The 71,295-nt window shown below is 32.9% G+C and overlaps 8 protein-coding genes and 1 non-coding gene across 11 annotated transcripts in view; 4 read left to right on the forward strand and 5 right to left on the reverse strand.

Moving 5' to 3' along the window:
• Positions 15,351–18,584, forward strand: LOC105176955 (transcription factor TCP4). 3 transcript variants are annotated; one of them, XM_011099947.2, is made up of 2 exons: positions 15,351–18,045; positions 18,153–18,584. In XM_011099947.2, the coding sequence occupies exon 1, from the start codon at positions 16,705–16,707 to the stop codon at positions 18,001–18,003; it is 1,299 nt and encodes a 432-aa protein (XP_011098249.1). In that variant the 5' UTR covers positions 15,351–16,704; the 3' UTR covers positions 18,004–18,045; positions 18,153–18,584. The 3 variants fall into 3 exon arrangements, with proteins under 3 accessions (XP_011098249.1, XP_011098251.1, XP_011098250.1); XM_011099949.2 differs by having other exon boundaries at positions 18,156–18,584; XM_011099948.2 differs by having other exon boundaries at positions 15,352–18,045; positions 18,138–18,584.
• LOC105176956 (protein IQ-DOMAIN 1) lies at positions 22,320–25,723 on the reverse strand. The gene is made up of 6 exons (XM_011099951.2): positions 25,453–25,723; positions 24,770–24,879; positions 24,523–24,681; positions 23,550–23,780; positions 22,776–22,889; positions 22,320–22,668 (listed from the first exon to the last, which is right to left on the reverse strand). The coding sequence occupies exons 2-6, from the start codon at positions 24,842–24,844 to the stop codon at positions 22,387–22,389; spliced, it is 861 nt and encodes a 286-aa protein (XP_011098253.1). The 5' UTR covers positions 24,845–24,879; positions 25,453–25,723; the 3' UTR covers positions 22,320–22,386.
• Positions 25,770–25,843, reverse strand: TRNAI-UAU. The gene has a single exon. It is a non-coding gene; the product is annotated as a tRNA-Ile (tRNA).
• On the forward strand, positions 29,673–33,388 carry LOC105176957. The gene is made up of 5 exons (XM_011099952.2): positions 29,673–31,197; positions 31,309–31,425; positions 31,776–31,945; positions 32,041–32,245; positions 32,368–33,388. The coding sequence occupies exons 1-5, from the start codon at positions 30,565–30,567 to the stop codon at positions 32,527–32,529; spliced, it is 1,287 nt and encodes a 428-aa protein (XP_011098254.1). The 5' UTR covers positions 29,673–30,564; the 3' UTR covers positions 32,530–33,388.
• On the reverse strand, positions 36,367–40,169 carry LOC105176958. The gene is made up of 7 exons (XM_011099954.2): positions 39,659–40,169; positions 39,071–39,256; positions 38,224–38,405; positions 37,974–38,119; positions 37,602–37,869; positions 37,224–37,526; positions 36,367–36,805 (listed from the first exon to the last, which is right to left on the reverse strand). Exons 1-7 carry the CDS (start codon positions 40,032–40,034, stop codon positions 36,557–36,559), a joined length of 1,710 nt encoding a protein of 569 aa, XP_011098256.1. The 5' UTR covers positions 40,035–40,169; the 3' UTR covers positions 36,367–36,556.
• LOC105176959 (apoptosis inhibitor 5-like protein API5) lies at positions 44,332–56,273 on the reverse strand. The gene is made up of 16 exons (XM_011099955.2): positions 56,058–56,273; positions 55,804–55,965; positions 54,925–55,024; positions 54,781–54,846; positions 53,928–54,040; positions 53,768–53,842; positions 53,443–53,592; positions 52,912–52,977; positions 52,768–52,833; positions 52,023–52,133; positions 51,410–51,496; positions 51,221–51,327; positions 45,660–45,774; positions 45,477–45,542; positions 44,942–45,045; positions 44,332–44,851 (listed from the first exon to the last, which is right to left on the reverse strand). The coding sequence occupies exons 1-16, from the start codon at positions 56,142–56,144 to the stop codon at positions 44,671–44,673; spliced, it is 1,656 nt and encodes a 551-aa protein (XP_011098257.1). The 5' UTR covers positions 56,145–56,273; the 3' UTR covers positions 44,332–44,670.
• On the forward strand, positions 58,723–66,504 carry LOC105176960. Its single transcript, XM_011099956.2, has 9 exons — positions 58,723–59,217; positions 59,522–59,638; positions 60,006–60,088; positions 60,412–60,872; positions 61,672–61,853; positions 62,874–62,959; positions 63,505–63,638; positions 64,390–64,692; positions 66,293–66,504. Exons 1-9 carry the CDS (start codon positions 58,843–58,845, stop codon positions 66,478–66,480), a joined length of 1,929 nt encoding a protein of 642 aa, XP_011098258.1. The 5' UTR covers positions 58,723–58,842; the 3' UTR covers positions 66,481–66,504.
• On the forward strand, positions 67,493–69,584 carry LOC105176961 (ras-related protein RABA1f-like). Its single transcript, XM_011099957.2, has 2 exons — positions 67,493–67,927; positions 68,807–69,584. The coding sequence occupies exons 1-2, from the start codon at positions 67,704–67,706 to the stop codon at positions 69,237–69,239; spliced, it is 657 nt and encodes a 218-aa protein (XP_011098259.1). The 5' UTR covers positions 67,493–67,703; the 3' UTR covers positions 69,240–69,584.
• LOC105176962 (probable E3 ubiquitin-protein ligase HIP1) overlaps positions 70,338–71,295 on the reverse strand; it is a 1,848-nt gene continuing 890 nt past the window's right edge. Inside the window, exons 3-4 of the mRNA XM_011099959.2 lie at positions 71,230–71,295; positions 70,338–70,970 (exon numbers count right to left, since the gene is read on the reverse strand). The exon at positions 71,230–71,295 is cut by the window's right edge and continues 102 nt beyond it. Coding sequence (XP_011098261.1) covers positions 70,824–70,970; positions 71,230–71,295 — 213 coding nt within the window. The 3' untranslated portion in view covers positions 70,338–70,823. The remainder of the gene's footprint in view (positions 70,971–71,229) is intronic.

Below are 71,295 nucleotides of genomic sequence, written 5' to 3' on the forward strand. Positions count from 1 at the left end.
ACCACCTCTTTGGCGTCTGTCTCTTTTTTAGTCTTTTTTTAAATTTAATTTACTATTTTTAATTTTTCGTCTAACTCCCTACTCTGCCATTATCTTCAATAATAATTTTTTTAACTTTTATTCATCTTTTTTTTGTTAAACTTTTTTATAAATTTAATATCAACTTATTATTTTTTATATATATTTATTTATTTTAAATAAAAAAAATTATTTAAATGATATTTATAGAAATTGCATAGCACAAATTACAAAAAAATGTTGCTGGTGATGCAAAAATAGTAGAATTTATGGTAATGGGGAGGTGGGAATTGAGACTGACAGTGAGTTTTGGTCATAGCTTTTCAAAGGGTCAGCATCAGAAATTTCAATTATGAAAAATGGAAGGGTTTAGAATGTTTGACCTAAAATAAAATCATCTCTCCTTTAGGTAAGCACTGACCTCATTGCTTTTCATTTTTATTTTATTTTTTTAAAATTTTACAAGACTATTTCTTTTTCTTTTTCTTTATTTTTTTTCTAAAAGTACAAAATCAATTTTAAATATTGTTGGCATTGTTTATAATAGTTTCTGCTTTTACAGTGAAAATAAATTATAAAAAAAACAAGTTAAACATAATTAAAAATTAAAATATTTAAAAAATAAAAGTTAAAAGTGTAAATAAAGTTAGAGTGTTTGAAAAAATAACTTAATATTTATAATTTTACCAAATAATTGTAGAAGTCAATTGGAATAGCTTACAGCATTTGGTTTGGATCAGTTGTTAATAAACTGATAAGTGTTTATTTTTAATCTTTGCGGGCACCCCTTACGTAATTTAAATGTTTGATAATTACATAAAGTTTATGAAAATTATATATGTTTGCCCTAATATTTATAATCATCCTACCTCGATTGTTTGTGGTTTAGAAGTAAATTACATTGATACCCTTGAGGTTAGATTAATTACATAAATGTATCTTATTTTTTTTAAAATTATAATTACATCCCCTAAGAAGGGTGTTGATATAACTTCCCCCATGGGGTGTTTCTATGAGTTTTTAGCATTGAGGAAGTGTCCTGATAATTTTTTAATGACATGGAATGTTTGTGTAATTAGTTCAGACCTTGGGAATTCTTGGTGTAATTTATCTTATTTTAATAAAAAAGTATGAATTTGAAGATAATTGTTACTTTGTTTGTCTATGTGTATAAGTATCTTTGATGTGGGAAAATTTCATATTTGGTCTCATATATTAGGTCTTGTTCAATTTTGATCCATATGAACGGCGGCTCATCTGGGCGACCACGATGTGGCGGCCGCTCAGGGGAATTTGGGCCACCGGCGCGATGGTCGCCCAGGGGAATTTGGGTGATGGCAATGCGATCGTCGTCATAGCCCCCCTTTTTTTTAATAAATTTAAAAATTAATTTAAGAGAATGACAAATTTGAAAATGATATAAATTAAAATTTAAAAATAATAAAAAAACTATTAAATTTTTATTTTAAATACATAAATATACTTCAATGAAATAATTTAATTAAAATTATTTATTTATAGTAAATAATTTATTAAAATATACTTCAATTAAATATTAACTTAAATTAGTTAATAAAATCTTATTGTTATTGTTCATTAACATTTACATTAATATAATATTTAAATTTTAAAACATAATATTCTTTGCATTGTGATTTTAATTTGATTTTTATTTAAATTATAAATTTATAAAAAAATATATACATTTCTTTTGTATTTTGATATTTAATTAGAAGGGATGAAAATACAAAAAAAAATCCAATACAATATAGGGGTATTTTTGTCAATTTATAGCAAAATTATCAAAATTTGCAAAAAAAAAAAAAAATCATGCCCACTCGCACCACCCGCGAGTGCACTTCACCTTTCATTAATTTATGAAGGAAGGAGGATTTCGCATAGGGTTCTAGAAAACAAAAGGGATTCTTTTGCCTATTTTTAAAACACGAGAAGATTTTTAGCTGGCTTTTAAAAACACAGGGGGGTAGTATTCAATTTGGCCCGTATTTCCGAAGGTTTTTGTAGCTGGTAATAAAAGAGCAAAAGAGTCATTTCATTAAATATGTTAAGAGTTTCTTTTAACGTTCGTTAGTGTTAGAAGAAGTAGATATAACTTTCTAAATTTGAGGGATCTATTTATAATTAGATCAAATTTTAGGAAAAAGTTTTATAATTATCCCTGATTTTCAACCTAGGATTGTGTAAACATCCAGATCATGAAGTTCCACGGTACCTTCATATTACGCTGATGTAACATCAATGTGTGATAAAAATTCCAAATCATCATTTCCTACAATCAAATTAGCGTTTACGGATTGCAAAAGAATGGAATGGGGAGTGGGTTTTGCTGGACCCAAGACTCATCCCGCATCGTATGTAGTTGGACCCAAAACCCACCCTGTCCCATCTCAAACTTATCCCCACCCCGACCCAACTTCAGACCTAACGGATCTAAACCGCAAAACTCGATTAAATATTTTATTTTTTCTTCAATTAATCAACGTAATATCCAAACAAAAATTCAAATCATTATTTATAAGTATCTAATAAGTTAATATTATTGCTAAAAATATAATTCATCATACAAACACATAACAAGTATGAATTTGGAGAAACAATGGGAATGGGATATTTACCCAATCTAATATCTATGTACGAATGGAAGGGGTGGTAACTAAAAGTTTGATGTCGTTGTCACACAGCACAGCACACATGAAAGTGACGAAGCGTCCCAAGACATGAATGAGGAGGACTACTCGGATGCCCTTTCTACACAAGCACTCATCTAATTCCATAAAGCTACAACTACTGCATGCGCGCTTTAGGACTCCTTCTCACCTCCATCACACTCACCCCACTTGCCATGCTGCCGCCTCTCAACCCTAAGCGTCCGACCGGTCGGTGCTCCATTACTAGACGAGAGCTTTAAGGCACCCATATGCGGATGTCTTAGCGCTACTCTGTCGTTTTCAATGGAAAATATGAGTTTTTTGAAACGATAGATCGTTTTCTTCTGGGCTGCGTAGGATGTCATGTTTTAAATGAAAAAATAGAGGAGGTACGTGAGATGAAGTTAAGAATGTTGTTTTCCTTTAGGTTGTTTGTTTAGTGATGCTGAGTGTGTTGTTATCGTCCCGAATTGGCGAAATTACACAATTACATATTTAGTCCCATGAAATAAGAGACTCGACACATAGTAGTCCCATGTTTTCATAGGATTTTTGAAATGGTTCAAAAATTGAGAAAATTCGTCACATGTAGTCATCTGCTTTACGGAATTTATAGGACTAAATGAGTCGAATTTTTTGAATTTTGGATAACTTTGCAAATTCCGTAAAATGTAGGACTAAATATATTGAGTTTCTCCCAATTCTGTGATTATTTTGAAAATCTCGTAAAGTAAAGGACTACAAGTGTCAAAATCCCATATCCTAATGGACTAAAAGTGTAATTTGCTGCCCCAAATTGAAATTAACAAGGAATTCGAGTGACGTTTAAATCTACGCTCTTATGTAAAACTCTTGTCTCTATACCAAAATGTTCCTAGGTTTGAGAGGATCATATATCTTATAAGATATTTCTAAAATTTATAAGATGTTAAATTTTATTTTAAAAATAAGCACTTAAATCATCTAGATAAATTAAAATTATAAAACTTATAAAATCTTAATTAATAGAGACAATTTTGTAATTAAAATGATCACAATTGCAGGAGTTTGTAAAATTTTTGAAAAATAAGTTAACATTTTTTTTAAATAGCTCATAAACTCTTATCTTATTTTTTAATTTTATAAACTCCGACCCTTCTCTCAGAATTTTACAATACACTGTTTAACATCTTATAAACTTTCAAATATCTTATAAAAATATTTTAAAAAGTATATAAGCCCACACGAGCACCCTCAAAGTGCCTAATATCTGGCATAAGAGTGTCCCATCACGACGAATAAGTGCACGACACCTCAATCACGTACCTAAAACTAACTAGATTAAAATGAAATAATATGCTCTTAGTACTGTATATCTGATCTAAATTATTGAAAAAAAAATCAAAATATGTCAATATCAATCAAAATAAAAGAATTATAATAGCTATATATATATGATAAAAATATTTTCAGTTGATTTATAGGACCTATGCAATTAATTGCTTAGAGTCTATGTGAGAACATTGAAATTTTTTTGCATAAATGTGGACCAATTGAGATCCCACCAATATTGACATGTTTGTATGTTAAGCATGGAATACAACTTAGTACATGACAAGACCTGAGTTCACACTTCACAATGGGGAAATGTCAAATCCAAATATAAATCAACATATTTTAGGTAAAATTATAATTTTAATTCTATTTTTAGTCATTTATTTTATACAAATTTTAAAAATAATTTTACGATTAGAAAAATTCGACATATTTACTCCCACGTTCAAATTTCTATACAAAAATAGATGTGAATGCACGTGTCATCTAACGAGAAAATACACTGCATGTGTTCTTGTCATCTTATGAAAATTTTTTGGATATGGAATTAAATATGTCGATTTTTTTTTAATTTGAAGGTCATTTTGAGAATCTGGTAAAATAAATGATTAGAAATGTCGACTCTATGTTCTGTGGGACTAAAATATGATAAATTTGTAAAGGTAAATAATAAATACGGATTTTTATTTAATTTTTTTGTTGATATCAGCACATTCTTTTATTTTTATTTACAGACTTGGGATGCTAAATGTAATTTTTTTAAATTATAGAGAATTTATATGCAATTACATCAAATTTTAAAGAAATGAGGTGTAATTATACTTTTTATTTCTTTTTGTGAGGTGTAATTATACTTTTTATTTCTTTTTGTGAGGTGTAATTATACTTATAATTAAAAGTACAAGAAATCTAAATTAGAAAACTATGCCGTCATAATCATATTATTGAAACTTATGATCTTGCATTGGTGAGGACCTCATGGTCATAGTCTTACACATAAAGGTCAAATAAGTCACTTTCGAAGGTTCGAGTCCCAAAAACTAAGCTCATATAAAGCATGGTGGGGCGGTTTCCCCACGTCCCCCCTCTCAAAATGACGCAATTACCCCCATTATTAAAATTTATTTACTAAACAACCCAAGGTATGCGCCCATGAATCCGGACTTCATTTTGACCCGCCCAAATCCCAATCAAGCATCGGAGCCTTTTACCTTAATTTTTGGATTGAATTTTTTATTTTAAATTTTATTTATTTTTTATTTTTTAATTAATATACACATATTATGTATATAAGAAAAAATTATAAAATCAATGACGTAATTTTTATACACCTGATGTATGTATATATTAATTGTCACAAGAGAAGCAATAGAATATTAAAAAAAATTAGAAGTTAACCAATAGTAAAAATTAAAAAAAACAAAACTTCTGAAAAAAATAACAAATTGAGCCGAGGTGATTCGAAAAATAGTTTATATTTATCGATATGGACTGCTTATAGTTATTGATTTAAATCAATTTAAATACAAAAGCAAAAAAATAAAAATATCGTTATTAACTTGTTTTCAACAATAAACTGATAGATATTTATTTTAATCCGTTGCAAACATCCTCATAATATCAAATACGAAACTCATGATTATGGGTTTGAAGTTAACTTGGATCGAGTACGCCTTCGACTCGACACCTAGGTTGTCGAATTGGACTTTTTATTCTAAATTATATTATATATTTTTATTTTATTTAATATGTACATGTCATATATATAATTTTTTTCATAAATAATATAATTTTTATACACATAGCATGTATATATATAAATTGCAAGAGAAGATACAATTAAACTCAAAATAGAAAATCCAGTCCAGTTTCTCCCACGCCATCTATTTTATTTATCAGTGTCAAATACAAAACTCATGAATATAGGTTTAAATCTATAATGTTTCAGCGTAGTAGTTGAGGCTAAGGCTGAGATCTATAAACAAGTTTGAACTTATGGGTTTGAGTCCCATCGGACGTGTGTGTATTTGCGTCACTTTATATAAATTATTATGCTGAATCAAGAGTTATTGTAATTTGTATTTTATTGTTCTTAGTGTACTGGTGGGGAAAAAGAGAATTTGTCTTATAACTTTGGTCTGAATTTATTTTGATCACTTGTCTTTGACAATATTATATTTAGTCCTTTATCTATTAATTTTGCGTAAATTTGATTATTTAGCCTAATTTACGACTCTTTTGCTCTTTTGACGATAAAGACTAATAGTCCATTATAATACTCTAAGTGTAATATAACCAAATAGTTTTTCAATAAACCTAAATTCTTATACCATTCTAGGCGGGCATTAGCTATGAGATGCAAAATGAATGGATATATATGAACTAAAATTGCTCTTGAAAAGCTGTGTAGGGGTAAAATATTTCGCCAAATTGGGCCAAATGACTAAAATTAAGCAATTTTGAAAGTTATCGAACTAAAATTAAAACGGATAGATTTAAAGGACTAAAATTAATAGCAAACATATTTAAAGGACTAAACAAATAATTTTTCCTATAATGGTATATTGGTTGAATTGAGAATTACTGTGATTTATTTGTTTATTGTTCTTAGTATACAAATGTGTTGCTTGATTCGAGAATATGGGTTTGAAGTTCACTTGTAATGGGTACACTTTGACTCGAGTCCTCGGTATCCGAATTGGATTTTTATGCAAAATCTTATTACATGTCCTATTTTATTTAATATATACAAGCTATATATATAAAAATATTTAAATAAAATAAACTTCGTAATTATTATTCATATGATCTGTATATATTAATTGTAATAAAAAAATTATAACACGACTCGAAATAAAAAATTTCAATCCACCAACACCCCATTTGAGAGAGTGGACTATGTAATTAATCTTTCATGTTTTTTTTTTTTTTCAAATTTTGATATCATTAATTCGAAAAGAAAATTGTATTAAAATTAAGTATATACAAACAACTTTGTAATATAAAATTTTACAACAAAATTGTACACTTCAATACTTTAGAGATCGATTTATACTTTTTTTTTCAATTAAATTTATTTTCTGATAATTAATCGTTAAATTGATCATATATATAAGTTATAAGTATATATATATATATTATATTTAATGAGTGGACATAATTTATGAGAGGGGATATAAGATGTTTACAAGATTCTAAATAAGTATAGGACAAAAACTTAGGACAACTTTAATATTTGGCATTTGGTAAGTAGTTTATTATTGCATCCATGTTTTCTACGCATGAATTAAATAATTGTAATAATTTTGGGAATATATAGTAAATCTACATAATTAAATATTGTAGGATTAGAATTGCGTTAGTTGTTCGCGTTTACTTCAATAATAATAATAATGATAATAATACTCTAACTAATTATTCCCTAATAATAATGACAAATTAATTTATGATAAGTGATGTTCAAATAAACCAATTTTGTATTTTTGTTTAAACCCCAACCACATTTTATTTTATTTTGGTCTAGAATAAATGTTACGTATCGATATTTGGTTTGGACGCTATAAAAAATATAACATTTAACCACGATTTTATAATTGACATGATTAAAAACAAAATAATTGTAGTAAATAGTCATTCTCATTGATCATGGTCATGCAACAGCTGTTGGTCGTGCGTGAAAACAGGACGATGGCGCTTTTGTGCTAGGAAATAGGACGGTCGACGCCCCAATTTTTCTTTTTTCTTTTTATTTTTTAATTAATTTAAATTATATTAATGAAATATAATTTAGTTAATTAAGAACAATTTTAAATAGTTATAATAATTAAATATGTATTTGAGTTAATTAAAAATAATTTTAGATTTAACAATTATAGTTTTTAAATTTTAAGTTTAACAATTGTAAAAATTATTTGAATTTAGAAATAATTTAATTTAATAGTTTAATTTAGAAACAATTTATATGATGTTTTTTAATATTTTTAAGTTAATATATTTAAAAAAATATTTTATTTTTTGGATAGATGAAAAAAATAAAAAAAATCACTTAAAAAAGTAAAAAATGTATATGTGAAATATATATATATATATATATCATAAGGGCATTTTAATAAAGAATAGTAAAAAATAAGATAAAAAACAGTTAAAAAAACATACGCACAAGAAACGCATGTATTGCACCTTCCGTTAATTACTAACCAAAGAGTGTTTTTGCTGAGTTTATTAAAATACAGGGGATTTTTTGCTTATCCCAAAAGCACAGAAGGATTTTTAACTTTTTTAACAAAACACATGGAGTAAAATGCATTTTAGCCATTATTAAAAGCAAGTCGGAAAAATGGTTTTTGATTTGTAGCTCTTACATTTCAACTGCTTAATTCAAACCGATTCAAACTAAAAGATATAACAACTTCTCACCAACTTTTACAATACACTGTTAAATCATAATATTAAATTGTATTTACCAACGCTCAAACTTTAATTTTTTCTAAACAAAAATGATTACTTTTATTTTAAAACACACTTCCAACATTTACTCTTACCTAACTTACAATTATTTTTTACAATTTAAGGTAAATTACAAGACGGCTCGTCTAAGGTCTGGTACAATCATAAATACTCCCCATTATTTGATATAATTACATATTTTTCATAAAATTAATTATCTAAGAAATAATCCCTCTTCATTGTATGAGAATACTCATCGTAATTTATCTTATAATTTATTCACGCAGTCAACAGTAAAAACTAGTTGAGACAGCCCAGAAAGTTGTGAGCCAATGTAGCATGTTTGATTATTTACGTAGCCAGTAGTCCAGTCTCCTTACATTTGTGTCAACTCTGATAGCGACAAGAGCCGCAAAAAGGGTGGAAATTACTTTAATTTCCTAATCATAGTACATAAAAAAAAACAACTACTAATTAAAGTAATATTACTTTAGTTGTTTAATATTAAATGATTTGTTTATTCCATAATAATGAGTTCAAGTTGCGGCTTATCTTAATTATTTGCAATCATGCATTCATCTGCCATATTCCTACGTCACGTCAGGTCCAAATACATAAACATTCTTTATATTTTACAAAATTATAAGAGTTAATTATACTTACACCTCTATGAAAATAAAAATTTATACTTTACTCTCAGAATAGTTTTAAAAAGTTGTATTTTTTTTTTTCAGAAATTCACTATTTACACCTGACCTCATTTTATTAGAGTTTGAAAAAGAAATTGACTTTAGCAAAATAAACTATATAAATTTTTAATTTTACCCATTGTTCAATATTCCTGTGTAATAATTTTGTATTTATAAAAAAAAATATAATGATGTTACGCTCACTCCATATATGTATATATTGCTTTATCTCTTTATAAGTAAAAGAAATTACTTTGCAATGTAAATAAGCGATAAAATTAAAAAATTATGTAAATTTTTGTTTTCTAATGTCAGAAGTTTTCGTTCAAATCTTAATGGGACGATGTCAAGTTTAAATAGAAAATTTATGAAGGGAGTGAAAGTGTAATTTCAAAACTTGTTTGGAAAAAAGTGTAATTTTTTATTTTTTGGGTGAATAGCAATTTATCCCCCTGTGATATTGACAATGAGCACATTACCCCCTTAAAAAAATATAGCAATTTACCCTCCTATATTTTTTTAAAATGAAGCAATTTACCTCCTTATACAGGGAGGTAAATTGCTTCATTTTAAAAATCATAGGGAGGTAAATTATTGTATTTTAAAAAATACAGGGAGGTACATCGTTATTTATTTTTTTATAAGGGGATAATTTGCTCATTTGCAGTATCACAAGGGAGTTGCTTGCATTTTTCTCCTTTTTTTTTTTTTTTTTTGAAAGGGGTTTCGTGTAATTAACCCAAATTATAAATGCACCCCTTGAGTTATATGTAATTTGTGTGAACTTTTGCCGTTGAATAGAAATGTATATAACTGCAATTTCAAAAATACTTAAAAGTTTAGAAAAAACGTAAAATATTTGTGTATTTGAATTTAATTTCAATATAATTTACCTTAATTTAAAATTAAATGTTTCATTGTCATATATCTTTCAGGGGGTCCAATTTGTGTAAGTTCAAATTTCCTTATCAAAAGATAAAAAAAATGTTATTTATAGTTAATAGAAGATTGATATCGCTTTCATTATTTAATATTTTTTTATTATTTTATTTTAAATTTGTACTTTTTGAAATCAAAAGGTATTATTGAATCATTTTATTTATTTATTTATTTTGATTTTGTTGGTAATAAAGACAAACAATATTAATCATTTTTTGTCCATTCTAATATTATAAAAGGTCAATAAGAATATATGCAATCATAGTTTTCATCAATTTGACTACAAATATTCACTTATATTTCTAAATAAAATAAATAAATGAAATTATAGATATTGAAATTTTCAAAATTAAAAATAGATAAACTAAAATTTATAATTAAAATAATCCATAAATATAAAACATTAAGGTATATTGAACAAAAAAAAATGAATTAAATACATAAAGAATATATATTAATGGAATGGGGTATTAATTTTTTTTCTTTCTTTTTTTTTTCATTGCGTTCACTCGAAAACTCAAATATTAATTAAATATATTGATTGCTAAACCAGATGAATCACGTCTATGTATGTCTACATATCATTCAATTATGTGTTCATCAACATAATTGATTCAATCTATGATATGGCCAGACTCTTAAATTATAAAAATCAGCACAATAACACATGGATATATGGGAACAGAGCTGTAGATTAATTTGATAAAATACTTAAGATATTGTCCCAATTAGGTTTTCGACTAATCATATATCGTAATTCTAAATAAAAATTTACATTTAAAAAAAGTGAAAAAAACCCTATACGTACACTTATATATTTACAAAAAGTTGAATCGATAATATTTTAATTGTTTTACAGGAAAATTCGACGTCATCCATGTTGGAAGATGAATCGTTGGATCTATATATAATTAGAAAAAATATACTTGACCTGCAATAAATTAATTGGGAGTAAATATGAATTTTTATTTAATTCATTTTTATAATATCAACAGATTCGGTAATTTCAGATTAATTCACAGATCTTTATTAAACGAAAATAAATATTAAAAAAAATACTAGATATAATTTTATAAATTACAAAAAAGATATATGTATATATATAATTACAATAAACATTATCCCAATAAACAAAGAATTGTGACTCAAATTTTATTTGGGTGCAGCGCTCAAAAAACATGAAAAACATCAAATTTTGGACTTCGATGTTGGAAGGTGTACAAACAATGCACATCTTGGCACTAACCTCAAAATATATAGGTTGGAGGGGAAATGCCCTAATTTAGGAATTCTAGGAACCCTTTTGGGGAAATAATATTTTCATTTTTCTCTTTGTAATAATTTGTGTATTTTTACCTTTGACAACTTCTATTTTATTGCTTCATAGTTTGCTTTTCCTTTTCAATTATAAATATTTCTTATTATTTAAGAAATTACTGTTACTTCTGAATATACGAGTAATTTTTCGAGGTGAGATAAAAATATTAATTTTAATCTTGTTGAAATTTTAATTATTTCAAAAAATAATGTTGGGCAGATAGTTTTGGAAAAAATAATGTAAAAATTTGTTGCTAAACGGATATTATTATAAATATAATAAATTTAAAAAAATATGTAAAACTATAATTAGGGTTCAAAACCGAATACAGAATTTGGATGGAGCCCTGATAAAAGCTAACGGAAATGAGTTAATTATTGAACGAATGTTATTATCAATGCATATCGATTTTATCAAAAAATAAGGAAATACTTGTAAATTGTATCAAACCCCATTTTAGCCTTGCCTAAAATTTACCCAATTGATCATTTCATTTATTTTCTCTTATGTGCGTCAACCCTACAATAGTATATGAGGTAACTTCAACAAAACATTTTCGAAATATGCACAAAATGTAAATTTAATTATAGTATAATTGATCGTTTCTATGAGGGAAAAAAAAAACTAATGGATTGTTTTTTTTTTTTTTTTAATTTTTCTGAGTCAAATTTCCAAATACACTGAAAATTGTGGTCACCAAAATAGTCAAGAATGTAAATTAGTCATCTTTTCTTGTAAAGAAAATAAATATGTATATATATATTGATAGATTATATGGTGACAAATTCATCCTATCTACATATCACCAATTTAATGAACTCTTGAATAATTGATCATATACGGTCTGCCCTTATACGGTGTATGTAGTTATTCTAAATTAATACTATATATTTCATAATATTTTAGCATTTTTGTATTCTTTTTTCATCAATTAGAAAAGAATAAAGGTAGAAAAGGAAGGGAAATTTAGTCGAGGAGATGAGGATTACCAAATTTAATGGTGAGACCCTCTAAATTAACTACTATGTTTGTTGTAATTTTCTTGAAAAGTCGTTTGGTCTAATGCGGCACATATACTCATTAGACTCGGCGATGAGTGTTGTTATGGATCAGCATGATGCACATGCGAGAATCGACAGGTTCTAGCAGACTGTTGACAAGTGTTGATGTCATGACTTCGGGTTGATGGGCAGCACAAAGTACATAGTTGACTGATTGAGGAACGATTGGGTGATAGTGCACGATAGGCTGCACGATGAGTGGACGTACAAGTCTTGGGTACATTAGTGAGTGTCGGTATTTTGTGAGCACTGAGGCCTGGGTCTCGACAGCTTGCAAACTTTGTAGGAAGTCGGCATGCAGATGTGCAAGTAAATGTTCACATGGGCGAGTAGGGTGCCCATGTTGGGGAGATGGTCGACAGACGGTATGCATGGGCAGCGCACTTGTGCGGCATCTCTCTACAGACTAACAGATGATATAAGCAGAGTGTACCCAATGTGTAGAGTTTGTTGGCGAGTTCGCACACGATGTTGCTTGAAATAACATATAAGATTAGTTTCGACTGTAAATTACGGTGTTGCTTAAACTATTGGATATTCTTGCTATCTTGCATGCATTGTGGGGTGATCATCCTCCCTGTGATAGTTGCCAACATGTTTGTGGACAAAAATGCCCTTAAGTATATTTATTTATTTACAATATTTCAATTTATTTAATGAATTAACTCTCTTAATAATTCTATTTCCATAAATATATTCAATATTAATTTATTTTGTCAATTTTAACTAATTATTTATTTTATCTTCAAAAAAAGTTATTTAATCAACTAGAAAAATAGACTACTCACACCTTGGATGTGTGCTTCTATTGCTAGTATTTATTAAGGTTTAAGGCCTTATAAAAACTAATTTGGTCCTCATTTTATTAACTTACAAAACTACCCACACACCACTCTTAAAATTACATGAAAGCATTTTTGAAAATTGTAATTTCATACTAATCCAAATAAATGTTCTCTGTAATTAATTCACCTCTTGTGCTTGACAATTACATTTCCACTTTTTTAACTGCTAATTTGCATTATTATTTAAAATAATTATTCTTATTTTATTTAATTAATATAACTTTATTTTATTTTGAAAATTATATTATCAAATTTGATGTTATTATTTTGCACATGGATCGAGATAAATGTTTGGAAATAAAACTGAGAAGTGGAAAAAAAAGATGAGGTGGGAGTGTTTGAAAATAAATTATTTATCAGCTATTTATAGGCAATTTACAAATATACCCCTAAGTTTGGAAAATATTGAGAGAGTCAAAATATAGTCTAAAATAACTTCTAAATACTTACCATTTTACTAAAAGGTTGCTTAACTGGTGTTTTTGCCTTCTAATTTTGGGGTATTTGTAATTATTTAAAATCAACATTGATGCAAGTAAAAATTGGTGCTCGGGTCTATTTGGTGTAGAAAGTAATGACATAGAATGCTATGAATTAAGAGATTAGAAAGAGTAAAAATGAGAGTATTATTTCTCTCTCTCTCTCTCTTTTTTTTTTTTTTATATATAAGGGAGAGATTGACATTAAAGTAGAATTTTAAATATGGAATTAGAATATTTCTTCAAGTTAAAGTTGAAGCATGAAGGTAAAAGTTAAAGTATGAATGAAGAAATTGTCTTCTTTCATTGGGGAAATTTTTATTTATAGATAATCATAAGTCGCTTGGAGAAGAGCGAATCTCATATAAATTTTGTGAAGAATTCTCACGAATTCAGAGGAGCATGATCTCAAAGTGGTTGGATAAAAGGTTGGATGCCCACAAATTCATTGGAAGGTCATCCTCCAGCGGTTGGAGAATCCACGAGTCATAGGGACGGTTGGAGTCCTCTGCAGATGAGGACATCTTCTTGGGATAAGGAATGTCTTTCCGGATTTTGGCAAGGTGGTTGAGGAAATTTCTTCTTCCAATTGGAGTCCAAGCTTTTAAGGTTTAGGGTTACCTTCGATTGGGAGCGCCACGTGCCTTTTAGGAGGCGGTTGGTCCTTATCTGATTTTATAAGGTGTGCCTTAAGAGGTCTTATATGGATGCTACCTAGGCTACACATGGATACCACGTGATATCGAATTTGACTTTGGCTGGAGGAGAGTTCCTAAATTTTCTTGTGAGCCTGTGAGATCCTCTTGGTTCTGGCTCCTCTCGAGTTTGTGCTGGTTGAGCCAATTTCTTTTTTGGGGCTCTTGCTAGCCTCTCTGGGGGGGTTTTTCCGAATTGTTTTCTGTGAACACCCTGCATCCTTAACCAAACTAGGCCTCCTAGGGTACGGTTTGGGCCTTGTATTCTTTTGGTTTGGGCCTTGTTTTTCCTCATGAATTTCTTGGGCTTCTTTAGGCCATCCCATTTGTATGGGCATCAAGCACATATCAATTTATTATTAGAAATAAGTTGAAAAGAGTGTATATGTGTGTGCACGCCTTTTTTTTTTATATTTATATTTTTAAACTATTTAAATTAAATAAATTAAAAGTTATAAGTAGTTACATATCAACTTGCACAGTTTATTAATAAAATTGTAAGTATTAAATTATTTTTTTAAAAAATCAAATTTCAATATTTTTTTTTTATTTTTCATTTTTGTTTAGAAAATTATCAACTTTTACTATAAGTGAACTTACAATTTTCTTAACAACTTATTTCACTGTATTTTTCTTTTGGTATAAATAATTAATTCTTATCATACAAATAGAAGTTACTGTAGATTCAGAGAACCACTTAATAGTCCATTTAACTTACTTTATAATATAAAAAATTGGAAAAAATATTTACAAACATTTTATTAAGGATATAATTAAGTAGAGTTGATTGAAAGATGATTGAGACAAATAAAGAGGGAGGAATGCCAAAAGAGGGTGGGTAGGGGAAAGAGAAAATAGGGGGAAGGATGATGTTGTTTCTTTTAAGTGAAGCAAAAAAGAAAGAGAGAGAAAATCGGAAAAGGGTACACAGAAAGCCCACAAAAGCTGTAAGCAGTCATTTTCAAGAAGGCTCTCGTTGTGCCATTTTGGAAGATCAAGATCAACCCACCCCACCCTCCAACTGTTACAATCTAGGGTTCTAACTTGGGAGTAAAGAGGTAAAAAAGAAGAAATAAGAAAAATGAGAATCTTGGAGACCACCCAATAGGCTGTAGGACAGAATGGAATTGAGGGGGACAGGAGTAAGAAGAGGTGAAAGGTTGAATGAAAACAAGTAGGGTGGTGAGTGAGTGACTGAGTGAATGAATGAAAAAAGAATATTTTTTTGAGTTGGGTAGGCTGTACAAAAACAGCAGCAGCCGAGGGCCACTGTTAATATCATACAGATCTTTTAATCTCCTTTCTGACCCAAACACTGCCACCCTCATCACTGCAATCCAGGCCTCTTATAGGATAGAGAGAGAGAGAGAGATGAGCTGTTAAAGGCAAATTCTTGGCTTGTTTCTTCTCTGTATTTCCCTTTTCTAACTCTCATCTCTATTATGTTTAAAGATGAAAGAGTTTCAAGAAAGTTACCATAAGGGTTCTTGATTTAGAGGGTAATCTTGGTGGTTGAATTGGTGTACTAGCAATAAAAAAAGAAGAATTGCATCAGTTTGTGTTTAGGGTTTTCTTTGAAGATTCATTGTTAGTACAGATTGCAGAGTAGGAGTAGAGTGTGTGTGTGTGTGTGTAGACCATCATCAAAAGCTGTGTAAAAGGTGAAGTACAACGATGGGTTAGGCTAAAACAGTGGTGGGCTTAGCCTTCTTGGGGGGCTATTATTTTAGCTTTAAGGCGATGGAATTTGGAAGGTTGAATGGCAGTTGGAAGAGGCAAAAGCAGATTTTGCAGCAGCAGATTGTTATTGTTTTTCAAGAACAAGAAGAGGGTAGTGGAAAAGAGCAGTGTAAAGAGAAAGCTTAATCCACAGACTGATAAGAAAAAGTCTTCTAATTCAAAAGCTGGAACAAGAAAAGCACAAGGGTCTGACTCTGGATCCTCAGAGGAATCCGAATCCGAATCCTCATCATCGTCATCTTTATCAGAATCAACGAAATCAGGATACATCCACCTCAAGGCATGTAGGAGAAGAGAACTCGGTAAAGAACCACCATCAAGAACCAGTTTTGTATCAAAGTCAGCTGCTTTATGGGAGGGGATTAGATACTCACCACCACCAACCGTCGCTGGAGCCACCGCCGCCGCCGCCGCCACCCAAGAAACGGTCGTATTTCACTTCATCTTCACCCCTGGAGCCTGCATCCGAACATGCAAGATTGCGAGGAAAAATGGGTGAGAGCAACCATCGTCATTCAACATCATCAAGATTAGGCCTGAAAACCAGTGTTGGAGAGATTGTGGAGGTCCAAGGCGGTCACATTGTCAGGTCCACCGGCAGAAAAGACCGCCACAGCAAAGTCTGCACAGCCAAAGGCCCCAGGGACCGCCGTGTTCGCCTCGCCGCACACACGGCCATCCAATTCTATGACGTCCAAGACCGTCTTGGCTACGACCGGCCCAGCAAGGCGGTGGATTGGCTCATCAAGAAGGCGAAGGCGGCCATTGATGAGCTCGCGGAGCTCCCCGCCTGGCATCCCACAAACTATTACGCGCCAAATGCAAGTTTTGGGCCAGAAGATGCTCAGAAAAAGCTTGAAGAAGAAGAAGAAGAAGAGCACCAGGAACAACATGGTATTCACCAGGCTGATTTAATGGATTCTAACGTTTCCGGGTCTGCAAGTAAAAGAGCAATGGCGATGCTGGGAGGCGAAGATGAGAATTCCAATAGACAAAATTCAAGCTTTTTGCCTCCATCTTTAGACTCTGATGTCATTGCTGATACTATCAAGTCTTTCTTTCCAGTGGGTGCCTCGGATGAGGCTAGTTCCTCAGCTATGCAGTTCCAGAGCTTCTCTTCTCCGGACTTGCTCTCAAGAAGCAGTAGTCATAGCCAAGATTTGAGGCTCTCTTTGCAGTCATTTCAAGATCCAACTTATCTTCACCACCATACTCAGCATCCTCAAAACCCCAGTAACCACGATGAACAAGTCAATTCACAAACACATTTTCAAGGGCAATTTCTACTGAGTGGCACTCCACTGGGGTTTGATGGAACCGCCGGGTGGGCTGAGAACCACCAGCAGGCTGTAGAACTCGGCCGCTTCCAGAGGCTTGCAGCTTGGAATGCTGGTGGGGAAACCGGCAGTGGGAGTGCCGGAGGAGCCGCATCGGCAGGATACTTGTTCAATTCGCCACCAGCGCCGCAGCCGCTGCTGCAGCAGCTGTTCGGCCACAACCAGATATTTACACAGAGGGGACCCCTTCAGTCCAGTAACTCACCTTCAGTTCGTGCTTGGATGGACCCATCAGCGGTGGCAATCTCCAACGCTGATCACAGCCTACAACGGCCCCACCACCATCCCGGAGTTCTGCCTGTCTATCCATCATCAGTTTCCGGCATTGGATTTGCGTCCGGGTTCAGTGGATTCCCCGGGTTTCACATTCCTGCACGAATTCAGGGTGATGATGAGGAGCGCGATGGCTATTCTGACAAGCCATCCTCTGCTTCCTCAGATTCTCGCCACTGAGTTTAACTCACAGAAACGAGTTTCCTCCTTTCTTCCATTAAGGTGATGCCTAGCACGCCGTTTCTCATTTATGTTAATTCACAAGTTATTGTTCAGGTTCCAAACTCTGTTAGTTGCTGACAAGCTTATTGTAGCTTAAAATTTTTCACCAGGAGAAATCAAGAACAGGTAAAAGTTTCAGTCTTTCTGCCATGGGATGATGTGGGAAAAGCTGATGGAGGAAGTTCGAGTGAGCTTTACTCAATGGCGGGTGCCGTTGGGCGAAGAATCTGATTGTATTTCAGGTTTTTCGATCCCGGTTTGCTACTTTATGTTTCCTATGCTAGTTTCATGTTCCATGCCTGAGTGCAAGCAGGGCTCGACTTTGTTTCGAGCCATTTAAATTTGCTTATGCATTCCGTTGTTAGACTTACTATGTTTCTACTGTTTACTTGCTGTGTTGGTACTATCCCATCAGTTCAAGAGTCATGAGTTGAGTATTGAAGGGAGACATGTTTCAATTAAGTTAAGTATTCACCTTCTTTCTTTGATCTTTGTAGAACTAATCCGTGTTATCAAAATCTAATATTTGTTTTCTGCTATGCAATCGAACCTGGATGAGGGTTACATGACTTGCATATACTAAGCATGTCATAGCTGTGGTTTTACTGATTTGAGCTGTTTGTTGCTTCTTTAATCTCATATGAGGAATAATTAGGTTGTTTTCTCTGTATAGAAATGATCAACAATTCACGTAGGACAAAAATGAGAATTTGTTTACAGTATTTAGCTTTACTGCCTTCTAAGATCGAAGTTCGTCAACACTTTTCGTCCCGCATAAATTATTAAAGTGACCTAACCTCCCCTCAGAGCCAGAGAGGCAGTGTGGGAGTGATCAATTTTCAGACGAATAGTCTGATCAAATGTTTGTAGGGGACGGGAAGAAGTAGATCACCATGTAGTAATTCATTGACGGCTTACCGTTGTTGCAAGATTTAATCTTGGTTCCAAGTTATAGCATTGATCTTGTAGATACCTGCATAATTTACACATACATACGTACAGATAGGTAGATGGATAGATAGGCAAACAGATATTAAGTGTTGTTCACTATTTATAGCTACCTTTGGGTATGGTTGACAACGTACATGAGAGGGCTGTCGTGCTCGTTTTGGCAGTAGGCAAACAGAAATATTGAAATCCCACCTACTGCATTTCTGTTGATTGAGAATGCATTTAAAACCAAACTCTCCTACTGCATTTTTACAATTTAACTCCCTAGTCTTCATTGTGTTCAATCCTCTTCTTTAATAATTGATACCCTGTGTAAGTTTTAGAATATTTTATAAATGTGGCCAGGTACCAAATCAGATTTAGTCGAACCAAACAGTCCACATAGTAAGTGTACTCTCGATGAACTCTATGGTCTTCAAATGCCAAATGTGCACTATACTTATCATGTAATTTATTCAAAGGAGTCTAGTTATAGGACAGATCAGAACTTAGGTTGTCTTGAACTCTCAATCAAGATTGTTTCAGAAAGGAAAGAGCCCAGTTTTAGCTAACCCTTTTCTTTTAAAAAAAACCTAATGTCTATATTTTCAGCCATGCTAGTTAAGCTTTAGCAGTATCTTATGTAGTACAGTACCAGATTGCCTGAACTTTACCTAAATTTACTTCCTGAAAGCTCGCCCTACTGTAACTTGAATGTAGAAACAACTATATCTCATGCTGCTCTTGGAAGTTGGCTAATTATGAGGTAGATACTTTGCTGTAAATCGTTTAGTCGTCTATATAAACACGAATTTGCTTGTGGCAACTTGGGTGAAATGATGAAGTTGGAAATTTGCTGTAAATTATTAAGGCGAATCTACTTATTATAGTAACACCTTTGGTGTGGTTGTGCAGCGATGCACTCCCTTCTTAGGCCGTAGTTATTGCTCAAATATCAGTTCACGTCAAAATTGCTATCCTGATCCTTCTTTTCCGGTCTTTGATATAGTCAGGAGGAAAAGGCGTGAATAGAGGGTGAATGGTCTTTTATTCCACTTTGATGTTACAATATAGTGTCACATAAACACGTATTCCTATATTCATGCCGAGATGTTGTCCTAACCGTTCCTCTCCTGCCTTTGATATAGCTAGTAGAAAAAAGGCATAAATAGAGGGCGAATGTCTTCTATTCCACTCCGATGTTACACCATGGTGTCATATAACACGTACTTCCATGTGCACGCCAAGGTTGATTATTCGTCTCATGTCTTTGATATAGTCGGGAGGAAAAGGCTTGAATAAAGGGTGAATTATTTTCTATTCCAATTCAACGCTACACAATAGTGTCATATAAACACGTATTCCTATGTTCGTGCCTAAATTATTGTCCTAATCGTACCACTCTCGAGAGGAAAAGGCTTAAATAGAGGGTGAATGATCTTCTATCCCATTTTAATGTTACACAATCGCGCGTATGCATGAGTAATGGGCCCTCAAATGAATTTAGCATTAAAACATGAGAGAGGGTTCTTGATCAACATTAGAAAGAAGGGTAGATTATTGAGATGAAGGAAGAACCCTAGGCCACCAATTATGTCAAGTGAATGAAATGTCATGAAAATCAATTATGGGGGTAAAAAAAGAAGCCTTTGAATAGCACCAAAATTGGGTACTTGACCATCATCAAAGAGCATTGGTCCCCTACCCTGCAAAATGTCTGTGCTTCTTAAAAATCTCCAAGTCTAGCTAGCTGGAAATTTTATTTCTTTACCATTTTGGCAAAAACATAAAATTGGGGGAAATAAATTAATAATTAAAATATAAAAAATAATTGGCTTCTATTGAGATGGTGACAGTTGCTTGAGGTTTGTCTCTACTTATTGATGGTTGATTGTTACTACTTGTACACGTGGCACGTTTAAATATGCGTGCAGAATTAGATTTTTTTTTTTTAAAAAAAAATATTATCTAAAAGTATATGTATGTTGATTGGATAAATAAATAGCTATTAAAAAAAGAAGTTATGAGAAATTATTGAAAAAATAGCGAGAGGACAAACGATGTAGAACTCGGAAAATTGGGGAGAGAGAGAGATACCAAAAAAACCCCACCCTTGATAATAAAGTGTATAGATGTAGGGATTTTAGTTAGTGCAAGATTTTTTTGGTGAAGATAATAATATAGGGTTAAATGCAGTTTACCTTCCCGACAATATTTAAAGTTGCATTCACCATCTAAATTGTCCTTAGATTTGATTGTACAATTTTTTTGAGCATCTAAATTAATAGAGGTGAGTTATTTATTTATTATTTTATAAGGTTCGTTTTATACATCATTTAGTCTATTCAAACTTAAAAACCAATTCAATATATTGATATTTTTAAATAAAAAATATATTGTAAAAAGAAAATAATGAAACGGGATATTATTATAAATGTAGACTGTATACCCACGTTCGTGGGATTCAAACCTACACTTGCTTGTTTGTGAGATCTTGACTTTTCTAGTCGAGCGGGATCTGGTAAGAAATAGTTGATATAATTTGGTTGCTTCAAATTATATTTGGATTTGAGTAAAAGATTTAAAGAAAGAACTTCAAATGACTTTGTATTAAAAGAATTTGAAATCATTAATAGTTAGTAAACGATAGTTCAATTAGAGGTGAAGTGCTTGATTTTTTTCGAATTTAGAATTATTAAGATAAATTTAAAGGATTTGTTAGATATCTTGAATTCGTAATTTCAATTTTATCGATCCAAATGTATTCTTCTTAGACAATTGGAGTCGGAAGTTGATTTTTTTTAATTAAATTAATCATAATGACATCATGACTGCACAATTATAACAAATCATTGTAGTAATTATTGATATTAAATATTTATGACTAGTGAACAACTGTTGTTAAAATAGACATAGAACTACTGTTAAAATAAAATAAAATAATCTCAAAATACCCAAAAATAAGAGCGAAATTGGAGATAAAAATACATATTCGAATTTGTGCTGGCAAAATTGTACTTTGTGGAGATTTTCAGCAGCGTTTCTTTGATTTTTCTAAAGCATTTTGGAGTTGGAAACGAATCAAACTATTGTACATATGAAGGTTCACAAGAATGAGAGAATAGAAAGTTACACGATAAATAAGAAAACGAAAATAAATATTAAATTAAAAAATAAGATAGTAGACAGAAAATAGATGAAACGCCAAAAGACCCATCCATTTTAATAATAGATTATAGATACAGTCCCCTCTATGATTTTATTGACAAATAATAAAAAGATAAACAGTATTTCTTGAAATTAGAACAAAATACAAATATCATCTCTCCCTTTTTCTTCAAATCAATCATCAATGATGGAAAACCAAAATGTAAATGGAAAATCAATCAATCAAAATGTCGTTTTTGCCACTCATGCAGAGGCCTCTTCGGACACTCTGGATAGCTTTCTTGCATGTGTTGAGACTTTCCCGTTTGAAGAAACTGGTTTAGCTGTAGTTTTTGTAGGGGTTGATTTTGTAATTTCAGTCGTCTTGTGTTTAGCTTCGACTTTCTTGGCAAGGCTAGGCCTTGTTTGGAACCTGTTCTCCCATGGACGAACAGCGACCCATCGTTCCCTCCAGCTCCAGCCCCAGCTTTCTTTGCTAAGGTCGTAGTAAGCTTGCCCGAAATACTGATTAGAATTCGCCCTCCACTGCAAAAAGATTCAACTTTAGAGGGCGTTAGGGTGAGCTTATTAGAACGTCCTATAAAATGTTTTTGAGATTATAAGATGTTGCAAAGTGTGTTAAATTTACGTGCCTGGTGTGAGAAAGCATAAGCCATGGCACGTTCACGCTTGGCCGCTGCTTCCTCTCTCTGTTGTATCCTGTTCAGGATTTCTTCCATGGTTTCAGGGCCACCACTCCATTCAGCCTGTTTCGACAGAGTCAATCACTAATACGAAGGTCATCTAGTTTTCCCTTTAACAAAAGTTCTGCATTTTTGTTGGAGGACCACATAATCTAAATAATTTGAAACTGTTAAAAGAAATAATCATTTTATATTTAATATTTGTAACATGCTTCCGTGCAGGCAGTATTCGTTTTTCTTGAGTCCTGCACAAGAAACACTCCCTAGATGTCTTGTTTCACTTGGCTCTTACTTAAAGCTGTTGAAAATGAGAATCATATGGCTGAAGTAGCCAAACCAAAATACTTGAGAATCCATTTCATACTCAAGAAAGGATCTCAAACAGATCGCGCTTTCAATTAGTAAAAAATAATTAAAATGTGTAGAAAGATGAAGTTAGTTGAGCTAGGGTCGCGCCTGACTCGACTTAAGTTGGATGTCAATTAACAATGATACAAAGGTGAAACACGGATTGAAGTTTAAAATAAATTTGGATATTAATATGTTTGAGTTGACTCGATCTGTCCACGCCCGTACCTCCTGGACTAATCAAGGAAAAATTGACTTGGACTTGGTCATGAATGAATACAAAGACAAACTATACAGAATGAAAGGGAACAATGCTTATCAAAACAAAGATCAATTTCATATGGTTGGTGTTAAAATGAAATTGAAGCAGAGTACCTCTAACTCATGCAGCTTAGCTTCGAGTTTTAACTGGTTTTCGAGTTTCTTCTGCCTTGTCCTGCTCTCAGTAACCATGCTGAGCCATCGTGCTCTGATCTCCGCTTGTATCCTGCTCCAGAAATGGATGTGATTCAGAGCAGACATTGCTTGGTTTTTCACTGAATGGCCTTCTTCTATAACTTCTCGAAATCTCACAACTCCCTTTAGACGGCGCAAGGTTTTCCTCGCCTGCAATAAGCCCCAAGGAGTAGGATTATGGCAAGAAATGGTGGTGATGTGGGCTTATGCCAATGAACCAAATTACTCTTTTCATTTAAATGTAATCGCTTGATCTTCCCAAACTCTTCTAATTTAACCATCGGAAGATCTTCGTTGGGGCTCATCTCGAGATCGTTAGTGAGGTTTCCTTGATTTCAAACTAGTTTCTATTTAACTAGAGATTCAGATCGTTTATAACTCTGAGCTCCTTTGACCAGTTAGCACCGACATACAACCCCAACCTAAACCGCAATCAAGTGGCAGTCACTAAATTTAGCATATTAGCATCAAATTGAAAATTTCTGCTCCATATGGACAGTTTTCGCCAATGAGGACTTATTCAAGTAGTAAGGTTGAGATTTCACTGTCAAGAGGTTCGAATCTCATACATGAGGATATATGTCTACTTTCATAATAGTTTCTCTTTTTTTGTTTCCTTCAAATATATTCTTTGATTTTAATCAATTTTTGAATTTGAATGTATTGAATAATGTAATAAATCGTCCTATGAGAAAAAGAACAGTAGTTTTCTATGGGATTCAACTTTCTACTTGTTCAACATTGTATATGATCAAGATTCAAGTCCTAACTTCAGGATCAAGGTTAAACAATCTACAACGTAGAATACGAGTAACTAAAAAGCTCTAAAGAGAAGGCAAAGCCGTAAATATTAGCATTGATCATACTGATTCAAATTGGATGATTACTTAACCTTGTATGCTCTATAGGCCGTCTGGATTCTTGTAGCAGCAGCATCCTCTGTTAGGTGCCTTGATTTGACATTCTTCTTGGAAGTGCCATTGGCAAGAATTCTGCCCTCTTTGCTGGACGGCTGTTTCCCCTTTGATCCATTTGATTTTTTCCCAGAATGCTGCATCAAAATGTGCAAGAGATATACAATAAACTCATATATATATATATATATACATACAGAGAGAGAAATGTACTCAAAGAGTTACCTGAGCTTGTTTGTGTTTATCTTCCTTTGATCTCTTTAGGCTTATTATAGCCTTGAACCAATCACCTGAACCCATCTCTGTTGGTTTTGGTGCTGAATTACAGCATTAACCTACCACAAATTTATGCCCAGGTCAGCCATTACACCAGATCAAGCACTATTAAATGCAAATTCCTAAACATTACAAGCAGGAGCTTAAACAAAAATGATTTATTTCCATTACTAGCAAAATTCTATCTTATACATTCGGATCCACACAAATTCTTGCAATATGAGACATTGTCTACTTGGAATTATTTTTTCTTCTAAAGAAAGTCTTTATCTCCACAAAAACTACATATATTACAAAGGGTAGATTACAGCACATAATCCAATGATCGTGAATGTGAATGGACTGATTCCATTAAAATCATGAATTACATAAATTTTACCGATAAAATATAGATGACTCAATAGCAACCGTCTTCTAAAAATTAAGAATCGAACAGAATTCATCACTGACCGAAGAACAATAAATCCAAACCCGCCCTCTTTTCAACCCTAAAATCATTCAGTTCATGATAACATCACAATGACCCACCAGGATCAAGCAAACAACATTACAATTTAAACACTTGCACGCTCAAAAATTAAAATGAGAACAAAGTCAAGAATCGCATATCATAAATGAGCAATATTTCTTACTTGCTGAGATTATGGGCTCATCCAATCGGAACTTGTTCTTCGAAATCTCGGCCTCTTTGTGTGAAAGAATTGGTGAGGAATAGAACAAATAAACAGCAACATTTGACAAGAACATTGGAACTTGGAGTGATTGACAAAGCAACTGACACGGAAGATGGTGGGAGAGGGAGTGTGATATTTGATCTTCTCTTGAAAGCTCAATTGCAGTTTCTTAAACAAGACAGCTTACTCTCTCCATTGCTTCAGCTCATAACTTGAGCATCAAGCGAAACAACAAGGGGAAGGGCATTTTGGGGGAAATAAAAATAAAAGAGAATTGGTCCCGGCGGGGCTCGAACCCGCGACCTTCGGCTCATAAGACCAACGCTCTAACCAACTGAGCTACGGGACCTTGTTGTTAAGACTTTTCAGTAGACCAATAATTCCCTTTAAACCCCTATAACCTATGGTCTATTTATACATCACTCTTGATTTTTGGAAATTTACAAATATATATACAAAAGTATCAACATCATTTATATATATTTTTTTTTAAATTATACATACATTCTCTAAATAGGGGTAATTTCTGTAATTACGTTTAAAATAAGATGGTATTACGGAAATATATTATAAAGCAAAAATATAATTATCCCTAAAATATTTTTATAATTCAGAAAATCTATTTCAGTAATTTTATCTGAAGATACAGTCCATTAATTTTTTTTTGGGGTTAAAAATTCAAATATTAGTTGTTACTCTATTTTTTGACAAAATTACTCTTGATTTTCTTACATTATGAGTATTTTATTTATTGATTTCCAATTCTGAAATTTGTTTATTTTTCCCCAATTGTACTCATTTTGCAGGCAATTTTTTTTTACAGAATTTTAATCTTTTTTTATATTTCATTAAGATAATAATATAAATTAACACTAGTAATATAATCTATTCTCTAAAATATTTAAACATATACTTTTCTTCAAAATTTAATTTTATTAAATTGAAAATCATCATTGATAATCATTCTCTATCAATTTTAGGTAATTTTTTAGGCATATCAGAGTCCAATAGCATTATAAAGTATCGAAATCCATTTAATTTTTTTTTGAGGACCAACCTGCAAAATATGGATTAGTACTTCAATAAAAATTAGTAATAATTTCGGAGAAGATTAAAGCAAAAATATATATTGAATTATAAACATAAGAGATTCGTCAAGTTGGTGAGCTAAGTGGATTGAATAAGTAAAGTGAAGTTGTGAAGCTAAGTTACTTACCTACATTGACTTATCTAAACCCCTATCTGTAAGAATCGGATGAGACAATAAGGGAGTTGGTTAAGCATGATTTTGGTATCCTCATATTCTTTCATAGAGTACATTGGTCTAGTTGTATGCCATGTCATCCACGTTTCACACGAGCAGGAACCGAAACTATCATATTAGAGCAAAAATTGCCTACTTGTTACGGTGCAGCCTAGCCTTATACCAAAATTTCAGTTAGCACAGTTATCCTTGTTGATGTGTCATTCGAGGTGGGAGTGATGCAAATATGTCAGCTGAATTGATTGGGCCATCAACGAGCTATAAATGAACTAGGATTGGCTCGATGTAGCATAATTATAGATTTTTGCCTATTAATTTTACTTTTATTGGGTTGGGTAATACATATCTTGAGGGTAAAGTTGTCTTTCCATGTATAGGGAACAATATGTGGTAGAAAGAAGTTTAATTTCTTTCTTACTAAGTTTTTAACAACCATGCAAAAAAGACATTTAAATAAAATAAAATTATACCAATTTATAGTGAAATAATAACCATTTAATTAACAAATAAAAAAATAAAAAGCTTAGATGATATACTCAAAATAAATGGGGGTGTAACATAATTGCAGCATTGCCTCCCTCATTTCTTCTTTGTCAAAATTACAATTTTAGTCCTATAAAATCGGAGTTCTACACATTTAGTCCACTGCTTTACGAAATTTTTAAAATTGAAAAAACTCGACATATTTAGTCTTTTGCTTTACGAAATTTATGGAACTAAATGTGTCGAGTTTTTCTAATTTTGATACAATTTTGAAAATACAGTAAAGCATAAGATTAAATGTGTCGAGTTTTTTTAATTTTGTAACTATTTTGAAAATCATGTAAAATAGAGGACTAAAAATATTGAAATCCGATCCCAGACTCAATGCACAAAATACCCATTGTCGTATGGATTAACCGTTATATGAAAAATTCTTGTTTGGATCATATTTGGACGAATCAAAAACCATTATAGAGCAAGTGTGATGCATTTATTATGTGATTGACCATTTTTCTTGAACTGTACAGCAATCATACGCCAAGTGTACTGAACTTTTCATATAATTGATTTAAGTTTGATCGAGTTGGATTCGGGGTACAACTACTCTCCTTATATAGACGAGATAAGAGAATCTTGTGAATAGAGTGCCTACGTGGGTAATTTGTATCTTTGTTATGATAACAATATGGCAGCGTCACACGGTGGCTCCACCGTCCTTGCGGTGGAGTTGTGACCGCACCCCTCTTTTAGAACAAAAATATTGTTTTCTAATTACAAAAGACTTATTTGATATTTATCATAATTATAAATATTTTTTCGTTGGTTGAAAAGTTACATCTTTCTGAAAATTTAACGATCGCTCAGGAAATACACTATATAATTGGCTATCCCAAAAGGGTATTTGGTAGACAACCATTAGTTTTACGTGATATTTATAATTTTTTAAATAATGAGAATATATTTATAATTATGACAAATTTCAAGAAGAGCCCATCGTGCATTATTGATTTATTTATTTTTTGTAAGATTTTTTAAATTTAGGCCTAGGTAGGACAAATCTTGAAAGTAATAATATTCTTTTTTTTTTTAATAAATATGATTCATTGTTCAAAAAAATCAAATATATCAATAATTTTAAATCAAATAACATAGTTAGAAAATAAAAAATTAAATAATCACTATGAAAATAGATGTACATTTATATTAACAATATATATTTACAATCTTTTAATAATAAGAGGTCAATTTTTTTCATTTAAACCAAATATCTTCCATTGGCATAGCATTTGAAAGATTTAATTTTCTTTATTACTTTAACTTATCATTTGATTTTTAATCAAATTTTTTTTATTATATGAATCGAGCAATTAAAAAAATTAAAAATAAAAATAAAGAAGATAGCATTTTGGTGTGGTCCAGTGCAATAATTCTGAAGATTTGAGAATTTAACAGTTGCCTCAGACAGACGTTACCGAATATATGTTCTAACAAAATTATACTTTAGTAATTAAAATAAAAATATATTAATTTGATGTCACAGTTTAATATAAAATATAATCTTATTAATTAATCTAAATATATTCTCATTTCATTCAAAAATCTAAACAAAATTAAAAATATATTTTTACCACTGGAAACTGAAAAAATAGACGAAAACAAACATGAGGGGGAGGGGCAATTGTTATTAAGCTTCCGGTTTGATTTTAATTTTCAAATTTTCACATTGTACGAGGTTACATTTGGATCGATGAATTTTATATCAGATATTTAAATCCCGACTAACAAAACTTTTGAATTTGTTTAAATAGTTCTAAATTTAAAGAGTTTTAAATCCTTTAATTCTTATTCTGAACTGTATTTTATGGAATATTAATAAATTATTAAATTATTTTTAGAGAGACAATCGAAATTCTTTTATTCAAATCCTTTCATCCAAATAGATTTGAAATCCTTCGTAACATAAATTTTTTATAATTGAATTTATACCAAAAAAAAATATATAAAAAATAGAAAAATGCAAGTAACTTTTATGTGGAATTGCAAATGAGCTAATTATTTTTTTATGAAAAAAACTAGCAATTTACGTCCTTAGATAGGGGAATAAATTACTTTATTTTAAAAACATATAGAGTAAATTTTGCTATTTTTAATTATAAAAAGATAATTTGCTCATTTGCAATAAATATATAGAAATGAGAATATTAAGATCTTATGATTTTTTTTTCCTAAAGAAATATAAAACTCTTAACTTATTTCTAAAATAGGGTAAATTATAATAGGTATAGTGAGTTTGATATAATTATAAATATTTTTAAAATTAAAAATATTCTAAATAATATCATTAAGGGGAATTTATTAGGATATTTTAAGATGTGAAAACAAATTTAGAACAAATCAAGAGAGAGAGAGAGAGAGAGAGAGAGAGTGAGAGAGGATGCATGGGCATGCAGTAGAAAGTGAGGGGACCGGATGCATTTGTGTGCTGAAAGCTGCAAAGGAGAGCAGAGATAATTTCCGGAAAAGGCACAAACACGCAGAATCAAACCTTGCCCTACTACACATACATTTTTCTCCTTTGGGGGAAATCCATTTTCATTATTTGCAGAAATCGTGTGCCTAAATTAAGTAAGAAGAGGAAAAAGGAAAAAACAGGGGGAGAGGGAGTCGGTCTAAGGATGGAAAAGGAGGAGTGGAGCGACGATTTGGGCGAGAAATTAGATTGGAAGAGAGGGGCAAAGCATTCAAATAGGTTTCCTTAGATTTGGATTAATAATAAACCTTTTTGATCTTTTTTTAAGGAAAAAAAAAGATGGGATTTTCCTCGTCTCCTTTGTTTCAGTAGTGTATATAACTGATCTGATCTGTCTCTCGGACAGCTCTCAACAGCTGGTTGAGAAAAATCCGATGCTCTCGGATACCCTCAGGTTTCTCTCTCTTCATTTTCTTGCTTTTGTGGGCTTTCAGTTTCAGCCCTTTTGAGTGTGCAGCAAAATTGAGTAGCAATCTTTGCTGAATTATGAGGTGGAGTTGTTCTTGTTTTTGGGTATAATAAAGGGGCAATCTTGACCCTATGACTGTGAAGATTTTGTGTAATCTAAATGATGGAGATCTGTGTTCTTTAAACTCTTTCAGATTTCCCATTTGGGTTCTTTTTTTTCTCTTTTTCCCCTCAAAACCCCCTCAGATTTTGTGTTTTCTAGATTTTGGGTATCTCAGGAATATGGTGGGCGATATGGTGGATGGCTTAGCATTCAAGAAAACAGCTCTAGGTTCTCCTTTAAATCCCAAGATTTCTTGTTGATCTTGAATGGCTCAAAGGGAGGATGGCTCAAGAAGAGCATTTCTTTGGGTGCAGTTATAGCGGCGGTGGAGGTAGTGGTGGTGGTGGAAACGGCGGTGGAGGCGGTGGTGGTAGTGGTTGTGGTGGTGGTGTCAGCAGCAGTAGGTCAAAAACGGCGAAGCAGAAAAAAGTGCCCCAGAGAGGATTAGGTGTTGCTCAGCTTGAGAAGATTAGATTGGAGGAACAACAAAAGAAGGAATCTTTACAAGTAGCTAACATTCTGGCAAAAAATTCAGTTGGTTCATCTAGTGATAATGCCCAGTTCTTGGCTGTTCAATGCTCCAAATTTAGGCCAGGTCTTTCCCCTCTTCACAAGTCAGATCCTAATCTTGAAATTCTGCATGAAAATTCAGTTCAAATTCCCAAGAATTTAAATGCCGGTGGAGGGGAAATAGGTGTTGAAGCCATTTCTAGCCCAGGACATGAAAATAGGCCTATATGGTGGAATGGTGAGTACAATCTTCCAGGAGAGAAACAAAGGTTAGGTACACATGGATTTGCATTTGAGCCACAAGTGAGTTTACCGTATCAATCAAACTCCCCATTTTTACCTCTTCCAGTTGTGCCTCAGAGATCACAACAATTTCAGTGGCCATGTTCTTCTTCTTCTTCAGTGGTTAGTTGAGTCTTATGAATGATATGTAAAACTGCAATGTAGTATATAGTTGGTTCTTGTGTGTTCTTGAGGTATTGTGTTTATCTTTTGTGTTATTTGTGACAATTGCAGATGAATTCCTCAACCGGGATTTCAGCGTCGTCTATACTAAGTTCTCAGATGGAGCCCCCTTCAAACCAAAGTTCTCGCGGTAACAATTATGTGCCTTCATGGTCAGAGGAAGAGAAGGTATCCTCATTCTTTCTCATTACTCACTTGCTTAAGCGTAGAAGATCCCGTTCTCTTTCTCGAATGAATAAGATCGAGTGGAGCCTATGACCACACTTCATATGATGTATTTGATAATTACTTGGACTATTAGATTTCTAGTTCATTAGTTAGTAACTCTGTTCTCTGTTATAACGATGGAGTATGAAAACTGGGACATTTGTGAATGTCTACATCTTGTTCTTGTGTTGTTCTTTTGTCATGATCATAGTTATTTTTGGCCGTAAGTTTTGATTGTTGATTTAATATAGGATTGAGCCGGTTTTGTCCATTTTTTACGGTATATCTGATTTCTTTATGATGATATATAGATGGTTGGCATGAAGAGGTCCTACCCCTTCTTGGTAGAAAGTCAGCCATCCCGTTCCTTACACTGCAACTTTCATCCTAGCTACGCTGCCTCCTTATCTCGATCAGATGAATTTGATTCATGTAGCAATGGTTACAAAGCTCATATGGAACCAAGAAACAAATGCGTCAGGTTAACTGCTACTGGATCGAATATTATTGTTAAAACAAAAAAACACACCAAGGGCTCGTGATATGCTGACAGATTGTCTTTCACAATCTTTCCAGAGAAAGCTCTTCAAACTCAAGTCCCCAGCCTGAGCAGAATCCTAGCGAAGTAACCAGAGATAAGGGGATGCTTAACGGAGACTTCTTAACACTTGCTCCTCCGGTAGTTGTTTCTCAACCTTCAAACTCAGAGCACAAGAATACTTTGGACTATTCAGGTTACAAACGGCCCGAATTATATCCCTATGAACGCATACCAAGTCAGGTATGCAAAAGAAAACCTCTAAAATCTCTAATCACCCCGACATTTGTCCATTGGCTCTCTTTTCAGTTCCGTTGTTTCATATTATGGTCTTGACTCAAAATCTCACTTCTATTTTTCGATAGGATTATGCCAAAAGCCAGATCCGTCACCCTGGACCAAGTGGATTAGTAGAACGGGCAGTTAGCTTCTTGCCAATTACGTTGCAAATCGACCAAACTACCACCAGTGTAAGCAATGGCAATGGTGAGAAGACAGAAACGATCGATCACAGTTTAAAGCTATAGAAGCTTGATTATGTGTAAATCTTTTACCTCTAAACAGCTTGTTATCATACTCACTGTCATTGCCTGTTGGTTGTCCTCTCACTATGCGAGTTCTCTTCAAATTTTATTATGTTTTATGGATTTCTGTAGTCTAAACAATTACAGATCTGCATAAATTACATCCTTAAAAGACCAAATCTAAATCTTGGTCATGCCTTCGTTTCCTTTCTTTCTCGCATTACTTTCATGCTGAAGCAACTTTGCTGGTTGCAGCCACCAAACCATTTGGTGTTTCCGGACATTGTTTACTTGTATTCCAGCCGGTAAACTTGGTAGAAACGACACTTTAGCATGTGAGTTTGTTGGGATTTTATTATGATCTTGTCTTTTCTGATTTCTCATGGGACCTTATATTTGAGTTTCATTGTGTAAAGACTGTAGCTGAGTTCTTGAAAATGATACATTACCAAGAAATCCTTGCTTACCAGATATGACACGACATAAACTTCCCCATCCTAGTATCAAGAGACTGTGCCTGTCTGTTTCCTTGTATTAGATAACAGTTTTACCCATTTTCACCAAAATCTTTGTTGAAGTGTGGAGCTTGTCCGAAGGTGATATCCAGGCTGAGCATTTGCAAATCCAGAAAGATATTTGCTTGGGGTAGAATTGTAGTTTTACAGTTGCTCCATAGACGTCTTAGTATAAATAGTTGACGGGCTACCTTTCAACGTAATTCACACGAAACTATCGTAGTACAAACCCGATCTTGAGCAACCTTGGACATAGGAGAATTCTCCAAACAATGTAGATCCTATGTTACACAATCACCTCATTTCTGTATTTGTTGCTCACTTCCACAATCTAACTGAATTTCATTCCTGGCAATCTTTCCATCTTTTGAGTATTTTCTTGCACTGTCTTGACTTGGAGTTGGAAGAATTTTGGCAATCCTAACTACATTGATGTATAATTTAGGAAAAATCAATCAATTATATGATAAGTTTATCATATTTACTTTATGATTGATTTGGTTCGGTCAAACTTGATTTTGGTGATAATTTTTCCTAAACTGAGCAAATTTTGGACTATACAAACTCTTTTTAATTAGTTACAAATACTTTATTGTTGTTTGAACAATTATCAATACCTCCTTGATTTAATGGTCGTCTTAGAATTAGCCAAATCTGTTAGGTTTTCATCTATTTTTGTGGTAAATTAATCAAAATATCCTTGTGGACAAAAAACTACAATTTTATTTATTTTTAATTTTTTAAATTTTTTATGGGCTACGTGTATAATTTTTAAACTTTTCCATCTACCCCTTCCAATTTTTTACAACTTTTTATTTTTTTTTAGAAAAAAAAATAGTAAAAGCAAAAATGACAATTTCATACATCTATCCAAAATTACATAATTTCATCAAACATTAGGGATATTTATAATTTTTTAAATAACCAGAGGGTACTCGTACTTATGTCAAATCTCAAGAAAGGTCGTTGTAATTTACCATTCATTTAATTATGGACACAACTACTTGACATATCAAACGTGATGCCGGGGGAGTGTTTGCACGAACTTCCTAAAATCGCTTTTCAGCTTTTAAGGTTCAGAAAATACTTTTGAGGTGTTTGAAATGTCAGCTTCTACTTTCAAAACTGCTAAGAAAAATATTTTTAAGTAAAAAAATTAGAAGCATCTTGAAGCGTGCTTCTAGCTGATTTGATTTTTTTTGTAAATAAATTCAATTTTGTTTTACTACATTACCTTCAATATAATAATTTCATTTCTACTTGCCCTTTTAATTTATTTTTAAAATTGCTCATCTAAAGTTGATGTTAGAATTTTTAAATAATTCGAATAATTTATCACTAACAATATTTATAATTTCACATATTTAATGTTTTAGAATTTATTTATTTTATTTTTTATATTATTAGATATTATCCCTCTATTATAGAAAAATATAAATTAAAATTACTATAATTAATTAATGAATATATTTTTCGGCAATCAAGCAAGGTTATTTATTGTGCATGAATTACTGAACAACTCTATTTCATAGTGAAAATATTATTAAATTAAACATTTAATTTTTCATTAATATTCAATATTTTAATAATATAAATGACATATATTTGTAAAATTAAATATGAGATATACTAATTGCAATAAAATTTATTATTTTTTGCGAAAAAAATATTATCATCAAATATCAAATGCAAATATTAAACAAACATAATATCTTTTTAATATATATGGACAAAGTGGTCTTTTGAACCAATTAAATTTATTTAAGAAGTGATTTTTTTACAAACACTATTCAATTTAACTTTTATCTATTTTTTACTTTTTTTACAAACACTATCCACTTTTGGTTATGCTACAACTTCCAACTTTCTCTACTAAAATTACTTCTTTAAGAGTAGAAGTTTTTGCAAACACTCTCATTGAAATTGTATTGTGTTTGTGTCGAATACTTAGGGAGCAACGCTTTTCAACTTCTGACTCCCAAAAAACACTTTTGAAGTGTTTTAGATATTAACTTCTACTTTTGAAATGGCTAAGAAAAGCGCTTTTAGACTAAAAGTTAGGAGCACCTTGGGGGTGTTTCTAACTACTTTAGTTTTTTTATAAATAAATTCAACTTTATTTTGACTACTTTATCCTTATTATAATAATCTTAATTCAACTTTATCCAAGGTGCTTCCAGCTGCTTTGGCTTTTCTATAAATAAATTCAACTTTATTTTGACTATTTTACACTTATTATAAAAATATTAATTCAACTAGATCGTTTTTAATTTATTTTAAAATTATATATTTAAAATTGATATTGGAGTTTTCAAATAATTTGAATAGTATAACAATAATCAAATTTACTTTCACATATTTAATATGTTTATGTTTTATTTGTTGTATAATCTAATTATATTATATCGTTCACATATTATTATTTGATTAAATACAATTTTTGTAAAAATGAATATGAAATATACTAATCGAAATAGAATTTATTATTTTTTTGAAAAAATATTAATTACTAACAAACAAGAAGTGAAATAATAAACAAAAAAAATAATATCTTTTTAACACATAGAGATGAAATGATCTTTAATTAATTAAGTCTATGTTAGAAATAATTTATCTCCAAATATTATTCAAATTTAGCTTTGTTTTTCATTTTTTTTTTACAAATACTATCTATTTTTTATTCTACTACAACTTTCAACTTTTTATTTTTATTTTTTATAAAAATCACTTTTCTAAAAATAAAAATTTTCGCAAACACTCCTTTAATATGTTTGTGGGTGTTGATAAATTCTCTTTATCATTTGTTTACATTGACCTTTTAATGATGTCCAATTCCAACCATTTCCTTATGTCAGTGGAACTATCTCTCTTGTGTTTCTTAAAAGGTACATAGTAGAGGAATGAAGCTAATCTTGCTAAGCCCATATAATAGAGATACAACTTTGGAGCTGGTTTTAAGCAACATTCATACAAAATTGTATTTTTTATACCCTAATTTGCCATACTTTACAACATTAATAACATATTTGTTTTGAAATAACTTAAAATTGGTGCTAAAAATAGGCTTTATTTGCATTTTTTATATTGTCATTAAATTTTTTGTCGCAAGATAAACTCATGTAGTTTTTTATTACAATTTGTTGTACCTTGTAATATAGGTAACATATTCTTTAATTCCGATAATGTTCTTCTGCGGACTAACCTCCCGATCAAATTTTAGGGCATAAAAGTTAGAATCTATTATTTACCTTAAGATGATTAAACAAAAAAGTTTGATACGTTCTCGACATCAATCATTCCAACAATCAAGACTACCTCTGAGGTCAGACTAACAAATTAAGACATGCCTTTCCCATTATCCAAACCATTCACCAGTTCTTACAGGACCACTCAAAACCTCAGGCTGTACATAACACACATGTTAGCCACCTCTTTGTTCCTGTTTGTGCATTGGCAGGTGTAACAGAAGACGTTGCGCTTGTGTTAGAGAACATTTTAGTGGCCCGTCGATGGACCTACGACCAGCCAAAGACGTAGTCAAGAACGTATACCAGTGCTAGAGAAAATGGATAGAGCAGGAAAGCTAACAAGGATGTCCATAGTGGAAACGTGGTGCGGATGCTGGCAAAGACGCCCATCACGACGCACACGATCAAGATAACCAGGACCTCGGACGAGAAGTCCCAGACCAGGCCTCGCACGTAAACGAGCGCCAAGAAGACCGATAGGCAGAGGACATTGTTCATAGTGACTGCTCCGTATAACTGAAACGGGAGAATGAATCGTCAGTAGGCCGGGAAAAATAAATCAAACTACTTGATATTCAACTCAAGAGAGAGAAGCTCTAGATCGATCGGGAGAAGCTCGTTACACGGTTTTCATTCAATTAGTCTGGAAGTTTGAGTTGAGTACAGCATCATTGGCGAAAGAATTATAAAAACAAAACAGTTTTAAATTTGAAAAGCTCGTTTAAACTCGATTCAGTTAATACTCAAACGAGGTCCGAACATAGATTTTGAAACTCAATAAAATTCAAATAAGCATGACCAGTAATGGGTTCGACTCGATCTTTTTTACAACCTCGTATTTGGTTGTATGTATTAGATGTTATTTTCTTGTAGATTGCATTAACCTAAGCTAACAGATTCACAGACAACAGAACAAGAGCATAAACCAGCGTACCTCTGAGAATGTCAAGGAGGCAGACCGTAACTTCTTCCGGCTAGCAAATATAATCGCAGACACCGCCTCACTCGAGTTGGTAGCCAATGGCAGCACAATGAAGGAGATGAAAAAACTAGGAATGCTAGTAGCAGTGGAGAAATTATCAACGGCATCAACCAGAGGATCGGCAAATACCGCTGCAATGACTGTTCCCAGCAGCAACAGGAGCACGGCTTTAACCGAGGTCCATCTGGGATTGTCAACGCCCTCTGCAGCCTCATCACCTTGGTCCCCCAAGAGATCATGCTCTCTCCTCGTTTGCTGCGGAAGAACAAAAAAACATCCATGAAAGAAGGGTAAAAAGTTCTAAGAAAGGCTGATTGCAAGACTACATACCTCGTGAAAATCATCAATAAACTTCATCGAGCCAGTGTGGTTAGACGTTTTGGCACCTTTGGCTTCTTCCAACCATCTTGCAACAGTAGAAATGAACTCATGTAAATCAACTCTGGAGTCACGACTGCTATCTAAGTCCTTCATCAACTTCACCACTGCATCGTCCTCGTCCAAATTACTCTCACTAAAACGGATTCCAACGATTAGAGCTCTTAGTTCTGTGTGTGAAAGGTATCCGTCCTTATTATCATCAATCGTCCTGAACAGCCTGCCAGATCAAAGACGACGACAGTCCACAGTGATCAATAAAACGGCAGCAGCAAAAAGGCCATATTGATGTAATCAGTAGAGTAGAGACAACACCAAACTTACTTCCTCAATACTTCTACATTCAGTTTTCCATCTTCGCCATAAAGCTTACCGAAGGCATGCATTTTCAAATGCTTCAGGATTCCTGCGACAACGTGCTTGTGCTTTGCATAAGCAATCCGCCTCCTTTGAACCATAGGCTGAAATACCTGCAGAAGAAGTTCAAAGGAACGTCAAGCAATTTTTAAAAGATAAATAAAAAGAAGTGAGTATTTCATCGAGCCCGTTAATTGAAAACACCACCATGGACTACCTGGTAAAGGCAATAAGCGATCAAAAGTGAAGCAGAGACAATAAGAGCAATCAAGACAGCCAAATGTCTTCCTGAATTTGAGTGCAGAATTTGTGGTAATTGGACAATTATGAAGGGAATCACAGATATAGCCATGATGATGCTTGCATAGCTTGTCCAGATATCAGTACTAATGCCAGAGCCTGCATGGACAACACTTCTGTGATCATAGCAGTATCGTCTTAACAAAGAGTTTTAGTGGAAAAATTAGGATAAAGGGAGTAGGAATTTTGAAGTAAAAATTGTGACTTTCACCTAAAATTTGTTAAAGCGGAACCTTGTCTTATAGAACTATATTTCTCTTAGTAGTAGTTGTACACTACTTTAATAAACGTAAAAGGTACAAAATTCCCAATCTTTCCTTTGTGTTGCAAGAAAAGAAAAGAAAAAATGAACGAAAGGAAGATCCAAATCAACACACATTCTTATATCTTTCTCGATCCCAATATGTAAAGCCCTTTGACATAAAATTGCAAGGTTTAATGATTGAGCTTGTTTGATGATAGACCAAGATCATGTGACCTTAAGTTGGGGGATCATTTAGGTCAGTCAACGAATATGCTTGATTCAAACATAAAACAGACGTTGTAGCAGCTTCAGCAGTAGAGCGGCTAGAGCAAACTCTACGAAAATGAGGACATATGCATACACAAACAGAGCAAGACATGCATAAAACACATGACACGTAAAAGCATATGGAAAGAGCATCAAACAGACAACTACCAATCCATTTGAATTTTAGGCGCCATGAACACATAATTAAGGGTCGTTGCGCTATTTTGACAAGGAAAGCCAAGTAGATTCGAACCAGCTAAACTGAAGGCTTTCGTGTCTTTTGAGTCGACAGCTACAGAATTCTCTATATCGCACTTCCCCACAATAATACAGGTACCCCAAATTAAAGTAAGAAGCATGACGGTCGAGCCAGCTAGCAGTCCCATTCCAACTGAGACCTGACTTTGCGCAGTTTCTCTGCTTCCAGAGAGCCCGGAGACTGAAAAACGAAGTAACAATGAGCCATATGCAAATGCAGCAAAGCTAATTCTACATGAAAATTGACTTGTAAAAGATTGCAAAAGGCTAGTGTTAAGGTATATGCCACACGTTTACAGACAACAAATGGCCTATGTTAAAAGCTGATTACAATGTTTTAAAGGTATAACTTGGATAAGCTGGTTCTTTATGACAATTATTACATTATAACTATCAATCTTACATATGGTAACAACTATGGTCATAAATCTATCAATTATTAACATCTAACAGTAATATATAATTTAACCTGCGACTAATAGAAAGACTTCAAGAATAAGTATTAAGAAAACAACTTATAATATTTATGTTAGGAAAAAAACTACGAAATTAGTACAAAAATAATTTAAAAAAAAACAATTACCAAGAATAAGCATAGCATCAGGAAGAGCTCCGAGCACGGGAAGGAACAGGCCGCCGACAATTCCAGGGCCGAGGATCTCAAGCAACAGCTCACTACCGGTGGAGAGGTAGGTGGCGGCGAGGAACATGAGATAACCGTATACCAGAATCAAGAAGAGATTTCCCAGTGCAGTGGAGGTACAGGGCATGAAGCCATAGGTCTCCTCGCAGACCTCCTCTGCCGCGGGGAGGCGGAGCAAAGGCGGGAACTTTGACGCGCCGACCACCACATCATCAGAGATGAGATCTGATTGGTCGCGAATGCGGCGGGCATAGGCGAGGCCGCAGAGGAGCAGGATGAATACGAGGGCTAGAGCAGGCTTCGGCTGGCACGCCATGATCGTATGTGTGTGTGTTAATGGAGGTCGGAAGTAAGGGTGATGAAGGAGCGTACGTGATAACTAATAACACACCAACTGTGAAGTTTTTCGGATTAGTATTACGTTGTTTGTCATATTAAATTACGTGTTCATATTCTTTACATAATTATGAATACTCCCTCATTATTTAAAAAAATAACATGGGAACTCGCCGTATATATGGGGGTGTGTTTTGCCATTTTCAACTAACATGGGAAGGTAAATTGCAATTTGCCCCTTATATTTATAATATTGAGGTCTCATAAATAAGTTCTAAATCATGAATTAGTCTCACCAAATGTGTGGGTATTTATTTCAGTTATGTGAGTTATTATAATTAGTTGTTGTCTTAGTCATATCAATACATTAGTTAAATCGATATAATGCTAAAAAAAACTGTTCTACTTATAAAGAACTACTTTTTAGTGAAACGGTCACAATTGCATTATAATTTTCAACTATCAACAATCAGTGTACCAATTATCCGATATTAAGGAAATCAACAACTACTGTCGTTAAAGCAGACTAAGGGGGCGTCAGGCAAAACTTAAATTAAGGTTGCATTTGGATTGAAAATTTTCTATTTAAGATTAGAAGTCCACTGTACAAGTTTGAGGCTATGAGTTCGAATCTCACCGAATGTGTGGATATTCTGTCTCACTCTATGTGAGTTATTGTAATTTATTTACAATCATACTGATGTATTAATTGAATCGAGAGTTATTATAATTTGTTATTAATTATTTTTACTATATTTTGGTTGAATCGATATAATACTAAAAAAAAACCACTTAACTTTTTTTTCTAAAATTAAACACTTTTGAAAAGGAATAAATTTTTTAAAACACGCATATATTAATAAAATTTGATACCTTAATTTCACGAATTAAACTAAGCTTCATCGACATAAAAACGTTACACTAATATAATATACTAATATATATATATATATATATATATATATTAAAAGGCTATGAAAGTCAAAAATGGCAAACATTAAACCAATATATGACATACTTTTTTATTAACATTTTTGTTATTTTGAGAGTAGTTACACTAATATAATATACTAATATATATATATATATATATATTTCTATGTGACAATTTCCCAAGAACATATTTGGAAGTTTGTGGTTTTTTATGGCAAATTGCTTATGTATTTGTTTGTTAAGAGGTTGAAATTTTCTTGGATTGTGATTGCAATTGTAATCCAAAGTGGGAACAATTTTTTTTTAGTTGAGAAGGGCTAAATTAATTTAAAAAGAATTTGTTTTTTTGGAACTTCTAAAAAAGAATTTTAAATTTTTTGATAAAATAATATTATGATTAAATTATATTAACACCCCTTGAGGTTAGATTTAATTACAAAAAAAAAACTCCAATTATTTATAAAATTACAAGTACAGTTATAGTTGTAATTACAAGTAAGTCCTCTATTTCGTAGTGAAATTTTATACAAACACACCACATGAAGTACATTGACATTCCTGATGTTAGATCAAAATACACAAACACCCTCTGTATTTACAAAATTACAGCTACACCTCCTGATGGGTGTTAGTATAATGCTTTCCACGGAGTGTTTTTGTAAGATTTAAATTTTGAATAGGGGGTGTAATTGTAATTACAACTATAGACTCGGGAACTGTAGCTATAATCTTGCAAAAAGTAGGGGGTGTTCATGTATTTTGACATAATCTCAAGGGATGTCAATGTAATTTAACCTACATCAATATGCCTGAAAATAGTAACATATTATATCGATTCAACCAATACAACAATATAACTAAGAACGGTAACAAATTACAATAACTCACATAAGGTAAGATAAATACCTACATTTCTAGTGGGATTCAAAAAGAACGACAATTACAAGTAACTCACATAAAGTGAGATAAATAGCGTATCACACATCGGATAAAACTGAAACATGTTTATTGGACATCAATTTTAACCTTAATCACTAGACTAAGGCACCGTTAACCACAACTATCCAATATATATGTGATATTACTTAGCATTCAGCATATTTGGACATTTCTTGTCCCTAACATCAATTCTAAGACTCCATATCTGGATTTATCAAAAAAAAAAAAAAAGACTATTTTCTTTAATTGCCTTACTACACTCGCCCCTATTAACATTTTGAGGGTTTGTTTGATATTATTCTTTTCGTAGGGATGATAAATAGGGTTGATAAATCGAGTTTTATTTCAAACCCGTCCTAAGTAGGACGATTTTGGTTCAAATTATTGGTGTTGGGGCTAGGGGCATGTTTTACTTTATGGACCCGACCGATTTCGCGTTGATCTCGAGTTTTACCCAAAACCCGATCAAACCCATTGCATAATATTCATAAATATATTTAATTTAGTTAAATTTTTTAAAACATATATTTATAAAATTGATAAATTGTGTTGTGTAACATAATAATAGCTTATTAGGTACTATTGATGATAATTTTAATATTTTAAAATGATTAAAAATAATAATCGAATTGCAATATTTTGTTCAAGGTTTTGCTGCTAGAACTTTGAGAAATTCACATAGAATCTATTCTTGATGTTGATGGAATGTCAAATTCAAATTTATTGCACGTACAAAGGGCCCTTTAACTTACTTTTCTACAAATCTATGCTAAAACCTCCCACAAAAAATCTTTAACCTCAAATTATAAAATGCATCAAATGACTCTTATGACATGGATCAATTTTTTACCACGGATATATCGTTATTATTTGTGCCTCCTAAAATATATACATTACTATCATTTTTCTAAAACATAATTTGAATTATTATAAATTTTTTATTTAAAATAAATATTATTCAAAAATTATGATTTTTATAATTAGTATAGAACTGTATAAATTGATTAAATTCTATAAATACATAATCCTTATATCTTGTACGTAATTGTTCAAAAATTTACATAATTTTTTCTTGTATTGCGATACATATTAATTCTTTTTAAAAGAAAATCATAATGCATTTTTTTAAATATTACGCCGATCGTATATATAATGTAAAATATGTAAATCTATAATATAATTAATTTATAATATTCTAGATTATTTTGAGTGGTGATTTGATATATTTCAAATTATGATACATGTAATTGAACAGGAACTACTTTTTTATAAAATCATATGCATCGTATTTACACATATCTACATGTATTCTGTAACATAAATAATTTACTTTGAAAAATATATTTACATATTGGGCGTATACATACTTTTTGTGTTGCATAATATAAACAAATTATAAAGTTTACATATTGTTTTTTTAATAAAATTTGAGTAAAATTTTGAATCAGGAAAAATAGTTTTGGGAGAAAATTTATTTTAATAAAAACATACTCTAGAATTAAAAATGAAAAGTGTAGGAGGTAAAGCAGGACGCATCTTTGCCCTCTTAATGCCAAAATTTTTTTTTGTTAACTTTCATACTTAAGGAGACCACATGCATAATTCAGATGTGCAGAATATACTTCACCCCGAAAATTAGCAGAAAAGATCCACAGCATTAGAAAGTGATGGGGAAGAACTTAGAAAAAGTCAGATATACCCCCAAAGAAGGGTAAAAGTGACTTTATGCATCAAAATGGTCTGACCTAAATTTGACGTGATTTCAAACAAAGTAAAATAAATACTTAAGGGCGTAATTAATGGGCATAATCACGGATTTCTAGCACATTACGTGTGATCATGGTGCATAATTTAAGGAGATGTGCATTTAAGTGGGATCCAAAAATCTGAGATCGTGGGTACGTGGCATTTCCGGTATGGAAGCTTCATTCAGTATAAGAAGGGAAAAATCCCTCCGACAGAGGAAATTTTCAGATTCACAAATAAATATATTTTACATATCAGCATTTTACATTTAAGAAAGATAACTGACTTGAGCGTCGGAGTGTCTTCATCGGGTGCCAACCCGACTAGATAACGTTTTCTTTTATCCACAGTATCTCAAGGATTTGGGAGCGAAAAGTGAACGCGACCGTAGAGCGATCTAAACGATTTCGAGCCCGATCAGAAAGAGACTAAAGTTGCAGAAACGAGGGTTGATTCAATTCTTGGACTTTGTTTACATAAATGCTATTCATGTAGCAGAATACAAGAGAAGTATCAATTTGTAACAAATTCAACGGTATGAAGAGCTGCAATCTGGAGCAATTGGGATCAAGACTTGCAGCATGCTCTAGTTCAACAGTCTGGATGAGAAGCCCTAGCACTTTCAGTTCAATAAATAGAAAGATCACGCCAGCACAATATTTTCATCAGCTTAAGAATGTTGCTTCAAGCAATAAGGAAAACACACAGACATTCAACATAAGGTTACAACAAATACATGCCAGATTGCCTAAAGATGTGGATACTCTGTTGAACAGATCTAGTCTGACTCTGAATCATAAAAACAATGGAAGTAGGGATCTCATCTGTCCAGATAAATTGAGCAGAGCAGGCGAATGTTTAGTCGACGTAAAGGGGCAGCTGATTAGAATATATCGAACAAATCATGTATTCTGAAACTAGATCAGTGAAAAACCAGTTACTACAATGTCTACAAATTAGCTAAATGTCTGTAATATTATACAACAAACTGATGGTTTTTAGCGGTAACTCCTTCCTCTGCCACGACCCCTCCAGCCTCTACCTCTTCCGCCACTTCTTGTATCATTTAAGCCTTCAAAGGCTCTATTAAGAAGTTGGTTTGATAAGCCGCCTGCTCCTCGACCCTTCTTTGTTGCATTCGTGCCAGATCCATTTGTGGCAGTAGCTGTTCGTTTTTGGCTGAGATGATAGACATTTAACTTAGAAACACAGAAAATAAAGCATAATAGCAGTAATAGCTGAAAGGGAAGGAACTTTTTCTCGTTATACCCAGCAGCACCAGCACCGGATGTTACTGCAGCTTTTGTTACTTCTTTCCATGACAAGCTAATTTTCTGGTCCCCGATAAATGAAGGCGCTTTTCCATGCAAAGGCTACATGCAGAACATAGTTTATGGGACGAATTAGAATAGAATAATTGTCAAAATAACAGGCAAAAACGCTCGGGAGAAGTAAGAGATAAGGCGCTTTTGTATGCAAAGGTTACACGGAGACCGTAGTTTATTGAGATCAATTAGAATAGGATAATTGTTAAATAACAGGCAATAAAGCTGGAGAGAAGTAAGATAACTGAGTAGACTAGAGGAGATGAAATTCTTCCTTTTCTTCCAATATATTATGATTCATATAGGGGGGCAAACTTGTATCAGATAGTTTTCTCCATGAATTTGACCATTCAATAATTCTAATAAACCTTGAAAGCATCAGCCTTCAATAGAACCAGATCCACTGCCACTATTTTCCTCATCAAAGTTCCTTATGAAGTGTAAGGTTAATCACCCAAAGTTGTTTGCCCAAAACCCACCTGGGTCATTGCCTGAATGTTGTGGCAGCTCCGAAGGCCAGCTGTAGCATTCTGCTTCTGCTTCTTCTGCAGGATATCACCAAGACAGAAATGATATTAAAGCAACTGAATGAAACAATATCGTGCATGCAGCCAAATAGAAGTGGGTGAAAGGACAACAGGATGTCTAAAGGCAAAACCCACAATCATTTCTTTTTCGTCTTCTGTCTTTGCAGCTGCCATAGCTTTATTGTGCTCCGCCATCCCCTGGGTCAATTTCTTATTCATCGCCTTAGCCAATTCCTCAATTGTGCTCAATCTATTTCAACAAGAGACCAAATTAACAGTCTGAAGTTCAACAAAGAAACTAGAAGATTAGGCAAGCAAATATTTCAATAGCATGGGTTCGTAAAATAAACCAACATTCAGTCCTCATGCTCAATTCTATAAGTGCATATGTAGAAACTACCATGCCCCAACTGTCGACGGACAAGTGGAAACTGTTCATATTTCCTAGCAGTAACACATCTAGCAGATGACCACAAAAACCATCAGCTCAGGCACACACACACACAAAAAGGAAAAGAAAAATGAAATCCACACAGTCAAATTCTGGACTCATGATTATTTAGGTGCAAATCCAAAATTAAATCAACAAATACAGGTTTAAGCCTATAGCATATGAATTAATCTTATAGTTAAGTAAATGGCTAACATGTCAAAGTTCCCAACTTTAATCGATTTAAACAGTGACATCACACGCAAAAAGAAATTCAGGATCCACCAGAATGCTGACCAAATAAATTGATGCAGTGAAGTGAACCCACCCCCGAACCCAACCCCAACCCAATTGTGGGATCAAATAGAAGAGCAATCATATGGGATTGTCAAATCTATTAAGTTGCACAACTTGAAAAGACTTCATTTCTACAGAGCCAGCATTGTGCACTGCAGTACGCAATAATCTTGAAAAATAGAATCAATGAAGAATGAAAACAACATTAGGCAGGCAGCTGCCTCTATTCCTGGATTTGTAATTCTTTGTAGCCATTTCAATACACCAAAGAACACTTCAAGTGGTCCCCAGGATTCCAAGAGCAACCTTGGTTTTATCTTTATGCCTCTCAATATACAATAACTAGCTTATTTTACCCGATTATGATGTAATTATCATAGCCCAAATACATTGGCTTATTTATTTAAATACTATAAAAAAAAAAATTGCAACCGTACCACAATTTGGGGAGTAGTTGCAAAAGTAGGGTGAGTGGTTAGTGCTACTAACGACTCACCCATGTTTATAGTTTCTTTTTCTTTTTTTTGTAACAATATGCCTCAAAGTCGTTAGTCCTAAGAACGACACCAAGTTGTTAGACTTTGCACAATTTTTCTTTTTTTAATTTTATTAATTATTTTTATTATATAATTAATCATATAATATGCTAATTATATTATTTATGTATTAATTAGAAGTCATTATTTTTAATTGTATATTATGAAATTTTTAATTTAAAATTTTTATAATACAAAAATATTAATAGAAAATATATTAAATGTTTAACTGATTTTTAACAACTAATAAAATTAAAAATTGCAAACGAATAAAAAGAAAATATAAGAACCAAAACATTATAAAATTAGAATTAATTACAAATTTTAATAATGTTAGCCAGTCCCACAAGTGCGTTGCCATCGAGGTCTTCTCGTTTCCTGAAAACTAGTTATGTTGGTTCGTTTTGCTCTTGATCATCAGAATGGGCATGAATGTGCAACTGACTTAACAATGTTGTAGAGCTTGATTGTATTGAATCACGATATGCACGAAACGATGGAAATTGGATTGGGGAAACATTATGTCATAACCAGTGTAGTCAATGGCGCTGACTGGCGTGCAGGTGCCTTTTTGGCGCTGCCCAGGCGCGCCATGGAGAAGATGGCCTGGGCAGCCTGGGTTTTGGCTGGGCTGCCCAGGCCCGTGTATAAAAACAAAATATTAGGCTAATTAACCCTAAATATAAAAGGAATTTAGGGTTTATAAAAGGAATTTTAGCAAATTAAGAACTTTGCATGCATGTTTAACTTTCATTCTTGAGTCTTATTTATTCAGTTCTCTCTTCTTCCTCTTTCAACGCATCTTCTTCTCAATTCTTCTCTTTTTCTTTCTTCCATATATAGTATCTGTTGTTGCTGTTCACCGGTACGACTTTTTTTCTAAATTTATGAAGTGTAAATTTTTGGTCTAATTATGTCGATTGAATCTCGAAATTGATGTGATTTTATTAATCTTTGAGTGCTTTAGTTGTTCTGTTAGTGTTTTCTTTTTGGCATATTACAGTATTTTATTGTATGTTTATGTCTATATTTATTGTAGATTAATAGCATACATTGCCACTATTTATATTTAGGCTATTTGTGTTTTGATAAACTATTTACTATTTAGGATTTATTTGAATCTTTAGGACTTTTGCTATCCTTCAATGGTTCAACATTGGTCGTTTTAATTATATGAAGTTTTGTTATGTTGAATTTGTTGTTTAATATATCTTATTTAACTCCTTATACTTTAATCTAGTCCAAATAATATTAATTATATAAGTACATAGATTATTTCTTATATTTGCGCCATCCTTCAAAAAGGCACAGGAGCTCTTGGCGCCGTTTTGCGCCATGCGCCACTGACTATTATGGTCATAACGCATATGTTTGAGTGATGCCAAGACCAAGTTCAAGGTCATTAAGTCGGTTGTTGCACGTTCATGCCGATTGTGATGATCAAGAGTAAAATGAACCATCAAAACAATGGCTCAGGAAAGAAAAAGACCTCGACGTCTTTGTGGGACTGATGGACATTATTAAAATTTGTAATTAGTTCTAATTTTATAATATTTTGGTTCATACATTTTCTTTATATTTTTATGTAATTTTCAATTTTATTAGTCGTTAAAAATCAATTAAACATTTATTATATTTTTTATTAATATTTTTATTATAAAAATATTAAATGAAAAATTTATAATTAAAAATAATAATTACTAATCAATATATTAATAATATCTTTAGTATATTATATTGTTAATTATATAATAAATAATAATTGATAAAAAAAATTTAACAAAAAGAATAATTGTGCCAAGTGTTAGTAGCACATAAGACTTGGCACAAAAAAAAAATGTACAAAGACATTACTGCTACCAACGACTTGGTTTCATTAGTAGCACTAACGACTTCAAGGCATATTTTTATTTAAAAAAAAAAAAAACTCAGAAACATGGATGAGTCATTAGTAGCACTATAGACGCACCATACTTTTGCAACTATTCCCCAAATTGGGGTATAGTTGTAATTTTTTTTTATAATATTAAATAAGTAAGCCCAAAAACATTATTCCTTTTCATCACTGTAAGACATCAAAACCTACAGATGTTGCCATTTCTGCTCAAGATGGTTTTCATTGGCTGTCAAGAATAGGAACTGTCTTAATCTTTCAAGACTTTTCATTCACTAATTTTTTTCGCACCCCATACTCAGCTCTAATTCCACAAAGCGGCTTATTTACTTTTACTACCCAAAAAAAATTATAGTAAAAATATTATTTTTTGAAAATGCATAACATTTTTATTATAAGTCATAGACAATCACAACTTTAAAAAAAAAAAAAAGAAAAGAAAAAACTCTGTCTGAGTCGTGGACAGCATCAACAACTCGAACATTGTTTTAAAAAACAAAAAAAAAGAATTTAAAAATTCTCTTCAAGGCGTGCCCTTGACTTTTTCTTTTGTTTATGTATTAATGTTATATATAGTATTATTATATATTATAATTATTTAATGCTTTAATGATTTTTATATTACTAAAAATAAAAATATAATTAAAATCAACTAACACATTTATACCAAGTAGTGGACAGTGAAGAATTTTTCGATTTTTAAAAAACGCCCCTAGTCGCGGATGCTGTCCACGACAAGGAAATTTTAAAAAAATATTAAATCAAGCATCAAGGCTGGCACTCCTTGGACAAAGGCTGACATGCCAATTGGTGTGTCAGCCTTTGTCACTTTTTCATTTCTTTTCTTTAAAATATAATATATACATATATGTTATTATTTAAATATTATATATATTTTAAGTTTAAATATTTTTTTAATTATAATCAAAGCCAAAATTTTATTAATTAAAAAAATTACAATCAATTATTACAAATATTATAATAAATACATACTATTTATGATCAGTCAAATAAGACGCGATCTCGAATAACTTAAAATTTTAATTAATCAGTCGAAGTTAAAAATAAATTAATATATTAATAATAAGACTGTAGTAAGTGAAAAATTTTCTAATCAATATTAATTATGTTTAACCAACTTGACAAAAATATTTTATTAGTGCACTCTTTTTTTTTTCTTTTTTTATTAATAGCCGTAAACAAATTATAATAACTTATCTCAATATGCAAAACAATCTCATTTGAACAAATACATTAATATAACAACGATAATTAAATTGCAATAACTTACATAAAGTGTGACAAAAATTCAACTATGTTATAATATTTGTATTCATTACAATATTTGTAACAATTGATTCTCATTTTATCAAATACATTAATATAACAACGATAATTAAATTGCAATAACTTACATAAAGTGTGACAAAAATTCAACTATGTTATAATATTTGTATTCATTACAATATTTGTAACAATTGATTGTAATTTTTCTAATTAATAAATTTTTAATATTGATTTTAATTAGAAAAATATGTAAATTTATAATTACATAATTATAACATACAATATTAATAATAATATATATAATATTTAAAAAAATAAGAAATACATTAATGTATCAATGCGGGGTCGCAAATCATAAATAATATTTGCATTTATTGTGATATTTAATTGATTGTAAGTTTTTTAATTAATAAATCTTTAACGTTGATTATAACTAAAAAATACTTAAACTTAAAATATATATAATGTTTAAATAATATATATGTATATTTTAAAGAAGAATGAAAAGTGACAAAGGCTGGCACGCCAACTGCCGTGTCAGGCTTTGTCCAAGGCGTGCTAGCCAAAATGCTTGATTCAAACTTTTTTTTTTTTTTTCATTTTCTTGTGTGGACGAATAGTTACAAAAAATCTTCAAGTCTTGGTATAGATGTATTAGTTATTTCATTTTAATTATTTTTGTTATTATTTTTTTAGTAATATTAAAATATTTAAACGATTATTTATTTATAAATTTAAATATTTTTCTAATTATGATCAAGGTTAAAAATTTATTAATAAAAAAAATTACAATCAACTGTGACAAATTTTTAACGTTGATTATAATTATAAATAATTATAACATATAACATTAATATTTAAAAAAAAAAAGAAAAGAAAAAGTCAAGTCAAGGCTTATGTGTCAGCCTTGCAGCACGCCTTGATGAAAAAAAATTTAAACTTTTTTTTAAACTTATGTTCAAGTCACGGACAGTTTAAAAAAAAAAAAGAATTTATCACGTCGTGAATATTGTCCATGATCTGTAATAAAAATGTTATGCATTTTAAGAAAATAATATTTTATTATAATTTTTTTTGGCTATAAAAAGTAACTAAGCCTCCACAAAGCCCACTAATGCATAGTGATTTAGTCCCTAAACTTCTATCAAGGTACTGGAACATTCATAAGGGAATGATTTGGACTATAAAACCAGTATTATTTTCAGAACTGCACCAGATTGCAAGTTGAAAACATGTTTAGTTCATGACGTACCTTTCTGTAAAATCTTTAAATTGTTCTGAAAAATCTTCCCCAAGCCTGTCTGAAGGTTGCCCAGTGACAATCTTGTAGCCACAAAGGCTATTCGTGGCATTTGGAGTCTAGAAAATTGAAGACTTTGTCAGCCAGTTTCATTGTATAAGATATATAACTCAACATGCTCAAATGTGGCATACTACTTACCTTGTGAGCTAAATGGTGAAATGCATACAACAAGCACTCGATACAGGTGAAATTTATCTCTTCAATCTTTCTACGAACCATGTATTTCTGTGAGACGGCGAGAGAACAATAAAAAATAATTAAGAAAATTAATGTAAAATGAAATGGCAATGTCATCAATAGAATTAATTTATTCATCCACAACATAACATCAACAGCACAAGGTGGTTGTGACATCTCCGATTTGACAAGTGTGCTCCCAATTTCGTATTCATTTGAGAATCAAGTTAAAGGATCACTGTTCAGTAAAAAGATCTTACAATTAAAAGGAAGAAGTATTGGTATCTAATTTAAATGTAATATTTCGAATGATATGGATGACAAAAGTACTTGACCAAGCATCAAGAGTGTCAAGATTGCTGACACAGCACAATTACCAATACATACCAAAAAAATGCAGAATCATTTTATGAACATAAAGTGGGCCATCAAGGTCAAAGAGAGAGTGCAAATAAGAAAACTGATAACAGCATAAATCAAGGAAGGGATGGATGAACAAAGGATAGAGAAAAAAGAGCACAACACACTTGACAGGAAACATTCACCTTTTTATCTACCTGGGAAGAAATGGTACCTTTAAAAGTTGAACAACTGATGGAAGAAGCTGTCTTGAATCTTGTGGTTTGGCATACAATGAACATTCAGCAAGGCTCTTGAGCAAGTCTAATTTTCTTTCTTCAGGAAGCTGATGGAGGAAAGCGTTAAATTTCCATCAGATAACTCCAAAAATAAAATTCAAAACATAGAGCAGGAAAACTCATAGATAAATATCAGAAGATATCTTTAGCTAATAACTTCTTAGCTCTCCATTGGAAGTGAATCTCCTTATTTATGTTGAATGAAGCTAATAGGCTTGAGAGGGAAGTCAAAATGAACTTGTCACCAGGCAAAAGTTCAGGAAACTGCAAAATTGTTAAGGTCCCCAAATGCAAGAAGTTGCAGTATAGGGATTCCACATTTTCCAGTATGATATTGATGGGATCAAAAGATAAGTAAGGTTGCAAAGAGACAGATCAAAGAAAATAAGGGCTAAATTGACTAAATGCAGAAAAAGAAAATATCAAACAGGAATAATAGTTGCAAAGAGATGGAAGAAAAATAAGGGCCCACTTGATTGCATGCAGAAAGAAAATATGAAATGTGAACACTACTACCGCAGCTTCCGGATATTGAATTCGGTGAAGAGAGATTAAGCTAGCAGAAAATACTGAGGTGAGAAAAATAGCAGAAGGAATAATTGATCAAGAATTGCAAACTGAAAGACTTTATATGTAACTTAATCATTCAGACACTAAACAGAAATTCAGTATGAGCATTACCTTGTCAAAAACAGGGATAATCTGCTTGGCCAAATAGTTGAAGAACTTGCTGCTTGATGCACCCCTCTGAAATCACACATATGCTTGAGATCAACATATGCTCAGATATTTTACAATTATCAAAATATCAGAGTTTTCTTATACCATGAAGAAGGGAATGGCCATTTGTAGGCAGGATATAAATCGATCGATGTGATCACCATCTGACACCTGTGGAAACATTAGGAGAAAGGTTAGCACATGAAATTAAAAAATACTTCTATAGTAATTCTTGATCCACAGAAGACCAGCATTTGCATGGTAGAATTATACCAATACAATGAAGGACAATAGTCAGAGAAAATAGAGTAACAAAATTACGAAGAAAATAGTAATTGTTATCAACATAATAAATACTGAAATTAAGTAAGTATAAACATTCTACTGCATCTAAAAGCAATTATCCCAATTCCTGACTCGGAAAAGGCAAAAGAGGACCGATTATGGAACAGAGACAGAGAAATATTACACTTAAACAAACAAACAACAATGCAAAAATATGGACCTTGCAACCATATTAAATGAATAATATAATGAACTGGTATAAGTAGAAGCCTTTAAAAGAGGTAACAACAACCAAACAATCAGTGGCAAGCAGAACAAAATTCGCTTGCAAATGCATGATATGGGGCATACATTAAATTGAGCATCCAGATCAGCCTGGCCTTCGATAATCTCAACAAGTTCTTGGATGCGCTCTACAGGAGCATTCTGTCCGAATAAGCTCAAACTTTTCAAGAAGTCCATGAACAATTTAAACTCTGCAGCTGTCACATCTTGCAAATTCTGGAACAAAAACATGTCAGAGAAACACTCAAAAGGCATATCTAAGCTTCTCAAATAATGGCATTTCACATATCATGATTCTAGCATCCAAAAAGAATAAACTGCTGTAGAAAGAAATTGAGACATTAAAGATAGACAGATTGGACTAAAATGCTCAATGCTACACATGTAATACCTGCTTCACCAAATTAGTAATATGTCTCTCCATTTCATCCTTTGGTTTTAACAACTCTGCTTTAAGAGGGAACACCTGAAAAATGTACTCAGTCAAAATTTAGAGTTGCAAAGAGCTTTGTAAAATGAATAATCATCCATAAAATGCGCTCATGTCTGACCTTATCTCTAATAAAGCAGAGAACCTTCTCACGAATGCTCTCCCAAGCACTGAGATCCTCCGCATTTCGATCATCAGTGCTTCCAATGTGCTTAAATAAGGCAGTTAATGAAGCTGCGACAAACATACTCAAAAACTTCAAAATAAACACTAAATGTATGCACCGATAGGAAGGATAATACATCCAGGCAGTCTGGGCAGCAGCTTGACGCAAATAATTGTAGGTTTTCTACAGGTCAAAGTGCACTAAAGACAAGCTTGATCAAAACAAAATTCTCAGGCCTTTCCTTAATTTTTTATTTCAGAAAAATAGAATAAGGACAGGTTAGACAAAGTAAAAGACAAATCCTGGTGTCTTATTTATTCCCCAAAAACACTTCCCATAGACAAAATTCAGCAACAGCATTCACGTCGGTCTTATCTCTCGCAAAAGATCAAACAGTATAATTAACAGAACACATCTATCTAATGATACAACCATATTTCTTTTCATTAGTTTTCAACTTAAGTTCCAAACACTACATTAAAATCCTAAAGATCATTCTCACCATTAAGGGCAACTTAATATGACCAAGCAAAGATGCTCATTTCCCAAGTATAACTTATTTCGGGGTTTACATAAACATAAAAGGGCGAATATACTTTAGAGAATTATATTCATTCCAAGAGCTACAAACACAAAAGCTTCAGGCTCCCTAGGAATACTTCTTAAAAAAAATTAAAGATGTGATATCGTAAAGTTAGGATGGCATCAGCTGGAAAAGAAAAAGGAAAGAAAGAAAAACAAACTCTTTTGCAGTTTTTCTCGGAAAACAGAAGACATATTAGATATATCTGCTAAAATTAGGACTTACTCTTGACATCCTGCCGCAACAGAGACATGAGGGCTTTATGAACTGCATCGCGCTCCACATTATCTCCTAATCATGATCATCAAGGAGATTCAATAAAACTAAACAGCTAAAACAACCTATTAAAAAATTCAAAGACTATTTTACCAGCAATAAGCAATTGTCCGAGGATGTCAACAATTTTAGCCAGATGTTCAGGTGTATCCTTGCAGAAAAGAGGAAGCCCACGAATAGCTTGCACACGAACCTTCAATCACGAAACAGAAAAAACGAGAACCCCAAAACATTTAGATACAACTACACCTTAAAGATGAGAAACCATCATCTAATTATCTTATCCAAAAACATACTCTCCTTCTCCCGCAGACCATCTAAAGGAGAACAGACTAGGTCAACTAAGTGGAAATTTCAAAAAGACTAGAATCCATGACTTGATGGTTTATCCATTGCTCTGAACTCAGCATATGCAGGGTAAGGAAAAAAGAATACATGAAGAATGTGCTTGGACATGGGCTTTAAATTGATAGGAGGAACCGAGCAAGACATCAATAAAAAATAATCTGAACTTCACCTCCATCCTATCGAGCACAAATCTATCATTTTCACTACGCGTGCCAATATACCAGGGCACAACCTGTTAGATAAACCATTTTCTTAAAAAATTATTTCCTCTTTCACTTTGCTATGAAAGTAAACATCTAGATAAAGCACTGGAAAGGAAATATCAGATCTAGATAAAATTTCATATTTTCTAGCTAATTCAAAAATGTGCTGGGCAACCCAAAACCGCGAACAAAGGATGGCGCAGTCTCATGAGCTGCACTTCAACACAACTTATAGAATTTCTAAGCCTTCTTCAACACGTCAACATAATGAGACAATTTTTAAGCCTTTCCAACCGAATTAGGAAAAGTCGCATTCTGATTACTCGTCAACTGAAAAGCTTTTCTCCTGATGTGCACTTTATCGCAAGTACGGACAAAAATACCTAAGCAAAATGATACGAGATGACCGTGAATCACTTACCCCAAGCTCCTCATCTTCACACAAATACAAATGCTGATCGAGAGCTTGCTCAGAAAGCTCGGGGAAATATTTGAAAAACTTGGGTATCAGCTGCGCCGCCAACTGTTTCGCCTTCACACTGCCATTCGCCGCAGCAATTATCCCCTCATAATCCTTCTGATTCTGCACCCCAGTAACAAACACGCACACACAAGATGAGCATGTCTTCTTTCCCTCACAAAAATGTGCTAAATCACGGGAAGAAAAGGACCAACCTGGGACTTCTCTTTAGCTTCGTTGAGTTTTTCTCCATATTCGTAGAGCTTCTCGATGTCCCTAGAATCGTCCGTCGCCTCCGCCATAATAGAATTAGAATTTTGCAGAGTGTAGGTGCTGGGTATTGGTGGAAAGGGGTTAGGGTTTTGAGAAGGTGGAGGGAGATTGGGAGAGGGGGGGAGAGTAATTTCTTATTTTGAAGAGGCGGAACACCCTCATCTGTTGCTCGATTACTTTATACCCCAACCCCATCATTTTGCTCGTGAACAAAAAGGTAAAACAATAAATAATAATAAAAAATACTCTACAATCACAAAATAATTAGTTTAATTTTTAAATATAATAATTATATACTTATTTATTTAATTTTAAAAATTAATAATAAGTACTTTTTTTTGTTTTTCTTAAGAGCGACAGGCTATGACGACTACTTTAATAAAACTGAAGTGTGGGTGCATAATGAAAATATAACAAAAAAACAAAATATTAAGTAGATTCTAATTAGCAAACTTTAAATCACTTTGTAATAGTTTAATCTACATAAAATTTAGATAATTTTTAGTTTTATTTTCTCAGTATCAATTTTAAGAGTATATAAAATTAATGTCCAAAATTACCACTTAAGTTCGACACTCTTAAAACTAAAAGGTAAGCAGAATATGAATGGTCTACCTCCGACATTGTAAGATTTAAAAAGTTGTATTCGAAGAATCCAAATAAAACCCAAAATTTCACTTTCCAACCTTGAGAATTGGGACGACTGCATGCCACCTTATTTAATTAAATAAATACGTTTTTCAGCTTGAAATAGTCGAGAGTGAACCTTTTTTTATGGGGGGTTCTTGACCGAAGCTCTCACATCACATGCATATTGTCGTGGGGTGGCTTGTCGGCTTAACTTCGTGCAAGTGTATATCTTTATTTTTTTACAGAAAATATTTAATTAAATTATCATTCAAGTATTATTGACTGTAACGTCTTATATAACTCACAGGTATATGAAAAGAACGGGTGAATTCTTCTTATCAATGAATGTGATAGTTTTTGGTTAAATCCTTTGTACCGAACTAGTGATTAAAGCCCTTAGTTACACATCGAACAATTCAAATTAGAACGACGTTCAAAGTTTCATAGTAAGAACATTAAACTTTTTTGTTATTATAGTAAGTTTTAAAGTTCAAATCCTTATATTGCATTTTGGTAAAAGATTGTGGGATCTAAGAAAATGTTTAGAAAATAAATAACAAACAACTCCGTATCATATGTATCTAAAAATTCACAACACACCTCAATAAAATAGCTTGAGATGACGTTCAAATAGTTGAAAATTAGTATAACAATACGTCATTTAAACGCACTTAATAAATTTGTAATTATGATATGAAATCATTAGCTTCAAACATTATAAATCAGAATCAAATATACAAAATATTATTAATTAGGCAGTTAACTTAGTGTAAAACTTGAAAAGTTTTATATGTTAGTTATTTTATGAATTGAAGAATATTTTTAGGATCACAAAAAATTGATATAACAATATCAAAAACATCCTTTATGTCTATAGCACGTCCTTTCTTTATAATAGTATTAACCATTGTAACACCCCGTCCATATGTGCATATAATAAATAATCTCTCACACTTTAAGATATATTATAAATAAGAATAAGTATATAATTGGGTAGTTGAATTAATATAAAACTTAATAAGTTGAATAAGTTAGTTTTTGTATCATTTGAAGGGTATTTTTTGTTTCACAAGAATTTGATGCAGCGGTGTCAAAATTGTGACTTAGTGTCTACAACACCTATTTTCTTTACAAAAGTACTACCCTTTGTGATACATATTTCCTGCGTGCATATAATAACCAATGATTCACACTTTAAAATATAGGATAAATTACAATGACCTTCCATGAGGTTTGACATAATTATGAATACCCCTCGTTATTTGGAAAATTATTAATACCCCATGATGTTTGATGAAATTATGTAATCATTGGATCGGGTATGAAATTATCGACTTTGCCCTTGCTGTATTTTTTTGTTTAAAAAAAAATTAAAAACTTATAAAAAAAAACGATTAGATGCAAAACCTAACAAATTTGGCTAATTGTTAAACGGTTGTTAAAATCCATGGGCTATAGTATTTTTTCAAACAATAAGGGGTATTAGCAATTATGCCAAATCTCATGGGAGGTAGTTATAATTTACCCTAAAATATGTTATAAACAAGAGTGAAATATACAAATCAATACATTATCTTGAAAAAAACGAAGAAAGAAAACTATTTTATCAATCAATATAAAATCTGAAAATTTGAATAAGTTAGTTATTTTATCAATTGAAATGCATTTTTAACTTCACAAAATATTAGTGCATTTGTGTTATTAACGACCGTTTGTGATTGCGGATGATCTATTATTTCTATATTAATATAGATAGATAAAAGTATATATTAAAAAAAAAATATGCATTTAACACAATGGAAGATGTACCTCAACTTGAATGTGGCCAAAGTGCAGTAACTCTTCAATTTTTGGGCAATAACAACAAATTTTTGAATTTAAAGGGGTCGAAATAATAAAACTAAACTTTGGAGGGGTGAAGTGCCATTTTCCTATTTGAAACGTGGGAGGGTATAAAATTGAAACTCGCGAGGTGTGGCGGCTTATTTTCAGGGTTCCGCATGCGGCAGTTCCTCCTCCTACTCCGCCGTCCCTTCCACCTCTACCGCTGTCGGCGTTGCATAATTATAAAATCCTCCTTCCCCTGAAGCCCTTCACATGGAGGAAGAGCCTTTAACGGAACCCAAACACGAGAACCAAGAAAGCGAAACGCTGACAAAAATCAATCGGAAAGCCCCCAGAGAACTTCACGAGTTCGAGAACCAGAGCTCCGCGAAAGCGTCCTCGAAAGCAAGAAAAATCAAAGGGGCATTGTTGGCTGTTAATAAGCCCAGCTACTGCCTGAAGAAAGGCGTTGGGAGTTTGCAATGTGGGGGCGAAAGCCTGCGGTCTCAGCACCGGAAAAGGCTGTGGCGGCTACTCAAAAAGCTCATTCGGCGGCACAACTGGGCGGAAGCGAGTGGAGTATTGAGTGTCTTGCTCCAAGGGACTGTCAAAGACCAATCTCTCTCAAGAAACCGTGCCAAGTATTCGGTATCTGTTAATCTTATCATGGCATTTGCTATTCGTTCACATCATGAAATTTTCCAATCACGAGCCCTTCTCTTAGCTTGTAAATTTTTCTGGGGGTGGCTCTCAAGAATTTGTAATTGGGAAATGAGTTTTGTGCAACTTACAGTAATTGAGGGGTCGTATTTATTGTCTTCTATTTACTTTATTATTTTTCCAATTAGTCAATCTGTTACATGTTCAGTTACCAAATTTTGTAGTTATAATCCTTCCTAGACACCTATGTGCTATAGCCTATATTAAATGCTCGTATACCAATTTTCTGCAGGCTGCATTGGAACTTCTCAGTCACATTAAAGGTCAAACTATCAGCTCAAGGAAAATCCAGAGTGTTTATGAGCTATGGATGAAAAAGCTTGGACCTTTGAAGAACTGGTCAACGAAGGTACGATACATTTCTTTGTTCTTTTGGTGAGTGGTTGTTACCCCCAGCATGCTCTCTTACAGAGACTTGCTATATAATTCCCGTCTCAAATCATGAAAAAATGAGAATCAACTGCATACCCTATGTTTATATCTTTATTATCTTGTTTATTTTAATTCGGTATTGCAAAGTTTTTTTTATAGGATCCAAGAAAGATTTCTGCATTTGTAAACTTGTTGATGTTCATAGGTAATTGCCTTGTGTGTGCATAGGTGGAAAAGATCAGTTCCAAAGTTCTTGATGTATTTATACAAATACTGAAAATTCTAGATGCATTATGTGAAGGCCAAAACTAGTTTGATATGCTAAGCTAAGATTCTGATTACAGGAGAGGTTTGCTGTGCAATTAGAGTTCATTCTTACTTGTCTAAAACGTGGAAGCATGGAGGATGCACATCAAGCTGCTCTTTGGTAAGGTTACTTGTTTCCACATTTACCAGTTTGCAATAGCTTCAAGACAATGATATACCTGTCCAATTGGAAGGGGAACTCCAAAATCTATGCTAATATACTTGGTCTTGCTTCTAAGAACTCTGATCTCAAATGTTCTATATGGCCTTCAACTTCCATATTCTAGCAAGATGTTCCAACTTCCGACTCTCTCCAACTGAAGGATCTGGAGAGTGTATAACTCCGAAGTCTATGTTAATATACTTGGTCTTGTTTCAAATAACTCTGATGGCAGGATATTCTGCTGCTAGTTATTATTTTCTTTTACCTACATTGTTGATCAGTCTCATGCAGGAGCGTGGTTTTGATGGTGACCCTGTTGCAAATTTGGTTGTTGGCCTGGCATTTTCTCAGCTGTGGTATTCTGGAATTCCAAAAGAGTTGCAATTGACAGAGCCCAACTCATCTGGCACCTATAAACAATCAGAAATTCCTGTCAATGGTATTCACATGCCAATTGATTATTCTAAGGAAAATGATGCTGTTGAAGCAGGGGGAGCCAATTCTCCTTTACAATGTGATTCGAACACCTCTGTTGCCAATGATAAAGACCTAGTTGGGGATGATGGTGATCAGCAGAAAGATTCCATGGATGTTGATGACAATGTGAAAAAAGAAACTTCTTATACCAGTTTTCAACCCCAAGGGTGTTACATGAGATCAGCCGAGGCAAGTGGAAATAGTGATTATTCGATGTCTAATTATAGCAGCGACCTTCCTCATGCCTCTATTTTCTACAATCAAGGTGACTGTCTTCTTGTCTATTTACTCATGAACTGCTCAAAGGTGTATTTTGAGGAGCTACAGCATCTTCTTTGATGCAAATCTAGGAAAAACTCTCTGTGGTTTGCTAATTTATCTATATCTGTGACTTACCACATCAACACCTCAAAACTGCAGCAAGAATCAGCACAAGAAACTTATGTATTCAAATGAAATGCATAAATTTGTTTATTCCCAACGTCTTTTATGAGCTGTAGCTCATCAGGTTTAATCGCAGTCCAGAATCTACCCCTCCCCTTCTTTTGGATTTATAGGGAAAATTCAGTGTTTCTCTGTCCTCCTGTCCCCCTTTCAATTTAAGGACTTGTATGCTATTCTCCTAGTCCATGCTATCTACTTTTCATCAGTTTGGAACCTGTTGTGAAACCATGTGCTGTTCTTATAGTTATTCTAACATTTAATATTTTTTCTTACCATCACTAGAAATTGTTCTCACCCCCATCCAAACAGAATGAAGTAGGGTAGCGTTATAGTTTCCTGGAAATGAATCTTTACAATGCAAATTGTATTCTACTATTCTAGTGTGGTAGATTAAGGGATGCTTTACATTTGCAACATCATCCTTCTTATGCATCTTATATTTTATGATTGACCAAACTGTATGCTCAGAAATGCCTTAGTAGACAAACTTGCTATTTTGAATTTGTGAGCTCCTGCAGCTTTAGAGATCTACTTGCTTCTTCAAGGTGTAATGTTTTGGTATATTTTGGAAGATATGTTTATGAAGTTTCTGTAAGCTAACTTCATCTTATTTTGTCCAGATATAGGCCTACCTCCATGGCTATTGCCTATAAAATTGCCGAGTTCTCATGAAAACGTGGAGGATGCCGTGTATATGCACAGGAAATTGCATAACAACTACTATAAGAGTGCATTGAAGCACTTACGTGCTGCTCTCTACTCAACACCACCAGTAATTGAGGCCTTCCACCCTTTAATACAGGTAGTAAACCATAAGTCTTTTGATGATTGAGATTCTGTGAATGCCTGTAAGTTCATTCTAATAATGAAAATGTGGCTTCTATTTTTCTTTTGGAGAAATCATTGTTTTAAGATATAATAAATCATAAGTTCAGCCGTCATCCCATAGTTATAAGTTCTCAATTGCTCCTTCTTGTTATCTTGTAACGTTGGCCTCATAACGTCCCTGTTTGGTTGTCTTTCATATGCTTGATAATTTTTTGGTAGCAACTGATGGTTGCTGACATAAAATGAAATATATGGTATTGGATAATTATGGCAATTAAAATATGCCAGTAGCTCTACAAAAGCTCTTGACAGAATTAACAGTTATATACCTACTTCCTACTATGTTAATGGAAATGATTGAGATTATTTAAAAGGGTATCTTTCTTATATATCCTTTGTCTGATAATAAAGTAGAATCATTTGAAACCTGGCTTGGACGCAATCATCTTCGTTTATCGCGTGAGTCTTAAGATTGATGCAGAGGTTGAGTTGATTAAGGGTATCTGGAAAACAAATCTGCTGACTTTATCCTCTTTTCACTTTTTATGTTCCATATAACATTCCTAGTTTAGCCTTTAGTTGAATCATTCATATGATGTACACTTGTAGTCTTGAAGTTACTTCAGTTACTGGGCATGTCATGCTGGAACATTAATTCTTCGCCTTTAAGTTGTATCATCATAAAGAAGTACACCTGTATATGTTACTTGCTTCTCGGCAATATCATGCTATTGCATTTTCTTTCTTGTATGATTGAGTGCACTTGTTTGTTACAGGTGCTGAACTCTGTCTGTAAACTTTTCAGAATAAAATGTTAAGGATGAAAGAAGATATGTAAAAACGAAGGGAAAAGTGACAGTAATATATTAGCAACCCATAGGTGCAATCACTTTGCCAATTTGGATAGCTACATTTTGTCCTAAGCAAGAACATTTTTTGATTTTGTTTGAAGCCATGTGTTCTAAAGGCTGTCACTTTCTGTTTCATGCTTCAGATGCTGCTTCTTGGAGATCAGGTTCATGAAGCCCTTAATGAACTTGAAACTTTATTTCATAGCTCGGATACAGTACTCCAACTAAGGTAATGGCTTCTTTTCTGTGTTCTTGGTTAGAAGTCCTTGCTAAAAAGATTCACGGAAACTAAAAGTTGAATAGGTATATTGAATAAAAGAAAATTCGTTGATCATTCTGACGGTTGACTTCTGAGAGTTGAGGTGTGCAAAATTATACTAGATAAAAAGTCTTATGTTTAGTGTTAACACCGATTATCTGTCCACACTTTTGTTCTTATCTTGGTAAAAGTGCAGAAAATGATGCTCAAATATGCTGAATCTGGAAATCGTGGAAGACAACCCTCTATGAATCACAGATCAATGTGAATACTCACTTTTCAGTGACGATTGTTGGAGATGGAGGGCTTTTAATTTATATTCGTCTACACTCCCCCCTTCAAATGATTTCCTGTCTCCTCTAAAAACCTAATATCTGAATGCATGGCCAAGACCAATTAAAATATTTTAAGGTTCCCAAATATGTGGTTGTGAAACTTGCACACAAAGTTCTTTTCACAAACATCATGCATGTGTATACATCTGTTTGTGTTTGAAGAATATGTTTCCTCTGTAGATTGAAAGCCAGTCTCTTGGAGCATTTTGATAGTGGCAATTTTGTCAAACTTTGTACATGCTTTGAGGACATTTTAAAGAAGGATCCAACATGCAACGACTCCTTAGCAAGACTTGTACTGATGCACCGCCGTGGTAAGCTATCAGTTTGAACTAATTGCAAATGTGTCTCTCAATTCATAGGCACTCATGAATGCTACTCTAAAAGGTATACTGTTTCGATAAATCTGTGAGTGCATCCCTAGTACACAAATTTTGTGCATCTTGTCTCCAAAAACAAAAATAAGAGGAAGGTCCTCTATACAATGTTTCTTGGTTTTGATTTCTTTTTCGATCTCCATTCACATATTTCTCCTTTTTTTTGGTTTTTGCCTTTCATTTAATTTTCATGTTTTTTTGTATTTTGCATATCAAATTAAGTGGTTTACAGTTAGTGAAAAAATTGTCACTTGAAGTTGCCATTTGCCCTGTGTCAATACAGAAGGGAGGCTGGTCATCTTATAACCATTACTGTCTAGTTTATGAATAGGTTGGAATAACAATGACACTGAAAAGTCTTAATTAAAGTCTCTAAAAAAATAATCTCAGAGCTTTGACAGTGTCCTTGTGAGAACCATGTTGCTACCTAACTGAGGGAACAAGATTTGTCAATTGAACACCTGGACACCAACAGTTCATCTCCCCCCCAAAGTAAAGTACCAAATCAATACTTGGGCTAGTGGTCAGTTTGGGCTACTGCTTTGGTTACTGCTACCAGATTGGCCACAGGACTTGCTTATTTTGGACCTGAAGTCATTTTAATATAATCTCCTCTTCTAGATACACCAAAAATTAAAACCGAGTTCTTTTTCTGTTGGTTGAATGAGATTTGTGTACTGAATTGCAGGAGATTATGAAACGGAGAATTTGGTGGAAATGATAGCCTTACACTTAGATGCTTCATATGGAATGTGTGAGACATGGCAAGAATTGGCATCTTGCTTTTTGAAACTTTCTCAATGTGAAGGAGATAGAGTTTCGACTTGTTTTGGTGGCAGTGATCGGTACAATGAAGGATATTTAGATCATTCTAACAAGATTCCAGATTTATTCACCAATGGTGAATCTGGAAAAACTTGGAGATTACGTTCCAGATGGTGGCTGAATCGCCATTTCCATGACAGGATCCTGATTTCAGATAATGAGTCAGGTAATCAAAAACCCATTTATTTGCATCTCAATTAGCTGTTATTTGGTTCTGCTTAATAGAGACTTATGCTAGGTATTCAGTTTTGGCTTGTTGGGTTGTTATTTCTTACCACCGAAGCTAGATTTTTCTTCTATGTTGGACCCCTAAATCCAGGGGTGATCATGGTGCGGTTTCGATTTTTCCTAAGTTATTTTAAAATCAAATTGCAATTGGCTGTTTTATAATTTGTCAAATTGAAAGAAAAGAAGAAAAGAAAAAATTAGTTGAACAAGTGAAATTTAGGATAAGAAGTAAAGGACTTAGCTTGAGAAGTTTGAATATGAGAGTCTGAAAGAGACGTTCTCCGATTCTCATCTTCAGTTTTTGTTTTCTTTTTCTATTTTTCCTTTGAAAAAAAAAAAACTGTGGGCTTTTGTGGTTTTTTTCTTGTTGCCTTTGTCCCTTTTTTTTGTTGTATTTTTAATAACTTTGAGAAGCCAAATCTAACATTTATAAACATGGGTTTGCAATTTGCACATTTGATTACATTTCTATAATTTGAATATTAAAATCTTCTAAACAACTAATTTTATCAAAATATTCTATATATGTAATTTAAATAAATAATTTATATAACAGTTCATTTTTTTTGCGTTTTTTCAAAACTAAACCAAAACCAAATCGATGCGATGTGGTTTTACTCTAAATTTGAAATTTTAATTTGTTCAGCAAATTATAATAAATGGTTTGACTCGGTTTGGTTTTGGCAATTTTGAAATTTTTTTGATCACCCCTAGTTGGATCAATTAATAAGAAGTCTACTGTTGGTATAAGGATATTATTATTATTATTATTATTATTTTTTGTTCGTTAAATGAGTATTCTGGCCACAGTTAACTCTGGTTTTCCTGAAGCATGCTTTTTGTGAATTTCATCACTACCAAGTTTCTACCTCTAAATTCTCACTGATTTTAGTACCATCCAGCTTCACGCCTTTCTGTGGAGGAATCAATTGGGCTTTAAAGTCTACTTCGTTTGGTCCCTAAGTCATATTCGACATTTCTGTTTCTCTCATTAGTTTATTCCCCCTTATTCTTCATCGTGTTTCATAAAAGCTTGTCCTGTGATGAATAACCGTATGGGAAACAAAACATACTGAGGTGGATGACTAAGCGTATTCTACCATATTTTGAGAGTATAAAACTCAACTTTGAGGTTGTTGAAAGAACTTCTGGACTATCCAACAAGAAGTCGTTAAGAGTGAGGAGATAAAAACGATGGGCAGTTACTCAGGATTTAGCTGCTGCTCCAAGCCCCCTCCTAAGCAACTCGGGGTCCTAACACTAGTACAAAAAGTCGGATTGATTAGGTTCTCTTTTCTACAAACAATTAGTTCAATTATTTTGGTTTTTGCATATAAGTATAAATGGGTATGTTTTGTTTCTTTTTGTGTACTTAAATGAGGGACTACAAATACTCGTTTTAGAAAAGAGGTACTGATGCCGGCCAGATAGCTACTCTAGCATTGAGGAAACTCTACGTGGAACCTCTCTAGTATTTATTCTTTATTTCTTACATAACTCGAATATGTACATTCATTTGCTTGTTATTATCTCTACAGTCGCAGGTGATTTGAAGCTTTTGACCTACAAAGCAGCAGCAGCTTCACATATTTACGGGCGACATTTCAAGTATGTCGTGAAGACCACTGAAATTATAGAGAAGGAAAATGATATGGAACTTTATTCTTTCTTACAAACTCACATTCTCAATTCTGTTGGATTTTACTCTCTGAAGAGGAATACTTGAGAAATCAATTCTGTTTTGCAGTTTTTGCCTCAACTCCAACAACATTCCTGTACAGAATAATGCACTATTTTTTCTTCCTAAGTTGTCAGGTGAAATAACAAAAGGCTGCTGTAACAATAATCATACATCACTAGTATTTTCATGCTATAATCAAATAATCAGAATAAAAATTCAACACACATATGACTTGACTGAAGATCCAAGCATAAAATCCGCGTCAAACAACAAAAACAAACCAAGTTCTTACATTTAAGAAACAACGTACGTGAATGATGCATAGGTAACATTTCGTTCCAACTTTGCTGGCCAACGGTATAGCACACATTCCCTTCTTATATCTGGGCATCATATACACATATATGTGTATATTTAATATCATACATTAAATATATTATTTATAATAATATTTTCTTTCCTTTTTCCTCTTCCCGGACCGTATTTATAATATTCTTTCCTTTTTCCTCTTCCCGGACCGTCACCAGCGCCGCCCTCCCCCCATCACCACCCCCTTTAGCTTCCCTCCCGCTCCCCTTTACCTTCGCCCTCCTCCCCCTTAGCTACCCTCACTTATTTTTAACTAACTGAACAATTGATTTTATATTTTTAAATTTTTTTTCATATTTTATTCTCAATTGACTCATTACTAATTTATTGCATGTAAGGTGAGTCCTTTTATGATCAAATCATCCTCATAGTCTTCACGCGTTAATGTATGTGAGGAGGATATTTTCATCGTTATAAGAGTAGTTTGGATGATAAAAAAATTTATTTGATTTGCAATAAGTTAGTAATACATCAATTGAGGGTAAATATTAATTTTTTAGTAAATACCAACAAATTTAATAAATTTTAACTAATAAAAAAATTTATTTATTAGACGAAATTTAACATAAAAAATGTTAAATAATCTTTCAAACTAGTACGAGTTTAGGTATAATTATATGATAGGTGGCGAGTGAATATATGTTGGAGTGGGAGAGAAGAAGAGCGTAACAGTAAAAAGTTGGTCTTATAAATGAATCGCCGTAACTGCGCCTTTTGTTTTTCATTTCTGTATTAATAACTCTCTCTCTCTCTCCACCGCCACCAATTTCTCTATCTCCACTCCATTTCTTCTCACATATTAATGACGCTGAAACCTTAAAAACATCTCGCTCTGGATTTGCGTACGCAGCAGCAGCTACGTATTTGTATACGTACATACGGTGTAGTGTAGAGCAGACATGGCGGCGGGCTACAGAGCGGACGACGACTACGATTACCTCTTCAAGCTGGTGCTGATCGGCGACTCCGGTGTCGGTAAATCCAACTTGCTCTCGAGATTTACTCGGAATGAGTTCAGCTTAGAGTCCAAGTCTACTATAGGCGTGGAATTCGCCACACGGAGTATACGCGTCGATGATAAGATTATCAAAGCTCAGATTTGGGATACCGCTGGTCAAGAACGGTAATACTATGTTTTGTTCTTTTTTGTTTGTTTAACACGTTAAATGCTTGAGTTTTTCTCGTTTTCTGGTTTCACTGTACGGATTGATGAAGAGATTGGAATTGTTTCTGATTCTTCTCTTCGAATGGGGGGATTAGGGTTGTAGTGCTCGTGTGAGTTAACGCCGGGAGCGAGGAATAGTGCTTATTTTTACTCTCTATTTTACTTATTACTGTTTTATGGATATTGAGATTGGAGGAACATTGGTGATAGTTCCTAACGCTTGCAAGTTAACAACAGATCCATTGAGCAAAATGTGCCTGGGTTTAGAACTTCGAGACAGCGTTAAGTTTTTCATGAAGTAGGAACATTTGGGCCATTGTTAATTTGCTATGTTTAGAACTTTGCGGCAGTGAGATTCCTGACACTGAATTTTTCTGGGCTCTTTGATCTGGATGATGTGGCTGTAGTTTAAGAATGCCTGCTGCAATTACCGTTACAAATGTAGGGTGATGGACTATTGCCGCATATGGTAATAATGTTAAATACAAAATCTTCAATTTTACTGATAATATTTGTCGCTCTGTTCCTGCAAGCCACTTGGGGTCTTTAGGTTGTAATCAAAGATACCGGGATTTGATTGATTGATCAACTTGTCTAAAATGCTTGTTTAATTTAGTGTTTAGACAGTAAAAACTGTTCTAAGTCTCTTGCAAAGTAACTGAATCTGCAGTTATTTTTACCATCTTTGAGACATTGACAGGTTCCTGAAGAATAGGGAGCAGTTTGCAGAATTACTGATAGGATTAGGATGAAAAACAATATGTGCCTCCTATTCTGCTGTTTGTTATTTACAATCATGTACAAGCTCTTGATGCTTAGTATTTTGTGGGCCTCTAGATACCGCGCAATAACAAGTGCCTACTATCGAGGGGCTGTTGGTGCGTTGCTTGTTTACGATGTTACTCGACACGTCACATTCGAGAATGTTGAAAGATGGTTAAAAGAGCTCCGAGATCACACGGACCAAAACATTGTTATCATGCTTGTGGGCAACAAGGCAGATCTACGTCATCTACGAGCTGTCTCCACTGAGGACGGTGCGGCCTTTGCTGAGACAGAAAAGACCTACTTCATAGAGACATCTGCCCTTGAGTCTTTGAATGTCGAGAATGCTTTCACAGAAGCACTCACCCAAATATACCACGTGGTCAGTCGTAAAGCGCTTGATATTGGTGATGATCCAGCAGCCTTGCCCAAAGGGGAAACTATAAATGTTGGGTCAAAGGATGATGTGTCGGCTGTGAAAAAGGTCAGTTGCTGCTCCGTATGATCACAAAATTGGCGCCAACTGGGCATTAGATTGGATTTAAAGGAATAGTGCCATCAGTGCGTTCGTTTGTGGTTGCTCTCTCCTCTCGGTGACTGGTGAGGTTGCCATCAGTTTTTGGAGTTAGCAACGGGTCAAACGAACGTCAGTTCTGTGGTGTTTTACCTGGCTTTCCTACGTTGTATTGTTTCACTTAATGACTCTTGAGGATTTGTATTGTTTTCACAACTTGCTTTCTGGCTGTTAACCAAAATTATTACAATGTTTTGTTTAGACATCGTCTGCTCCTTGCATAATGTAGTAAGAACTATGCAAGTCTGTGATTCTTGGATTTGCAATTCAATTAAAGGATAATCTGTCTTGAAGGTTATTCTAATTGAAAATTGAAGTCCCATAGGTTTGTAAACTGCATTTAAGTCCTATTTATGGGATTGGATTAATCACACTTTCACCCCTTATAAAAATGCGAATTTATATTTTTCAAAAAAAATTTAAAATTAAACTTAAATTCCTTTAGAATATTTTTCGTTTACACCTAATGCCTTTCTGTTAGAGTTGAACAAGAAATCTTACCGTTGGTAAAAAACAAAAAATTCATAAATTTTTAAATCTATCGTCATTTAATTTTTTTATATATAATTTTGTATTTATAAAAGAAATAAATATGCTAATAAGAAAATATTTACTTCTTATTGAACATTCCCATGCATATTTACACTCATTTACCTCTCATTTTTGTACTTAACATTTCTGTACATAGGCACAAAATTATTACACGTTAAGTGAGAAAATTAGATAAGCAGTAAATGATTTTACTGCTGACATCGATATTTTTTATTCAAACTCTAACAAAAAAAGATTAAGTGTGAATTTTTTGAGGGAATGTAAATATAATTTTAAAATTTCTTTAAGGAAAAGCAAAATTTTACATTTTCAAAGAAAAATTAAATGTAATTAACCCAACGGAATTTGGTAACATGAATATAGAAAGGACAGAGAGACAAAATGATCACAACATCAGACATGTCTTAATGGTGGTTAGCGACAAACTGGATGTTGCTTTCCAAACTTCATAAATATGATATGTAATTACATCAAATCCAAACAAAAACCACTGTAATTGTTACTTCAATTTATTAATATCTCACAATAGCTTAAGGGATGAAATTATGACAATCCCTTGTGTGTGACCATAGGACTAGCAATATGCTTCAGCTCTCGACAAGTCGCGAGCATCCAAGCGCAATACAATCACAATCATCGGTATATGACTATAACATTCACAAATTCCTGCCTTCTCCATTCAACATTCAGCTGTCCATGTTCTCTACAAGAGAAGGCAAAGCAACTACAGAAGCTAATACAGCATTCATGCATAACTGAACAAACAAATGTACCGAGTCTGTACAGTTTGCGAGACAGACAGAGGGCCAGCAAATGTTTCAATAGCCAGTCGCATCTCTGCAACTATATACAAAAAAATATAATACACCAAGAAAACTGTTCTTTTCCTTGTGGATTATAAAGGAAAGAGGACCAAAATGCTAAATTGGTTATTGGTATATTCCAATAACACCGGCCCTCTGTTCATAAATCCTTCGCCTTGTGGCTCAAGGCCGTGGATTTGCATACTGCACAAGTATTCTTCTCGAGCAGCCACTTCTTTATGCATTCTTTGTGGTATTCATGTCCACAGTCAAGGATTCCAATATCTTCTCCATCCTCATAATCGGTCTGCATAAAACCCCCAAGTAATCATTATTAATTGATCAAAGTGGTCTCTTTTTTTGGGTTGGCAGGGATGGTTGGGTTTGTTTGGTAATACATGCATATCAACACGAAAAGGGCCGAAAAATCAGTAATATAGGCAGTAGAGAGAAAAATTAACTCCTTTGTGTTAGATACGGACCTCAATATGCTCATTATGAGATTAAATGCTGGAATATTAAATGCGGCATTTTTAAAATGATAACCCAATCATTAGATATAATACCTGGCATATGACACAGAAGTCGATTTGCTGATCCAGGCAAGTATCATCTTCAAGATTGAGGTCAGC

The sequence above is a fragment of the Sesamum indicum genome, linkage group LG14, assembly GCF_000512975.1.
Source record: "Sesamum indicum cultivar Zhongzhi No. 13 linkage group LG14, S_indicum_v1.0, whole genome shotgun sequence".
Taxonomy (NCBI): Eukaryota; Viridiplantae; Streptophyta; class Magnoliopsida; order Lamiales; family Pedaliaceae; genus Sesamum; species Sesamum indicum.

Coding starts and splice junctions, on each gene's coding strand:
- LOC105176959 (XM_011099955.2), bottom strand. CDS start 56,144: ATGGCGGAGGCGACGGACGATTCTAGGGACATCGAGAAGCTCTACGAA. Junction 53,593..53,767: donor TTACTAATTTGGTGAAGCAG/GTATTACATGTG, acceptor TTTTTGTTCCAG/AATTTGCAAGATGTGACAGC. Junction 45,775..51,220: donor TTTAAAGATTTTACAGAAAG/GTACGTCATGAA, acceptor TTGTTGAAATAG/ATTGAGCACAATTGAGGAAT.
- LOC105176956 (XM_011099951.2), bottom strand. CDS start 24,844: ATGGGTTCAGGTGATTGGTTCAAGGCTATAATAAGCCTAAAGAGATCA. Junction 23,781..24,522: donor CGGCCTATAGAGCATACAAG/GTTAAGTAATCA, acceptor GGCTTATTGCAG/GCGAGGAAAACCTTGCGCCG. Junction 22,890..23,549: donor CTAAGCTGCATGAGTTAGAG/GTACTCTGCTTC, acceptor CTGTCGAAACAG/GCTGAATGGAGTGGTGGCCC.
- LOC105176960 (XM_011099956.2), top strand. CDS start 58,843: ATGGAGGAAGAGCCTTTAACGGAACCCAAACACGAGAACCAAGAAAGC. Junction 59,218..59,521: donor GAAACCGTGCCAAGTATTCG/GTATCTGTTAAT, acceptor AATTTTCTGCAG/GCTGCATTGGAACTTCTCAG. Junction 61,854..62,873: donor CCTTCCACCCTTTAATACAG/GTAGTAAACCAT, acceptor TTCATGCTTCAG/ATGCTGCTTCTTGGAGATCA.
- LOC105176961 (XM_011099957.2), top strand. CDS start 67,704: ATGGCGGCGGGCTACAGAGCGGACGACGACTACGATTACCTCTTCAAG. Junction 67,928..68,806: donor GATACCGCTGGTCAAGAACG/GTAATACTATGT, acceptor GTGGGCCTCTAG/ATACCGCGCAATAACAAGTG.
- LOC105176957 (XM_011099952.2), top strand. CDS start 30,565: ATGGCTCAAGAAGAGCATTTCTTTGGGTGCAGTTATAGCGGCGGTGGA. Junction 31,946..32,040: donor CCAAGAAACAAATGCGTCAG/GTTAACTGCTAC, acceptor CAATCTTTCCAG/AGAAAGCTCTTCAAACTCAA. Junction 32,246..32,367: donor ATGAACGCATACCAAGTCAG/GTATGCAAAAGA, acceptor ATTTTTCGATAG/GATTATGCCAAAAGCCAGAT.
- LOC105176955 (XM_011099947.2), top strand. CDS start 16,705: ATGGGTGAGAGCAACCATCGTCATTCAACATCATCAAGATTAGGCCTG.
- LOC105176958 (XM_011099954.2), bottom strand. CDS start 40,034: ATGGCGTGCCAGCCGAAGCCTGCTCTAGCCCTCGTATTCATCCTGCTC. Junction 39,257..39,658: donor TGATGCTATGCTTATTCTTG/GTAATTGTTTTT, acceptor TTCGTTTTTCAG/TCTCCGGGCTCTCTGGAAGC. Junction 36,806..37,223: donor CCTCCTTGACATTCTCAGAG/GTACGCTGGTTT, acceptor CTCCCGTTTCAG/TTATACGGAGCAGTCACTAT.